At 45.7% G+C, this 56,182-nt stretch overlaps 1 protein-coding gene across 4 annotated transcripts; it reads right to left on the minus strand.

The window, feature by feature from the left end:
* Window positions 1-10,926: 10,926 nt before the first annotated feature.
* ALDH18A1 (aldehyde dehydrogenase 18 family member A1) lies at window positions 10,927-53,245 on the minus strand. 4 transcript variants are annotated; one of them, XM_053662446.1, is made up of 19 exons: window positions 53,066-53,245; window positions 50,654-50,751; window positions 50,131-50,246; window positions 43,445-43,659; window positions 35,117-35,266; window positions 34,923-35,027; window positions 32,323-32,481; window positions 31,798-31,888; window positions 27,777-27,901; window positions 26,893-27,037; window positions 25,931-26,004; window positions 24,653-24,746; window positions 22,106-22,326; window positions 20,086-20,223; window positions 17,965-18,160; window positions 17,740-17,861; window positions 15,362-15,548; window positions 14,247-14,342; window positions 10,927-11,905 (listed from the first exon to the last, which is right to left on the minus strand). In XM_053662446.1, the coding sequence occupies exons 3-19, from the start codon at window positions 50,216-50,218 to the stop codon at window positions 11,724-11,726; spliced, it is 2,388 nt and encodes a 795-aa protein (XP_053518421.1). In that variant the 5' UTR covers window positions 50,219-50,246; window positions 50,654-50,751; window positions 53,066-53,245; the 3' UTR covers window positions 10,927-11,723. The 4 variants fall into 4 exon arrangements, with proteins under 4 accessions (XP_053518421.1, XP_036994793.2, XP_036994792.2 ...); XM_037138898.2 differs by lacking the exon at window positions 50,654-50,751 and having other exon boundaries at window positions 32,329-32,481; XM_037138897.2 differs by lacking the exon at window positions 50,654-50,751 and having other exon boundaries at window positions 53,057-53,245.
* Between the last annotated feature and the right edge of the window lie 2,937 nt (window positions 53,246-56,182).

Here is a 56,182-nt window from a genome sequence, read left to right on the forward strand (position 1 = left end):
ACAGTTGACAGATGGGAAAGCAGACACCACCCAGTCAGAAGGGTCACTGGCAGCGGTGGCAAAGCAGGAGGAGGGCGCCCCTGGGTGGACCAGCAAATGACCAGCTTTAGTTAGTGGATTGCTGGGAAGTCCCAGTGCCAAGAAAGGCCAGGGGGCCCTGGAGGGGGAGGGGAGGGAACTCAGGAGGCTTGGGCCAATGGCTATTTACCAACTGGTATGGCAACTCTTCATTTTGTGAGTTCTTAATTTTAGATGTTGCATGTATTGGTTCTAGAATGTCTATTTGATCTTTTCTGTATAGATTGCAATTCTTTATTGACTTTTTTATCTTTTTATATTGGTGCTCTTTTCCTCTATTTTCTTTAACATATTTATAATACTTATTATAAAGTCCTTGTCTACTGACTTAAATATCAGAATCATTTATGGATCTGCTTCCATTGTCTGCTTTTCCTCTTAATTATTATTCATATTTTCCTGATCTTTGCAATGTCTTATAACTGGATAAAACAACCTTGGGGGTTGTAGATGATGTTATTTTTGTCAGGTGATGATTCTTTTTTGCTTCTGTTAGCAGATGGGTTGAGGGATGGATCACCTCCAACCAGTCAGGGATCCAGTTGCGCTGGGGCTGGACTGCAGTTTTATTAGTCCCAGTCCAACCCTGAGCCATTTCGTGCCTCAGGGGGAGCCCACTCAAGCTGTTGGTTGTCAGCCTGCCGGGTCTTCTCGACCCTGAAAGTCAATGGAGGATTCAGTTCTGTTCTTTCATCACTTGCCCTACAGTTTCCAATTTTAGCAAATGTCTTGAGGGGGGATACCCATTGTATGTCTGATGTGGTCCTTCTCCCTCCAACAGAATTTTGTTTCCCACGCAGTACAAGTCAGCAGGAAATTTCCCGCTGCTGTTAGACACGCCCAGCCCAGCCTTTCCTGCTTTACCCCAGAATTCCACAAGTGTCCCATGGGAGAATGGACCACGAGTTTGGAGCGCCTCTAGATTCCAACACTACACTCCTCCAGCTCATTTCCATCATCAGACCCTTACTAGTCTCTCTTTGTCCCTGTAATGACCTTATGCCCACCCCTGACCGGTGTGGCTCAGTTGGGTGGGTGTCGTCCTGCAAAGTGAAAGGTCACAGGTTTGATTACCGGTCAGGGCACATGCTTGGGTTGCAGGTTCAGTCCCGGTCAGGAGCATACAAGAGGCAACCGATTAATGTTTCTCTCTCACATTGATGTTTCTCTCCCTTTCTTTCTCCCTCCCTTCCCCTTTCTCTAAAAATAAATAATAAAACCTTTATTTTAAAAAAGGACCTTATGTCTAAGCCAAACTCTATCTTAGGCCTTCCCCCAGACTTGGCAAACACTCCCAGGGAAGAAAATGATCAGATTATCAGCTTGTTGATAAAGGACTCTCTCCTCTCCAGAATTTTAGTTCATTAGTCCTCACTGCTGCCACAACAATCCAATATCTTTAAAAATATGACTGTAAAATTTACCCTGGTTTTCTAGTTATTTCAGCAGGGATATTGGGTTCTTGTAACATATCACATCCTATCCAGGAGAAGTCCTGTGAAATTATTGCAAGATGTAACCACAGTACAGTCTTGCAGGTGTGACCTGGAATGCCAGGGTATGCAGCATGATACATGGCTGAATGAACCCAATCCTCCCACGGCCCTCCTCTCTATGTGACCACAGTGAGGACAGGCGGCCCAGGTAGACCACCCAGAGTCCTTCTGCACAGCAACTGGGAACCAAGAATGCGTTTGTATTTGTAGTGGGTATGAAGTGGGACAAAGCTCCAAGAGTAAGTCTGGAGCTTCCATTGGTTATGTCCCATCCTCATGAGGAAGCCAGGCTCCAGTAGGAGGGACTGAAGCCCTCACACAGAAAGAAGAGGTGTAGGAGCGTCCAGGGTGTGGATGTTGGGGTCCCTGATTTTTGTCATTCCTGCTTACCTTGGTAAGCCATAGCTTGCTCTTTTTTTTGCCTGAGCTGCTTCCAGCCTCCTGAGAGCCTGAGAGGCTGGATGAACTCGAACTCTCTCTTTCTCTATTTATATATATAATTCATACACACACATATATATGTATGTATATATATGAATGACAGCAGTTATCATATATATGCCCTTGGGCTTTCTGAGATACCCTGTGCATAAACTGCATTATCCTTTTCCTCTTAAGCGAAGTGGAGGTGGTTTATGTTACTTGTAACTCAGCGAGTCTTAAATAAGACTGCTCCTAGAGAGGTGGGCAGGTTTAGAAAGGCCTGGTGAAGTTATCTCCCTCAGTGCACAGAAGGATGGTGGTGCTGCTGAGACCCCCGCTTTGGATCATGAGTCCTCACCCCAAAGAGAGGTGGATGCTTCAGGATTCCGGACACTGAGCCGCTGTGGGTGGAACTTCAGACTTGCCTAAGAAGTCTGTGGCCAAAGCCATGTTGTTTCACTGGACTCCAGTTGGGAACCTGCCTCCTCACTCTCGATGATGATATTCATAGGTCGGGGGAATGGAAACAGGGAAATTCCTATGTCTACACATTTCATCCACTCCTGGGGCTCCCCACTTGCAGATGAGCCTGAAGTTTACACCGGAGGGTAAACAAGATAGCTATTTGGACATCACACACCACTTTGCCAGTTTCCGTTCTCTTGAATTATTTACCATCTAATCGTCTGCATGGAAACAGAATCTGGAGACACAGTCAGTGACGCAGCCTTACTTGTGAGTTAGAGAAGGAAAACCAGAGTTTGGAGAGGTACCGGGAGCATAAACGCCTCACGGCTTTCTGAAGCCCTCCAGCGAAGTGGGCAAAACGGGAGCAACAGACAGAGCGGCAGGCGGGAGGCTCTCGCCGGCACGACCAGGGCAGTCTCCCCTCTGAGGCCACACTCCCCGGGGAAGGCAGAGGCCTGGGTTCCCATCTGGACTCGCCCCTGAGCCTTGATTTCTCATCTGCAAAAGGCAGGCTGCAAAGGGGGGTGGGATGGAAAAACAAGCTTCTCTTTTGACTTAAAAGATTGTTATCGCAAGCTTTATTTTCACCATCGTACCAAGAATTTCCCATAGGAATAAAGATTAGTAGCTCTGAAAATAAGAAAAATAGTCTAAAAATAATTCAGGCAGTAAAACAAGAACTTTGTAAAACTAAGAAAACAAATAAAACCCACTAGTAGTCTCTCTTCTCAGTAAGAATCACTCATGATATTTTGATCCATTTTCTTCCAGTCTTTTGTCTAACCACGTATCTATTATAGTACTGAGAAATATAGAAATTATACTTCTTTTATAGTCTAGTTTTTTCAATTCAACATTTTGTGGTGAGCCTCTACCCCACGTCAGTACTCATTTAAAACAAAATTTTTAATGGCTGTTTTCAAATAGTTCACTGTAAAGAGATACATAATTCAAATATTCCTAATTAGAATTCAATGGGTTCGGTTTGATTTCACACTAAAATCTAATCGGGACACTATGAAGGATGCTGGTGTGGACACGGTCACAGACCAGAAGAGAGGACGAGGCGCAGACCCCGAAGCAGCCCTTCTCTACGAGGACCGTTTCCCGCCGCGCGGTGAGTGCGCACTGCTGGCCCGTGAGCAGGCAGTGAGAGAAAGGGAGCCGTGGATGGGTGGGTGGGCGGGCAACCAAGGTGAGGGTCTGGGTGAGCATGCAGGTGAGGGTGCGTGAGTGGGGAGCAGATCCTAGAAAATTCATGACCCTCATCGTGGAACTTGCTTATAACTGCAATCGTGCTCTTCCACATGCTGTCACGGCCACGTGCCACCTTTACACTCACATTTCCTTCCATTTCTCGAAGTACCTTTTTCCCTTTTACACAGCTGAAATCTAAAGTAGGAATATTTTTATTACCCATTGTTTTTCCATTTGATTTGTATGAGTTTAGGACAGAGGAAACAGCTGCACATCAATACAAAAAGACAGCTCGTTTACTAGTTAGTGATGTCCTGTGTACATCACCGATTTAAACGTGGTTTGAAATTTGCAGAAAATTGGTCCATTTCCAACAAATAATTTTCAGGACGGGGAATGAAGCAGGAGGTAGGCACACAAAGTGTACACAGCCAATGCCTCCCTTTTCCTCCGAGGCCACCAGGGGGAGGGGTTAGGGGTAAGTAAAGGCATGTCGGGGAAAGTTGGGGAAGCATCCACACCTGCTCTTTGTATCAAGTGTCTAGAGACTCTCTAAATAATTCAGGTGTGGTTGGCTCCCTCCAAGGGCAGGTGTTGAGGAGAGTTTCCAGACAAGCGTCTCTTCTTGCAAAACTGGAGCAGACGGAGGATCTGATTACTTGAAAAGGGGTCCAGTTAGTAGCTATGACAACCTCGTTCTTCAGCCTTACTTACAGCTTGCCTTGGACTAAGCAGGTAGGGGAAGCTTCTGGGAAAATACTACTACTGCTGGTGGTTAAGAGCATTGACGCCCAGTTGTCTTGGTTCTAATCCAAGTTCCACCCCTTCCAACTGTGTGGCCTTAGGCAATTTACTCATCCTTTCTGATCCTGACTTTGTGTACCTGTAAAATAGGGATAACAGTGCCCTCAGACTGTTGTGGCATAAGGCTTTTATTTTAGTGCCTGGATATGACAGATATCTCTTAAGAGTGTCCCCACCTGATTTTCTAAGAATAGATGTTTGGACTTTAAATAAAAGAGTACTATCTAGAACTAAGAGAAAGCTATTTCTTAGAACAGAATAAGTAACAGCAGCTAACAGTTATCGAAGGTTTATCACAGGCTGGATGTTGTGCTGAGTGCTTTACCTAAAATATCACAAAGCCCATTTATGGGCAAGTATTACCGAAGTTCAGAGAACCAGAGACTTTCCGCAGGTCAAACAGCTAGTGGTGGTAGAATCAAGGTCCAAACCCTGTTCTGACTCTAATCTCAAAAAAGGCCTGTGTTCCTCCCTCTGGGTGACTGGGTCCCTGAAGTTACGTGTCTGTGCCAGCGCTGTCCCGGTGAGCAGGCTGAGGATGCCGCTGGGTTGCAGGCGCCATTGAGGCTGACATTCTTAGGTCTATGGGGCCAGGCTGCCCCCTAGTGTGGGAGGAACCTTAAGACAAGATGGAATAAAGAGCGAGTTGCTTTTCTGAGGTTGTAGTGAACACTCCTCCCTTCCAGCCTGGAGCACACCTGCCTGGTTTGGTGCCTTCCTATTGTCCAGAGGATTTCTTCTGGGAATTGAAGTAAAGTGGGTGGTAAGGACTGGGAGGTAAGGAGAAATGTCTGGAGGAGTAGAGCAGCAACTCTCAGACAGGTTAAGCTTTGAACCATTGGGTAGGGGAATGTCTGTTCTTACCAGCACACAGCACTTAATAAGTGCTCACTGAATACAGAATGAAGTTTTCAATCTCATTCTCATTAAAGGGAGTTCTGCCAGCAAGAGTGGTTACGAAGTTACTCACCGACTTCTGCTGGAAGCACTAGCAGAAAAGACATTGTGACGAGTAACCCACCGTCCACTCCAGCAGACTCCAAGGGCATGTTCACATTCACAGCTGGGTGAGAACCATGACAGAAATAAGCTGGGGTCAGCGAAGACGTATGATCATTTTAGGTTGCCACCTTCACTCCAGTGTCCTTAATGGCTCTGGGGTCTCAGAGAAGGCCCCCTCGCACCTCCCTAATTCTGCCCAAGTAGTCCATTTCAATATGCAATCAATAGCCACCATATGGAAACAATCTAAGTGTCCATCAGTAGCCAGGTGGATAAAGAAAATGTGGCATATACATAGATAAAGGAATAGTATTCAGCCATAAAGAGAAAGAAACCGTACTATTTGAGATGACATGGATGAACCTGGAGGACATTACACTAAGTGACACACGTCAGACAGAGACATCTCTCTTATATGTGGAATCCTAAACACACGCACACACAGCAAACCAAGCTCACAGAGAACAGACCGGTGGCTGCCAGAGGTGGGGGAGGGAGGTGGATGAAATGGGTGAAGGCGGTCACACGGCACAAACTCCCTGTTCTGAAATGAGTAAGTCCTGGGATGCAATGTGTGGCGTGGTGGCTGTCTGTGATAATTCTGTACTGCATCTTTAAAAGCTGCTAGGCATTGATCTTTAAAGTTTTCATCACAAGAAAAAAATTATAACTGTACAATGACAGATGTGAACTAGACTTATTATCATTTCACAGTATCTACAAATATCAAGTCATTGTGTAACACACCGGAAACTAATAGAATGGTACATGTCAATTAAGCCTCAATAAAAATGTGCTGATCACTTAGCACCTGCACAAGCATTGCTCCCAGCTGCACTCAGTGGGGAACATAACTGACAGGCATACCAGGCGGGTCCCTACTGCTAACTGTGGTGAACATGGATGGAGCTTCTTTCATGACCTAGGCGTCTAACCCATTGCCTGGTTCTCCCCTGATAGGTAGGTGTCAGTCCTCCAGTTTTTGACAATAAGAAAATCGAGGTCTATTTCAGTAAATGGAACTCCGCTAAGTTCACACAATTCACAGTCGGCCTTGCAGGTCAGTGTGACTCCCAAATGCATGCTCTTTCCACTGTCCTTTCGGCTAATTCTTTGAAACAATAAGATGCCTTTTCTAAAATGCAAGTCCTTCCAAGAGAATTACTCCCACTGAGCCATCAATTTAAAAACAGATGGCTTTTCTCACACTTTGGTTGTTCAGCTTTCTCCAGCCTAATTTCCTGCTGGTCCTTGGTCTGTACTCTCTGCTTAGGGCAGGTAGATAAGCCTCTCTTTCCTCTCCAAAACTACCCTGGAATTTCACCTTTTCTCCATCTCTTACAGAGCCATTTAGCTTTCCCCCATCCTACTGCAAAACCTGAATTACCAAAACAATTACATCAGTGATCTCAAGGAGATAAAATAACCTTCCAAGAAAATCCACAAGGCCTTATGGGTTATTGTGGCAAAAAGTGCCAGCAGCTTACCCGATACTTAGCTTTCTTCCTTCCCCATGAAGCGGATCCTGGTTTTTGTTTGGGCAGGAATGTGCTCAGCTGCAAAGCTGTATTTCTCAGCCTCCCTTGCAGCTCAAGTGGTCCATGTAGCCACATCAAACATATCCTTCCCTAATGGCTACGTTTAGCACAACAGATCCCACTTCCAGTTCCATGGATCAATTAGGATCATTTTCTTTCTACCCAATTTTCCTCCTCCCTTACCGATTGACTCCTACTTCTTGGAGCTGCAATGGGCCCAGACCCCTTATAGACAGGGCAGGCCACTCACCAGTTCTGGCCAAACCATTGGTTGAGCCTTCCTGGAAAGTCGCTTAGAAGGGGCCGTTGGCACATAGGTTTTGCCCAGGTGTCTAGCTGCAGTCCTGATGGTTAGGACACCACGATCACACATGGGGGAAGGCCTCAGCCTGGGATGAAAGAGCAGAAGCCAGGAGGGTCCTGGATGCCTGATGACATCAGGGAGCCATCCCCTCGGCCGACCTGGGACCCCTACCTCCAGATCTCTTTTTCCATGAGACAAAAATGAACTTCTATCATGTGCCTGCCCTCACTGTTCAGATTTTCTGTGACATGCAACTCAACTTCTACATTTACTACAGTGATGGGTTCAGGACAATTTAGTAAGAGTGGAGCTTAGAACTTTTGTTTGCTGGAGGTGGGAGGATAATAATTTTTTTTATCCCACTCCAGCACCTAATCCAGTGTGGATAGATTGCTGCTGGCAGGCATGGGTCTAGGTCTGTGGTTCTCAGAGTGTGGTTCCTGGATCGATGGTGGCAGCTGCAGCAGCAAGTGGAAATTTATTAGAAATGCAAATTCTCTACCCTATTCCAGATCTAATGAATCTGTGATCTGTTTAATAAGCACTACAGGTGGTTCTGAGATTCCAAAGTTTGAAAACCACTGATTTACAGGGATCTACAGAGAGGGCCAGAGCCCTGATCAAACCATGCCTGAACTATACCTCTGGACTTCCTTAGTTATGTAAGCAAATAAATATACTTTCTTTCTGTTAAAACTAGTTTGGGGTTTTTGTTACTAGTACATGAACATTTTCCACTTTTGCTGCTTTAGGGACACTATCCATACAGGGCACAAAATGCTACCCAGAAACATTTTGTTTCGCGTCCATTTGAGAAGCAGATGTGAGCAGTAATGGCATCAACACCACTTACCCCTGTGTCAGAAAAGAGAGTTAACAGATTTAAAGCCTTAGCCAGCAAGCTGTCCAGAGGATTTGTCTAAATGCTCAAAATCTTTGTGTTTGCCTGGAGATTTGAAAATGAGTTTCTAATTCAGAAGAGCATACACTGCACGCACTTTACACCACACTGCAGGACTCACAGGCAAGTACCTAGAAACCCAGAGTCCTTTGCTTTTCTCCTGCCCACTGCTTATCCCCATAGGCCTGGTCCCCTCAACCAAGTCAAGGTCACCTTTCTTCTTTCAGGCCAAAGACGACATTCACCTGGGCTCCCCCTTCTCTTTTCCAGGCCCACCGTGGGGTTTCTACTGCTCATGCCCTTCTCAGTAGCAGCCACCCACATACTCCAGGTGCTTAAATGTTTGACAAAACCCAGCACTCTGTCCCTCCCTGCCTGAGTGGAGGGCAAGGCTGGTCTGGTGACCAGACGAAGCTGGCATTGGAAGACCTGGCTCCTGAAAACTGCCTTGTGAGGAACAGAAGGAACTTCTGCTTTCTTGTAAAGTGAAGAAGAGCCAAGTGCACAGTTGGGCACCTGAAAACCATAGCAAGTGACCTTCTCCCATTTGCTGAGTGTTTGCTATGTGCCCCTGCTCTGTCAAGTGTTTAGATCACCACCTACAATGTAGGAAGGGTCAATATTCCCACAAGGAAACAAGCTCACAGAAGTAACTTGCCCAAAGTCACTGCTTCAGTGGCAGAGCAGACCCTTGAACCCAGCTATATTATCCAAAGTCTTCTAAAGTGAAAGGCATTAAAACCCAAATTCAACTAGCATAAGCAAAATAGAGAAAGTATTGAATTGACTCCAGGGGTGGATTTCAGGCACAGATGGAACTAGGTGGGCAAAGTCTCTTTCCTCTGCATTGGATACTTCTTACCTGGTCTCTGCAGTGGAAGGATGGATATTATTAGCCTTGGTCCTTGAGTGTTAGAGCTAACTCTAGATAAAGTTTCTCCTAATACCTGCAGTAAAAATTTGATTCCACCAGCATGCTGTACGGACAAGTTTAAATCACATGCCCAGCGCTAAAGCAATCATGGTAAGCAGGTAACAGACTTATTGGACCCAACACCCAAGACCACCACTAAAAATATGAGGTACTGGGATATCAGAATCCCTCCTCTGAATCACACAGATTGAGCAGAGGTACTGCAAAATGGAGAGAGGGTTCCATAAAATAAGGGATACAGAGCAACTAACACCTATTATAATCTAGCTCTTAGTTGCCCATTCCATAAGAATAGTTTTGTAATATATGTATGCATTGTATCATTGAGACAATTTGGGCTTCATGTAACAGAGAACCTAAATCTGAGTAAGCTTGGCTGGATGAATAAGAACACCCGCTACCTTACATAATATCCCAGAGACTTCCTTTCCCCCTTGGTGGGCAGGTGGGAACTTTGGGGATTGGTGTTTCAGTGGCCTGTGTTGTGGAGTTAGTGGCCAGGACCCCAAGAGAGACTTTAAAAGGCTCCTCCTCTAGTTAGCCAAGCCAGCAAGTGTGAAGACAGCCTGGGTGGGGTTACTGGTGAGGCTGTGGCTGCCTCCTGGCCCTCCTTAAAGGATCGCTTCACTTTCGGTGAAAAACAAGAAAGAGAATGCTGCAGAAATGGACCAAGAAATGGTCTCTGCAGAAATGGACCAAGGCGGAGGTGGCCACCTGAGGGGAACTGGTCTTGCTGAACAAGGTTTACTGGTGTTTCCCAGACCAAACCCCTCCTCCACCTCTTGTCCTGAGAAAAGCAGCTCCAGTTGGGATTGAGCCATAAGCCATCTGGCTGTAATAACTTCCCATTTACTCACATGAGCTTCTGCCCCAAATTGGCATATTCACTGCTCTCCAGCCTTGTGTCTCACCCCACTCTGGACTTTTGCTCCCACCAGTCCTGGCCTGAATGCTCTGCCCATCCTTCCTTACTCCTATGTTTTGCTCGGGGCCCAGACTCAAGCCTGCCTCCTCAGTGGAGTGAGTTCCACACAGGCCCTGCCTTCTTGGGTCACTTTCTATTTCAGACGCCAGGGCTGTCTGTTGTCTGGTTGTGAGCTGACTGTGGTATTTGCCATACGGTTTCAGGAGGAACTTTATTGCCTTTTCAGGCAAGTTATGACAGAATTCCCCATTCAGAGGACAGGGCAGGCAGGGTAACGGGCCAGACCATGTAAGGGTCTGGACGAGAGGTCAGTTTGGAACTGGCCCAGGAACATGTTCCACACGACACCGTAATTCTCCTGCTCATAAAACACCCTTGGGGGTAGTAAGCAGCAGCATGTAACGAGTGCTTATTTTATTGGAAGGAACCCCATGAGACAGGAAATCTTTCAACCGCCAACTGTTAGGCACCAGGGCCCCCAGGAACAGGTGCTGGAAAGAGGGAGGAAGAAGGGTTAGAGCTGTCAACACAGGCGGCCCTGAGGCAAAGGGGCTGCCCAAGTGGACCCTGGGTGGACCTGGCACAGTGGGAGCACCTTCCTGTGGTATACACCCGACCTCGGGCCGACACCACGCCTTTAGTAACTCACTCCAGGCCTCGTCTCCTCACTCCCAGCCTGAGTCCCTCCCCTGGGCATCTACCTGGACTGCCTCCCAGCGGCTTCCGGAGGAGACGATGAGCAAAGGCAGAGCTGTGGGGTCGCAGGGGAGGGAAACGGGGGTCAGGGCAACAGTCAATGGCACACAGGCTTTTCATAAGAACTTTATTTCTCAAAACAAGGGAAGAATCCAAAGTACTAAAATAATCCTCTAATTTTATTTTGGAGAAAAAGAATAGGATGATAATTCATATAAAAATTTCAAGCATAATTGTTGCAGACACTTCATCCTGAAATGCGCACCTCCTGCCTGCAGCTCCAGGGTCCAAAGCATTATGGGAAGTCTCCCAGCCTCGGAGAGCCTGCCAGCATCTGGAATGCTTATTTACATTTACTCCGCAGATAAATACAGAAGATTAGCCTTCCCAGCGGAATGGATTCGGTCCACTTTTGAGATTGTCTTTGATGAGAATGCTAAAAGAGCCGCCCCTCTTCTGAGTTCCAAACCTTTCCTTTTCAAAGATGACTACGAGTGTAAAAGAAAGGGAATGTGGAAAGACTCCCTGGGTATGGCGGCTCTCGGTGCCACACAAACCCCAAGGGAGACCACACCTCATGAGGTGATAAGGTGAGAGGTGGTCGTGACTTTTCTGTTGCCTCTTATGCAGGGAAACCACACCTTTCTGTTTCTACTACTGCAGAAAATTGGACTGTACCAAGCAAAGTCCCTATCTGGAGCAATTAAGCTAAGTCCCTATCCATGACAATTACTTTTTAATTTAAAAAGTGAGAAGGAAAAAAGAAAACAGTGAGCTGGATTACAGGTCATCAGCCAAGACTGACGTTGCCAAACCGAGCCCAGAAGCCCCGGGTGCCTTCCACCAGGAAGACCCTTCCAGGACGTGGGAGACAAGACTGGGCTCATCCCCTGAGATTCTTAACACAAGGTTGACTGTGTAGCTGTCTTGGAACATCCGGCTCTTCTCCGAGTGCTTTCAGCTGGTGTTTCTCTGAGGAACAGGGAGGTTCTCGTGAAGGTATTTTAAACTTCCATGCTCTGAGAAGTCTGAGACCACGTGGTCCTGCCCTCGCAGCAGCCACTTCGTAGTCAGCAGTCCCTCAAGTCCTACTGGTCCCCGAGCGTGGATTCTCGAGGTGCTGATTCCCACCTCGGCTCCTGCAAAAACGCAAGGATGAGCGTGTGGCTTTCCCCAGGCCCTGCTTCCTGTCTGCACACCAGCCCCTCACGCTCCTCACTTGGCCTTCTCACCCCGTGCCTACTCCTGTCCCTGCCGCCCTGGGCCAGCTGGGTTCCGCTGTCCCTGCGTGGAACTGGATGCTGGAAATCATGAGCCCCCTTCTTGAAACAACATGTGGGCCTCTCTTCCACACTTTACTAGAAGTGCTGTCTATATCTGTTTAGTGCCTGGATTGTGTATCACAATTTGATATTTGGGAATTTTTTTTGACATGTATAACAATGTCTAGTATGGAGTTTTGATCTCCCTAAATACTCTTCAAGTCTTAGAAAGTCGCCCTGGCTGGTGTAGCTCAGTGGATTGAGCGTGGGACTGTAGAGCAAAGGATCGCGGGTTCGGTTCCCAGTCAGGGCACATGCCTGGGTTGCAGGCCAGTTCCCAGCAGGGGATGCACGAGAGGCAACTATACATTGATATTTCTCTCCCTCTCTCTTTCCCTTCCCCTCTAAAGATAAATAAATAAAATCTTTAAAAAAAAAGAAAGAAAGTAAGGGACGTGTTCTCAAGTACCCCCAGAATTCTTGGCACTTGGACACTCCTCAGACAGTCACTGAATACGTGAGAGGGCTCTGCTCGTTTCCCCGCCCTCCAGGCTCAGACATGGGAGCATCGGGGTTTTCCTGGGTTGGCTCGGAGTTCCACTCCACGCACGGTGGGGGCAGGGCTCCCTTGCTTTTCACAACCGTACTGAGCATGTATGATGTATGAGGCCATGGGGACATAGTAGTGAATCACTGACACGGGTCCCACTTTTGCAGAGCGGTGGTGATGGAGTGAAGGGCACTGTGATGATGGAGTGAAGGGCGCTGTGACAGACTGCATGGATGGGGGGGTGACACTGGACAGGGTGGTCAGGAGGGAGCGCCTCCCTGAGGAGGGGCCTGTCCGCCGAAACCTGAGCAATAGAAGAAGCCGGCCAGGGGAGGGTGCTGCGGGCAGAGAGGAGCAAGGGTGGAGACCTGAACAGGGGTGAGTCTGGGGGAGAGGTTGAAAAAGAGTGTGAGCACCAGATTCAAGCCCTGGTTTAAATGGCTCTGGGCCCACTCCCTAACCGTCTTTTGTGCTTCAGTTCTTTTCATTAAAAAAAAAAATGAGAAAAATAATAGAATCCATTCTGTTGAGGTAAATGTGATACTGCATGTGATGCACGTAACACATGTGCTGGGAATATAGTAAGTGCTCAGTAAACATTACACATCACTGTTCTTCGTGCATTTGACTCAGCCAGAGTGTGAGCTTGTGCTCGGAGCTGGGGGTGGAAGGACAACAGAGTGGGTGGGTCCCTTGCTTTCCCCCCAACTTGACTTTCACTTGAAAGCTGGGCACCTCAGCCCTTACGCTGCTACTTCTTCTTCCAGATCATGGAATACAAAGTCCAGTGCAAGTGATATAATAATGAAATCAAAACCCCTACATAATGGAAACAGGGAATTAAAAATAAAGTGTCTACCAACTAAAAATAACTGAGTAAAATTCCCTTTAATAACCTTTAATGATGCTATAAGAACTATTTCTCTGGCCAGATCACCTACTCAAAAGTTCAGAGGGATTAAAAGGTTTCAAGTGGTTGAAATACTTCTCAAATGTGTCATAAATGCCTTTATTGGGGCTTTGTATAATGGTGCCCCTGAAAACCACAGAGAGTCTGAAAAATCCCTGTACTCCTGGGGATGGAGGTTTTATTGTTAATGATGGAAGGGGAGAAGGGTGTCTTTCTGAAGCTTTTCAGTTCAGTCTGCTGCAGAAGTAAGCCTTGCACCTCTGGGCTTAGCTGTTTTTGAGGCCGACACGTAAGCCCGGCACAGACACTAACACTGCTTTTGTCCTGTCTGCACGGGGAGTTCTTAGTGCTGACGTAGCCTGGCTGTGTCCTTTTAAAGAAGTACGTCTGCCACCTAAGTGCTCTCAAAGACCCTGGCAGACACACCTGTCACAACCTGTGTATGGAGCCAGGCCGTGGTGGGAGGGATCCCGGCTTTGGGTTATGAGACTGTACAAGCTACTTCACTTCTTTGATTCTCACTTTCCCCATGCACAAAAAAGAAAATACAAGCACTGTCTTCTTAATGTATGAAATGCTCAGAGCACAGGACTTCTACCAGTTACTTTCTCTCCTGTACCCCCGCCCCAACTCTGTCTCTATCACCTGGACCAAGCATGTGACCATAAAGGAGAGGTGTCTCCTCCACCCTCACCACGCTCCGTGGACCACACAGTGGTGCACAGGGAAGGCTTTCTCCCACGACCAGTCTTTCTTACCCAGTCCGAAGCGGTAGCCATCGGAGAAGCGAGTGCTGGCGTTCCAGAATACACAGGCGCTATCTACATGCTGGAGAAAGAACTCTGCTGTTTTCTCTGCAGCATAAACAGAAGAAACTGAGTCAGGAGGACCCACAGAAAATGCCCCTGCTTCCAGCCACGCACCAGTGACTCACTGGGGTAGGGTCCAGGCCCCTGTGGAGCTTCCCCACATGTTAAACATCAAGATTTGTGACAAATACAAAGAGGAAGAAGGCAAATGAGCTTCATCGGTCCCTTCTGTGGAGAGAGTAGTTGCCTGGGTTGGAGCCCAGATCTCCCACGGCACACATCCCCTCAATGCAGCAGCGGCCTGTCTACACTGCTTATTTATAGGCTCTGGGGCCAGAATGCTTACCTTTGAACCCTAAGTTCACATCCACTAGCTCGGTGACCACGGGCAGGTTTCTGAACCTCTCTGTGCCTCAGTAAAATGGGGACTGACAACATGACCTAGCTGGCTCCCAGGGTGGTGGAGGGGATGAGCTGAACTGATACCCACGGCACACGCGTCACAGTCCGGCACACGGGTAAGAGCTCCGTAAATGTTAGCCGTTGTTATTGGTGCTGCTGTGATTCCCTGACAAACTGACGGTCAGTTCCCGGAGGCGGCCATCCTGGCTTCCTGCATCACTCACTGGGCCTCACGGCCTGACACCCAGGCATGTCTTAAAACACATACATGTCTGTGGAGGGAATGGATGACTGTGGAGTTGGTTCTGCCCTTAATCTCCTGAACCTCAGTTTCTTCAGCTATGAAATGGGTGTATTCCAAAAACCTGGAAGGGCTGCTGTGTGGATTAAATAATAACGCCTGTAACGCGGCAGTCATTGTTAAAGTGGAGCTAATCTTCTCTTCCCTGCCTCCCCCCGTGGGACCACTGTCACAGCGTAATGAGGTAACAGATGTGAAAGCACTTGGCAAACCAGCAAATGCGGCCGACAGCAGGCATCACCATCAGTCTGTTCAGATTATGTTTTCCCGCAGGCCGCGAGGGACTGAGAGCAGCAGAACCACCTCAGAGACTGAGGCGGAAGGAGCAGACACCATATGCTCGAAGCACTTGCATACTGACCATTCTCTGTGATGATGACATCCGTGTGGGAGCTGCCGTACTTGTGGATGTGGTCGATGGCATCCTGGACGCTGTCCACCACTTCAATGCACAATTCCAGGTCCCCGTACTCAGTCCGGAGGGACTTCACTTCAGAGGGGCTGAAGGTCAGATAGGAGGCGAACTTGGGGCCTGCGTGAATTTTCACCTGGAACAGAGGAAGGCCAGGGGCAACAACAGAAACACAAGCGAACAAGCACACACCTCCTCCTCCTCCAGGACCAGACAGCAGGATGAGCCTGCAGATGATAGGCCCGAGGTTCCTGCGGCCCGGAGAGCTAACCCAGTCCTCCTTTTAAAAGCAGCTTACTTTTGAAAATGCTGACTGGCCACAGGCCAGCAACGGGCCTTCAGCAAAACTGGAGCAGGGATTTAAGCAGGAAGACTCTGAACACTAAAAATGTGCAAGGTAGCCCTGGCTGGTGTGGCTCAGTTAGATGGAGCATCATCACCTAAATCAAAAGGTCACAGGTTCAATTCCCAGTCAGGGCACATGCCTGGGTTGTGGGTTCAGTCCCTGGTCAGGGTGCATGTGGGAGGCAGCCGATCAACATTTCTCTCTCTCCAGAATCAATACATGTATCTTTGGGTGAAATTTTTTAAAAAGTGTAAGGCATTTCATGGGTTAGCCACATAAGCCCCTGACTGCTGGCATTTCATTAACATGAACTCGCCTGACTGTAAAAACCCCATTCCCTGCATATGGGACCCGGACACCGGGCTCACAGAAGGGGACATACCATGTGCACACTTCTATCCCTTGCACCCTGGAGAAGTCCTGGGTGTGCTTCAGAGGCACGGGACTTGGCTGGCAACCACATCAAACTGTGGCTACTTGCTAAGAGTTCCAACTTTGTGAGTCAGGCCCCACCTCAGTTCAGCTCAGCTCCAGCCACAGAGGCTGCTTCTCCTCTCGCCGGGAGGAGTTAAAGGATTCTGAGGCTGGTTACTGAGGACCCACTCAGAGGCCTGATTCCGCATAAGCCTTGTTCACAGAGACCTCCCAGGTAGGGTTTATGCCTTGATTCTCTGGGACCGCGCTCTTGCTCAGTTCAACTTACAACAAGAGAGGTCTGTCCTGTCCTTGTGCTACCGAGGCCCCGTGTGGTTTCCTATCTGAGACCCACTTCCTCCAGGCCTGGAGTCCAACCATGTTCCTCAGGGACTGAAACCCCATCTTGAGTCCAGCTCTGTGCAAGCCACCCTGCTGGTTTACTTGCTGAAATGCAGCGGTGCTGCATGAAGTGTGCTTATTGGCTCCTGGTGATCCGAGGCATTTCAAGGCACTCGTGGGGAACCCTGAGGACATCGTGGGTTTGTGTGAATCAAGACTGGGGGTTTTATTCTTGGCAAAAGGAGTGCTTTCCTCCTGTCCATCCAGTGTGCCTGGCACACACGGGTACCCGATTACACAGGCCACTAGCATAAAATAAGGCCCCAAATCAAGTGAGCATGTGATCTAACTTCCTTTAATTTGTGGGGTGCATTTTCATTTTCAAAACAATCCTTCAAGTTCTCACTGGGTCCATGCCACATTTATAAACTCACTGGAGCCTTCCTTTACAGCAAAAAGATGGAAGGGGAGAGACACAAAGTGACCAAGGCCAGTGGTCACTTTCTCTACTGCTGGGCTAGTTCACAGAATTCTGAAAGGGCGCCATGACAGCAGGCATCAAAGCTTAAAATTCATTCTGACAAAAAACTTAAGAATGTCCAAGTGTGTCTGGAAAGCATCTATTTTGTCGCAATTAGGAATTTAAATGGAGCATACGTTTATGTTGGAAATTTACTGGCACCAGCTGTTTAGAACCCTCATAATGTGGTATGAAAATAATCCCAGAAAAAGAGGATATACACATTGCTGACTCCCCACTATCACTGTATTAACTACATTAATATTGGTAATGGAAGATATCTGGGGAAGGGTAGATGCAATACATTTTCGGTTTGGGAACATCTCTGCACATCTTTTCAAATCAAATCCCAACAGGCATGTGTTCAGCCACGAACTGTGCCCTATGCATCAGAACAAAGGCTGCCACGTGATCTGTCCCGTCTTTGAACCCTCTCAGCAGTCAACACGTCCCACTCTGTAACAGAGCTGTTTATGGGCGGGTTCTTCTGTCTACTAGACTGTCAGAAGGCAGAGGCCATGTCTTCATGTCTTACTCATCTCTGTGTACTTGGCACAGGGCTTTCTACACAGCAGATGCTAAAAAATAGTGCTCCTTGAATGCCTTACGTGGTATGGCAGGTGCTCCTGGTCTACTCCCACAGGCCTCGCAGTCTCCACGCAGAAGGCAGAAAGTGATGTATGAATCCCGTGAGACTTGTCTTACCTGCTCCACTCTCAGCATGTCAATGATCTGGTCAAACAGGGGTGTTCTCAGCAGGTCTCGGTGGATTAAAAGAGTCTCCAAAGCGTTACAGGCAGCTGGATATTCACATTTGGAGTCTCTGACTAAAGAAGGAGGACAAAGAATTGTTTCTATTAACGCGACCCAGAGCCACAGAGGATTTGACGGATGTTTCACCTGTGCGACAGGGGACCCCATCCAGCTCACCTAGTCTGGAGGCTTTATCGACACTGGCCTCGGAATCCACGTACATGTGGCAGATCCCCTCACTGTGCCCCATCACTGGGATCCCCTTCGAGGCTTTCTGGATGTCTCTGACCAGCTGGGAAGAGCCACGTGGGATGATTAGATCTATGATTTTGTCTAGTCGGCAAAGATCTTCCACCTCTTCTCTGGTGTTCACCTGAAGGCAGAGAGAATGAAAAGATAAAGAGGGTGTCTCCTAGCCCCATGAGATCTAAGAAGTAGCAATATCCCCGTTACAGGCAAATACCTGCACCTTCTCATAACTACCTCGGGCACTGTGAAAAATCGCTCCAGAACAAGATTAGGTCCCGACCATGGGAATTGATGCTGTCCAGCAAAAAAACATGTGGGATGCGGTCTCTGCCCTCTGACAGATGAGCTGAGTAGGGAAGACGGGGCTAGGACACAACTAGCTACCCACAGGGCAGATAATTTTTAACCTTCCAGGAGAGGTGTTACAAAGTGCGCCCTCTGGAAGGTGGAGGTACCAATTACGTCAGGCGATGAGCATCTCAGGAGAAAGTGGCTGCTTTGCTGGTTCCCCAGCCAAAGCCTGGGTGACAGGCTGGGTCTTGCTGGGGAGCTGTAGCTCCTCCCATCACCGACAGCCTCAGCCCTGGGAGGCTGGCCGGACCGACCAAGGTGCTGTGTTAGGACAGTGAGATCGTGGGCAACTTTCTGTCTTGATTTTTGATTTTCCCTTTAGTGGTCATGTTACTTACAACAGAAATACAAATTTACACGTACAAAAATGTTCACAGCAACTGTAATCTGCATAGTCCAAAAGTGGAAACAACCCAAATGTTTGTCAACAGAAGAAAGGATGGGCTGTAGTACATGCATACAAATAAAATACTACACGGCGGTGACAGAGAAATCTACTGGCAGGTTCAACGATGTGGATGGATCTCATGGACATGATGATGAACAAAAGAAATTCAACATAAAAGAGTGCATTTGGTATGACTCTATTATACGAAGTTCAAGAACAGGCAAAACATGTGAAAGAAGTAAAACAGTGGCTCCCTGCTGGTGGTAATGGGGTGCGCTGATCGGGAAGGGCGCAGGGGCCTCTGGGGTGTTGGAAATGTTCTCTATCTTGGCATGGCTAGTGGTTATGTACATGTGTACATGCAGACAGACAAAACCACATTAGATCTGTGCACCGACTATATGTATTGTACATTAATAGGAAGAGGGGGAGAAACTAGGATGTGGCAGAGCTGTGGTTTAAATCCCTAAAACCTGTGCTCTTTCCACCCACTACACTACCGTAAGAAAAGCCCAGATTCGCATCGGTGAGCATGAAATGCAATAGGTTTGTAGACCTTCCCCCAGCAGCCAGAAGGATCCTGGAACGTGGTGCGAGTGGGCCTCACCGGAAGAAGAGGATTTGGAGCCAGCCTAAGTCCAAATCTAAACTCTGCTACAGGCTGTGTGATTTGGGATGAGTTACTGAACTCTGAGACTGTTTTTTTTTCCATCTATAAAATACGTAGAAACAGATATTTTCTCACAGAGTTGTTGAGAGGATCAGGTGAGACAAGGAAGTATAGTGCCTTGACTGTAGTACATGCTCAATAAATTGTAACTCTTACTATTTGGTTCAGAAACTACAGTTGACAGCTGAGGAGTATCAGAGACTGGTTAAAATGATGATTATAGTAACAATAACAACAACAACGATGCAGCATGACCTAATTCTTACACCCTCCATGATGGTTTATGACAAACTTTCATAAAATTTGTCTCATCTGACTTGGCCTCAGTCACTCTGCCAGTGAGCAGAATCCAGGCCTCATACTCTCAGTCTGGTATTCCTGTTGCCCCTCGACCTAAAGAATGAAGGGCTAACAGGCATCCTTATAAATCAACAGTGCGAGGACACAGCTGTGTGAGAGTGGTCTTCCTAAGCCACAGAAGACCCAGGCATTGTCCAATGTCGGAGGACGCACAGGACCTGCTGCCACATCAATGGAGCCTGCTGGTGGCCGGGACTTCCACAGCTAAGTTTTGCTTCATATACCCCAAGGCCTGACCTGGCCCCTCTGGGTCCAACTTGCATCCTTCTCAGGGACCTACCAGCTGTACTGCCTCCTTGACTCCATGCATCGAGAGGGCCTCCTGGGTCAGCAGGTGAAGAATCCGGTTGCTGTGTGCGGCCTCCTTCCCTCCTTTGAGTAACAAGCCATTACCACTTGCAATAGCCAAGGCTGCCACCTGGAGACCGAAGGGGAGAGCAGTGAACCAAGGGAAAAGCAAGAGCAACAGTAACGTCAGCACTGGGTACTTCTTCTGTGCCAAGCACTGAGTTAATCGCTTTTAAAGGCCTATTCGGTTTCATCTTCACAACATTCCAGTGAATCAAATGCCTGTCTTATCTCTCTGGCTTTACAGATAGGGACACTGAAGACCAGAGAGGCTGGTGACTCCCCAAGGTCACTAGCTTCTAAGTGGCATGGCCAGGAACCCTGAAGGAGCCGAACAACCCAGGCCTTAGGAACTAAACTGTAAGCCTTCCTCAGCCCATCAGCAAAGTAACCTGAGTTAGGTGGCCAGGGTCACATGGCCCCCTCCCTGCTGTGGCCGCAGTGGAGGACGAGGACTCTGCGGCCCCCTGCCTCAGTGCTTGCTCCGCCTGACTTAAGCAGAGGCTGGGCGGCATTTTTGGCCACATCTCCCTCTGACTCTGTAATCACTGAGGGCTCTAATCCCCTGGTGCTGAGAGCCCTGAGAGGCCCAGAGCTCCCACCAGCCTGGATGGCTCAGGCAGAGGCCCTGGGGAGAGGAGCAGGCTATGCAGGGGGAGGATCAGTCACCCTCCTGGGGCGCAGAACAAACCTCACTGCCCCGATCGTCCAAGGCCTGAAGCTGGACTTTCTGAATGCTCCCAGGGTAAATGAAAAGCATCCCATTTTTGTTAAATAATGATGAAAGACACTTTCCTTAATAAAAACCTTACCTGAATATGTTAATCTCTAGATTAGTGGCTCTTATCTTGTTGGGTTTTTTTTTTTTGCTGCTCATAAACCCCTTATTAAAGTATGTAAACTTTCTCCAGATAAATACCCAAACATACTGAATTCCCATAAAACTTTTAGGATTTAAGCATTCTGTGATGCCATCCAAGGTTACGACCCTAAGTGAGGAGCTGCAGCTGGCTAAAAAAAACTCTGTGCAGTGCCAGCTAGTGGATAACAGGTGGCAGAGAAACTCCATGGACACAGCCTGCACGGAGAAGACTCAGGACCCATGTCTATCAGCAGAGGGGGTTCTGCAGTGCCCCCTGGGGCACCTCTGAGAGATGGGTCAGAAGGGTAGAGGGTATGGGAGCCCCATGGAGAACAGGCTGGTATTAGGTCACGTCAGGGAGTACCCTCCACGGAGCGCTCTGGACTTGGTCACTTAGGCCCTACAGCAAAGAGTGCAGGTTGTTCGTTTTTCAGATAGACTCTTTCAGACTTCATGGCTAGTGCAAAGAAAGAGCCGGTGTCGTAGTCCAGGGGGAGAATGGTCCCAGATCTCTGGGAGAAAGTTTAGGGCAACAAGAGCATGGCTGCTTGGCAAACCATTTCACACAGGGTTTGTCAACACTGGCCTGTGATACGCCAGGTTCCTGAAAGAGGACTGTATTTTAGTTTCCACCACTACTGGACATCCTTTTTCTAAGAGATGCACCTACAGGAAGCCACCTGTGACACTGATAATAAAGGGGCCTTTTTCACATGGGTAAAACCAGCTAGGAGATGAAAGACCCTGCAGGAGGCTGGCAGGGACTCTGGTCAGGGAACGAAGAGCCCGGCGAGCTCCGATGTTGGGCAGTGTGCTCCCATGCCCCGGTGCGGTTCGTCGGGGCTCACGGCCCACACCCGCACTTGTACATTTCATAGTAATAACATTTATAAACTTCAGTTTCTTCAAGTGTAAAATAGACATATAAATACCTACTTTAGAATTACTGGAAGAATCAGTAATATACGTTACCTTAAGAACAACCTGAGAATAAAGCCTCAAAAATTATCTTTGGGGGGGAAAAAGATAAAACTTTCTCACTTAAAAAAAAAGAATCTTTAGGAGATTTATTTTGGCGTCAGTCACTTACCTGAGGTAGACAGTCAGGGCGAGACTCAAAGATGACCAGCAGAACTCCGATTGGGACAGTCACTTGTTCCAGTTCCAAGTTTTTGGCGATCCGGGTCCGGCGCAAAACGCGCCCCACGCTGTCCTGTGAAGAGGCAGCGATCTGCCGCAGACCGATGGCCAGGCTGTTCAGTTTAGACGTGGAGAGGCTCAGGCGTTTCAGCAGGGGCGTTGCCAGTCTCCCTGGAGAGGTGTGAGGAGCACAGGACAAACAGCGGGTGTGGGCGGGCTGCACGTCCACTGAACCTGCCCTGCTGTGTCAGGCAGGGACGTGGGATTTACCGGGTCCCGGCAAGACGGGGACACGCCCTGCACACAGCTTCCCCGGTGTGGCGGTGTGCGTCAGCACGTACAGGTATGGAGAGCTCAGCAAGCTCAGTTCCAGAAACCGACATTTGCATGAGTAACTCGCAAGTAAGGAGGATCTCACCGCACCACTTTTGTAACAGTGTGGAACTGGATTCCACCTGTAAATTCAGACAACGGGCTACAATGCAGTTATTAAGCTGTGCGAAACACAGTTTGTGAGAAAGGAAAACTACAGAACAGCATGTGTGATGGGCCCCTATTCATCACATGTTTTACGTATGCATGTCTGGAAGACGTAAGAACAGTAATGATCACTGTCCATGTTGCTGCATGATTTTAACCTTTTACAATGAATGATTTCCTAATCAGACGCAATAAAGATTTTTTTGAAATAAAAATTTAAATGGAATTGTAAGTTCACGTATAAAATTTTCTTTAAATTTAAATACAACAGTATGCATGGAACAATTCTCTATACTGACACATATTCAAATATATGCATGTACATATATATCTCAGGAAAACCACATGAAATCACACATCACAAATCATTACTGTGGTTAATGTTGAGATGAGATTATGAAAATCACTCCATTCTTTTTTATAGCCACACCCACCTAGGTAATAAAAAGATCTCAACTTTGGAGGGGAGAAACCAACCTCATATTAAGAAAAAATATTAAACCATCATTCTATCAAACAATATCAATATTATTTAATTATATCAATATTAATTTTCTTCGCATTTCCCCCTGTGCTAAAAACCAAGTTTTAATTATAGCGCACGTTAAATGTTACACTCTAGTTTTTCACCTTACAATGCACACACATTTTCCATCTTGAAATAGTTGTTTAATTCCTAGTAAGAATTCCACTGAGTTGATACAGATTAATGCATTAACCACACTTACATTATTTGGTACTCAGGCTATTTCCAGTTTATAGTGTGATGAATAATCCTGCTCTAGAAGTCTTTACTGGCAAGCCTGTTTTCTCCTCCTACAATATTTTCTAGGGTAAATTTCCTGGAACAGCTTCTTGAGTCAAAGGGGATCACCGTGTTCACGGAGACCCAGGACTCTCCTCCTACGCCACTGTGCGTCCTCGTGAACTTCCAGAGAAAACTGCGGCCAGGAGTCAGAGTCCTGCCGACTGCTAGTCGTGCAACCTTGAAAAACAACGTTAACCTCTGCAGGTCCTAATTCTTTCACTTTAGATTATAAAGAACTGCATAAGATCTCTTCATTTCTTCCATTTTTGAGAGTTTATTTTAGGACTTTCCAATACCGCAAAACTTCAAAAGACCAGTAAACTCTAAAGGAAGTACCAAAGCAATGGCTCAAACATATTTTAAGGAATGAAAATAATGTTGATGAGCCTTGGGTTTCTTTGAAGGGAAGAATATTAATGTGGCTGTTTAAGGCACACTTATTCAAGAGAAAAGAAAATTAAAAACCCCATAAAATCAACCCCCATTATCATAGGGTGCCAAAGGCAGAGGATGAGGAAAGGGGAGAGTGAGCACCTACCGGGCTCTCCACAGTCGGTTGTCTGCAGAGCGAGCTCGGCCACCTCACCTGCTCTACCACGGGCCCCCCCGAGGGTGTTCTGGCCGGCCCCTGTTGCTGACTCTGGGCAGACCCCACATGGGCTAATTCTCTGCGAGATATAAGCCGTTCTATGACTATTTCACAGGCACAGTCCGTCTGGGTTTGAATCCCAGACCTGTGACAGGCCACATGGTTGTAGGCACGTGACCACTTCTCTATGCTTCGGTTTTCTCCTCTCTAAAATCGGGATAATAAATAGCAGCTACCTCACAGGCACCACATTGTACAGATAAAATAAGATTGTGTCTGTTAAGCTCTTGGCACGATGCCCGGCAACACAGAAAAGGCTCCAGAAATGTCAGCTGCCGTCAGCTGAATGCTTACAACAGTGAGGTCCTCGATCTTCTTTTTTGTCTGGAAGTTGCCATAATAGAAAAAGCCCTCTGGGGGGCTGTGCTAGAATATCAGGGGAAGGGGGTGGAAGTAGTGTGTATTGTGTGAGAGCCTAGTGAACACTAACCACCAACCCTCAATAAACAGGATGCATAATATACAATTTCTTCCACAACAATCTTGACTTTAGGTAGCCTATGATACAAGAATTAAATAGAACCCTCCTTAATGCTGACTTCAGATTGCCTGGTATTTACCCTCTGCCTCCTCCAAGTCTTTTTTGTTGGCTAACAGGATCTCATCACGCTGGTCGGTCAACAGATCAGCCAGATGATGGATAATCTCTGCTCTCTAGGAGGAAAAGTAAAATGTTAAGCAAGCAAACATATTAATCCAAAAAGGATGCACACCGCTCTTTTAAACCTACTCTTCTAAGTATGCCAGGCCTCGCCCCCGAATCCAAGGTGACCGGTGACTGGAATCTTTTTGCTTCCTCTCACTCACTTCCCAACACTGCTCCTTTCTTTCTTTCCTTCCGCTCTCACTGTTAACTTCCCCCTGCTTCTTCTTACTCCTCTTCCTCTTTACCACTCCTGATTATTGCGATTAGCAAACCTTGGTGGAAGGTAGGGAAGGGGGCATAACAAATTATACAATTTATCCATGACACAGTTAGCACTTTGAATCTGCATGACACACACATCCCCACACATTTAATATCACTAGTTGTATATAGTTCATTTCCCAGCTAAGTTTTTGCACCTGTTTTTTCTTTTTTGACAATTATTTCTTGAGTGAATTCAGACAAAGGGGGAGAAATCCAGTCCTGGATGCTTGAGGAGACCCTGCCCTTCCCCGCCCAGACTGGGAAACGCGGAAGTCAGTGTGGTGATGGCGGAAGGAGTAGAAGTGGTTTAACAGAGAGAGGAGCTGAGCTAGGCGGTGCCTTTGCTCTCCTTTCTCTACTTGTAGTTATTTTCCACTCTTTTCCGTTCTTAGTCACAGTACTCCTCAGAAGAAATCTATGTACATCACTCTCAAATGCATCCTTAACAACACACGACGTGGGAAGTCAGCCAGCCCCAGCCTTCCCCTGACCTCCCCGAGTTGCCAGCCTTATCGTGTCTGCTACTGCGACTGATTCACTGTGGACAGGGCCGGGCTAGGGTCTCGGGGCAGGCTCTGGAGCTTCTACCTTATGGATCCGTTAGATAATTAGGATAAGGAATTTTCCTACATTTACGGGCCCAGTATGTGGCAGGACTAAGGAGCCTCCCTGGTCTCGTCATATTCACATTCATCACATTGGTCAAAACATCAGAGTAGTGGAAAGCTACCCTACGTCTCAGCCCATGAAAGACAAAAGGGAAAGTAAAATTCAGAAAAAAGACAAAAGGCAGGACACGCCCAAATCAGACTGGTGACAGATAACTCTGGGGGACGCAAGGAGTAAAGGGGGAACAGCAGGCTCGGCCCTGTCCTAAATCTCACAGCATGACTCACTTTGAAAATGAACAAAACCATCGGGTTACTACCTGCTCTGGTTCCAGAGTGGCCAACGTCCTCCCTCCAGATCGAGCCATTTCTCCCTGCTGCTCCACCGTAGGGCCTGCAAGCACATTTGCAAATCTCAGATCGTGGTCAGCTTGGTTCCCTGTCACCATCTTGGCTCATACGCAGGCTCATCACACGTGCAGACCATGCACTTGATGTCCTGTTATGCTTGTTGCACACACAGAAATCACTCCACTAAAATGGCAAAGGGTATGCCAGAGTGACTCAGGCATAAAAACAAGAAACTTGTCCTGTTTCTGGGGTAGATGAGGTAACTCATGTCTTCTGGAGTTCCTTTCGGTTTCACTCCGGCCTGTGTTTTTTAACGTGCTGCTATTTCTGAATGTAGACTACACACAAGTCTGTCTCTGTGAACACTCGAGAGCACGCACCCAGTGTGTGCACCTCCACTGTCTCCTGGTATGTGGCATCCAGCATGGAACTTGCATAATGTTTCTTGATGAAAATGGTTGCTTATACATTTTTTAAAGATTTTATTTATATATTTTAGAGAGCGAGGAAGGGAGAGAGAAAGAGAAGGAGAGAAACATTGATGTGCAAGAGGAACACCAATCAGCTGCCCCTCACAGGCACCCAGGAGGGACTGAACCCGCAACCCAGCTATGCGCCCCGACAGGGAACTGAACCTTTTGTTTCATGGGATGACCACTGAGCCACACTGGTCAGGGCTGCTTATATTCTTTAACTTAGTGATTTTAGAGAGAATTAGGAGGCCTAGTTAGGCAGGTGAGATACATTTTATAAAGCAAAGCCAAAGCCAGTCTTACAAACTGTCCAAAACAACACCACGTCTCAAAGCACCAGCACATCAGCTCTGGGAATCCCTGTTCCCAGCCTGAGAGCTCGGCTTTCAGCTCCACAGAGGCAATGGCATCGCTCGCTACCACCCACAGACCACAGGACTCCACAGAGAACTACTCACCCGCAGGCTTTACTTCAGAAAAGAAGGTGCCAACTTTCTTTCCCTCTACAATGTCTGTGATGACATGCCCAGACACTTTTGGGTGAGTTCCGTTGGCAATAACCACCGAAGTGCCACCTTGCAAAGCCCAGAGGGCCGCTTTCACCTGGCAGGAGAGGTCAGATCCAAAGATGGGATTCGGACCTTTGCAGGGTCCAGTTGTCCACATTTTACATTGGCAAAATGACATAAAACACAATATGACACTGAGAAATTTAAGTACCCAGAGGATGTTCTGGAAGCTCTGGAAGCACACCCAGCCCAACTGTGGCTTGTGCTGCCTAGAGATGAAGCAATCGAACCCTTTGTGCTCAGACTGTACTGGGACTCACAACTTCCACACTTGCCACACTGCGCCTCAACAAACCGTCCAGTCTGGTGTGTGACCAGAGTCTGGAGCTGAGCACTTTTAGCCTTGTAAACAACTTTTACATTTGTCCTCATCGCTGCCACTGCTATGTGATGCTGTATCTTACAGGTATAACTTCTTAGAACAATTGATGGGAGAGAAGAATTTTTGCAAGATTTCATCAATAAATATTTGAACTCATTAACATTAGAGGATTTATGAATAACGAAAACTACACAGACCTCGCCTTTAAGGAGTTTACAATACAAATATACTCTTTATATAATACTGGTGAACAGAGTACATATACAGACATGACTAAATACTGGTACACAGTGTGCATTAAGCCTGTATTTCGATATGCACATACGAGTATGTGAGAGTGTATGTGCCTCACATGTGAACCACTCGCCCGCAAACAACTGCGAACGTAAAAATGACGAGGAAGTGCTCTGGTTTCTGAGCTGTGACAGGCAGTGTGGGCCCCAGGTCTCACCTTGGCTTCCATGCCCCCCATGCCCACTCTCGACTTGGTTCCGAATGTCACAGACTGCTGATCTCCAGGATAGAATATATCAATGAGCTTCGCATCGTCTGACCCTGGGGGGCTGTCAAAGAGGCCTAAAACGTAAACAAAGGTTCATTACCCGGCTTTAGCGGAAGTCAGTGCCTCCAAGAGGGGCCCCCCAGGCACTGCCGACCACTGTGTACCCAACTTGTCCGGAGGGACTCTGCTGTCCTACCAGTGCTACCCAGAAAAGACAGCGAGGGACCAGTGGCGTCCACCCACACTGAGAAGCAGCTCCAGGAGGACTCACCTTACATATCTGTCACCAAGCTTAATGTCAATGTTTGACAGCACCAGGGCATGGCCACATCCTTGGCACAAAATTTATCAGCCCCACCCAGAGTCTACCCAGAAGCTGCCCTCATCTCTGCTATGGCTACTTATGATGCTGAACCAAAGGATGGAACTGAAAAAGATGAGTGACTTTTACAGAAAGACCGCAGCAGGCACAACTACTTAACGTGACTATTTCCCAGCAGGATGAGATGTGAAACCGGTTCTCATGAACTCTCACAGAGCCCTATTATACCACCCATGTGACGAGTGAGCTGTTGTGAAGGTCAGGCTGAGTCGGCAGAAGAGCATGCAGCTCTTGCATTCAGTCTGGATTTATCACCACAAAGCCTGTGTCCCTTATATAACTGAGCAGAGCGACAAAAGAATTACGTGAAATGTTGTATGCATACAATCCAAGATTAAAAATGGTCACAACTTCACTCTGAGCAAGTTGGAGCCTTGGAGGGGGAAAGAGGGGCCTGAAGAAAGGGAGTTGCATCTAGGCCCAAGGGGGACACAGGCAGGGAGGAACAGCACCTGGTCGCAGACCGGCTGAGGACATCTGGGGCAGGGATGCTTCTGGTTTTAGCTCACTGCTCTTCTTGTGCTGAAATATGCCCCTCTGCTGCCCTGTTTCAAAGCTTTGCCACAGCCCTGCTGTGCACACCCTTTCTAGGGAAGCAGGGCTCAGGGGAGGGAGGAAATCGGTGTCAGCACAGAACAAGTCAGCGCGCAGCAGTGACAGCAAGAGTCACCTCTCACAACCTCTGTCCACCGCGATGCAGCACGTCATAGCGCGTCACAGCTCCCAGGATTCAGGGTCCGTTCTTCCCAGAGATACTGTGCACGGAGGTCACGGGCTGGGATTCTGAGGCTGTTTTGGTTTCATACAACCGGATGGGCAAGGCTGGACTATTCTAAGCCAAACCTTCACCTAGGTGTCTCCAGAGACACCTAGAGGTTCCTGACACTCTGGTACTCTGCCTACTCTTTTTCCATTACAGCAGCCCCTCAAAGCCAGCAAGAGGATATTCACAATTCTGACACTGTTCTAAAAATCAACACTTGGCGGATGACGGAGAGAGGCAAGAGCACAAACCTGTATGGCAGTTTGGGTGTGTGGGGCTACATTAAAGCTGTTCACTGGAGTCTAGTTCAAACTGGGTTTTACGCACTGATCTCTCAGGCTCACATCCTTCCGAGGGAAGAGTGCAGATTTTTAAATCAGAAGGAGTAAGATCAGAAACTGCCTTCTACCAAGAACTAGCTATGTGACTTTGGATACGCCATTTAACTGATATGAACTTAATTTTTTATTTCTTCATCTGAATAACTGGGCTGCCCTACTGACTTTACCGGGCTGTTACCAGGATTGAATAAACTGACATCCACAAGTACCTAGAGCAGCATTTGAGCACAGTAGAAACTTAATTTAAAAATCTGCTGATTAAACTTCTTCTCCAGGGTGGCTTACTCTTACCCCAAATTAGCCACTCCTGTCCTGAGATTTCACATGTACAAATGACAAACACAGCAAACAGACATTTCACAGGCAGAGACACTGACATGTAAGGATGGTATCTCCTACCTTCCACACAGGCAGGAGACTGACCAATCCACCTCTCTCTGCCCTTCGGCCCCTGCCCTGACCTTTCATGGGTGGAGTGCAAACTGGAGAACAAGCCTGGCCAGGTTAACTTGCCTGGGGTGTGGGCTGGGAACCAACCAGATTTTTCTGACCTCCTGGGAAGGTAACGGGGGACTTTGGGGATCTTGTAGGTTGGGCCTACTTTTGACATGGCTCTCAGATTCCTTATGGGTCAAAATGTACATGGGAACAGGTTAAGAAAGTGGGAAGTGAATGGAGAGTCAAACTGGAGCCAAGAGGGGCCCCTCCATGGGGAGGGAGAAAGGACTAGAGTAACACATTCGACATGGTGGCCACACGGCCTGGATTTTCTGCAGTGGCTCCAATTTAAGATAATCTGTCTCAGGAATTACATGAAAAGCTGAAAGTGATCAACACAATGATATACCGCTTTATAGCACTAGGACAGCTATAATCTAAAAGGCAGACAACAAGAGGTAAGCGTTGGCACGGATGTGGGGAAACAAGTGCCCTCACACACTGTGAGTGGAGATGTAAAGCGGTGCACTTTATACTGTTCTGGAAACGGTTTCCATGGTTACATGGTAAACATGGTTTGGAAAACAGCCTGGCATTTCTTCCAAAGGCTAAACGCAGAGTTATACCACACCATCCAACAATTTTGCACCTGGGTACAATTAAGAAGATGTTCACACTAAAACTTGTCCATGAACTTCAAAGCAGCATTAGTATATGATTTCATTTATGTAAAATGTCTGGTTTGCAGGCCCATGATCAATCCACTGAGCTACACCAGCCAGGGCAATTTATGTAAAATGTCCGAAACAGGCAAATCAACAGAGACAATGGAGATCAGAGGTTGCGCTGGGTTGGAGCTGGCGGGAGGTGAGTGACTGCCGGCGGGTATGGGGTTCCTGCGGTGGTGATACAAGTGCTCCAGAATCGTGACGAGGGTTGAAACACTGTGTGAGGACACTAAAGAACACTGAACTTCAAATAGGTGAATGGTATGGTATGGTATGTGAATTTTATCTCCATAAAGCTGCCACAAAAACCGAATCTAAAGTGCCTAGAGATGACAACCTTTCAGCATTTAAACTGCATCTCCAGGATTACCCCCTTCTGAGTCATAAAAACCCTTTGTCAGACTGCAGAGCTCAGAAAATATTGGTCCAGGAAGCTCAGAGAGTACCAAAGAAGTTGGACCCAAGAAGGAACACACCAAGGCACATCATAATTATATTAGCCAAGATTAAAATGAAGGAGAGAATCCTAGAAGCAGCAAGAGCTAAGGGGACAGTCACCTACAAAGGAGTTCCCATCAGACTGTCAGCGGATTTCTCAAAAGACCTTACAGGAAAGAAGGGGCTGGAAAGAGGTATTCCAAGTCATGAAAACCAAAGACCTACAACCAAGATTGCTCTATTCAGCAAAGCTTTCATTTAGAATGGAAGGACAGATAAAGTGCTTCTCAGATAAGATCAAATTTAAGGAGTTCAGCATCACCAAGCCCTTATTATATGAAATGTTAAAGGGACTTATCTAAGAAAAAGGAGATAAAAAAGATGAACAGTGAAAGGACAGGAAACTCACAGTTATCAACCACACCTAAAACAAAAGCAAATTAAGAGGACAGCTAGATCAGGAGTGAACCATAGAAATGAAGATCACGTGGAAGATTAGCAACAAGGGAGTGGGAGATGAAGAAGGGGGGAGAAGATACAGAAAATAAGTAGCACAGACAGTAGATAAAAAATAGATGGGGGAGGGTAAGAATAGTAGGGGAAATATAGAATCTAAAGAACTTCAAACACGTGTTCATGAACTAAAGGGGGGGAATGGTGGGGGAGGGGTGTGCAGGGTGGAGGGGAACGGAGGGGGGGAAATAGAACAAATGTAATGGCATAATCAATAAAATAAAAAAATATATTAAAAAAAAGAAAATGTTGGTCTATAGTAAAAAAAGAAAATCCGAAGGACTCAAACAAAGAGGGCAACTTCAAGTGCTCCACATGTAGTATTTAAAACAAAGGCTGGATAAAAGGCAAAGGCATTGCTTTGTACCTTCTACATCTGAAAGAATAATCAAGAGGTCCGTTTTCATTTCCACGGCCAGTCGAGCAGCCAGGCTGTCATTATCTTTAACACTAATAACCTAGAATGCAGATAAAAAGTCACAAGTGAACGAGCGATACGGTTCAAGGAGAAGTTCGCAGAAGTAGTCAGCTAAGCTCTGGCAGACAAAATTAATGACCAAGTACACAGATGACAGGTTTTGCAGGGCCATTCCGTCTGCAAAACACCGGGCCTACTTGGCAGCCCCCCTTTCCAAACATGCACCATTCTAGCCACTGACATGCACAAGCCATGCGCACAGCACCATCTCTAGTCTTACACCACTCTCACACCTCTCACCCCGCTGAATGAAACCCTGTGACTCCAGGAGAGTTTATGTACCACTGCTCAAGATGCCACCTCCTCTCCCAGTTCCTCCACCTCGTCAGCGCCCAGCCTGCGGTGTTAGTGCATGCAGCAAGGCGCAGCATTAGTGTCTCCAACATGCTGGGCCATTAGGGATACTTCACCCACATTTACCCCCTGGAGGTCACTATTGGGCTCAGCTGGAGGGACAACAGCATCATTTGTGTTGACAATGGGGACGATGTTCATTCGGAGGAGCTCATGAAGTGTCCCATTGAGGTTCCGGCGCTTCTGTTCATCATGGAAATCCAAATTGGTCACCAAAATCTAGAAGGTTTAAATAGATCAAGAACACAGGAAGGAGAAAAATGATGAACTTCCTAGTAGGAACAGTATGCTGAGATGCTAAGCCTGGGGAAATTAATCTTCAGGCTTCTGAGACCCAGTACAGATCTCAATGGAACACACATCTTTGGAGGCTTACCCAATTTTTCTAGAGATGGGGAGAAAGTCAGAATCACTTGGAAGATTTAATGATGTTCAGGATTTAAAAAAAAATACTTTAATTCTGAGAGCTACCAAATCTCATCCATTTACAAAATAAGGAAAATTAATGTACTGACTTTAGAGCAATACTGGGGAAAGTAATGACTGCCATTAGTTTCTAAAATATCTTTGTATCTCAGCCTCTGCTTCAGGGTCTGGCTGCAGCACCTCTGGCGAGGGAAGGAATGAGTGGTTTACCCAACTGGGAAGCGCATGAGATAAAGCCAAGGGGGCCGTGTCGTCACTGTCCTTGCTCTGTGGCCGGCCACTACCGCAGTTAGCAAGGCTGTGTCTGACTGAGCATGTGGGACTAATCTGAGAGGTAGTGTACGGAGGTGCATCTTCAGTCACACCCTGAAAGGACTGGCGTAACTTAGCTCAGAGGGAGAGGGGAGAGCTGGGCGTGGGGCTGGCAGTCAGCCCTGCTTCCCTGCTCAAATCCAAGTTGCCAGCAGTGTTTTGCAGGAGAGAAAGGTAAATGGGGATGAGGGCCAAGAACTAAATAGAAACAAACCCTGAAGCTGATGAACATGTTTCACTGAAAACCCTTTGATGTTTAAGGAAAAGGGTTCTCGTGTGTAAGGCAGGCTGAAGTAGGAATGGTTGGAACAGGTGGTCGAGAAGGAAGGTACTGAAATAGCGGAAAAGGCCATGCCCTGAACTAGGGCCTGGCTGTAACTAACGTAACAGCAGCCCGAATGATATAAAATGTGGGTGAAGACAAAATGGTAACATGTCTAAAGGAAATAATTCACTCACTCATTTGATAAAAATACATTGGGCCCTGGCTGGTGTGGCTCAGTGGATTGAGTGCCAGCTTGCAAACCAAAGGGTTGTTGGCTCGATTTCCCATCAGACCACACGCCTGGATTGCGGGCCAGGTCCCCAGTAGGGGGCGCATGAGAGGCAACCACACATTGCTGTTTCTATCCCTCTCTTTCTCCTTCCCTTCCCTTCTCTCTAAAAATCAATAAATAAAATCTTTTAAGAAAATACATTGGGTACCTCTGAAATGCCAGGCCCTGAACTAGCTGCTGGGATGGTGAGTAAAAATGTTGATGCTTTGGATAAAGTGGAATGGGGCATATTTTTGTAAGGATAGATAGATCATGAATTCCTTTTTAGAAAAGTTTAGTCCTCTCAGAAATAGGACTGGGTCAAAGGAGAACATACAGAGGCTTCCATTGCATTTATACTGACAGAAAAAACACCTAAACTAACAGAGAGAGGGGTCTGCAGCCACAGGAAACAGGCGGACAAGTCCACACCTTTCTGTTCCAGCTCACTTTTTCAAGGACACTCTAGAATAACACCAGAACGTCACTGAGTAACAACTGTGAACACGGTGGGGAAACAAAGCAACAGGAAATGGAAGAGCAAACCCTGAGAGGACACATATGTAACATCACCTGTGTAAAACAGCATCTGTGTAAATGGACCAGAGGCAGCGAAGGAGTTTAAAAATAATAACTTGGGGAGTTAGGTTTTTACTATTGTTTTGTAAAGTGACTATTCAGTTGTTTTGTGATATTTAGGTCTAGTCAGTGTGTAGTTGTTTAGTTGATGAAAAAAAATTGAAAAAAATTCTGGAAATTTAGGTACAAAAGAAATAATATAGAAATAAGGTTCTAGATCAGGGGTAACCACTAAAAACTAAGTTCCACGAATATGGGAACCATGGCTGTTTCGTTTACCACAGTATCCCCGATGCTTAACAGATTTCTTGCTACACCATAGGTGTTCAAAAATATTTTCTGAATGAATGAAAAACCAACCACAGCATTTCTTCCAACCTTCAATGCTTGATATCTATTATATAAGGCAACCAGGTGCTACCCGAAGCAAGCCACCTGAAGTCCGAGTTGCTAATGAAATAAAGACATCTAAATTTTCTGTCTTCAGGAGCATTAGCAGTTGGGGTGCCCTAAGAAATGTTAGTACAACAACCAGAGCTAACACTGAGAGCATACTGTGGACCGGACACTGTATTAAATGCTTTTCATATGTTTTTTCATTAAGCTCAGGAAAAACCCTTGGAAGTCGGGCTGATCTTATCCTTGTTCTTCAGATGAAGACACTGAAGCACATAAATGTGAGACTTAAAAGACACTCTCCAGATCTCCCAACCAGCAAGTGGTGAAGCCGAGACTGTCTCCTGGTGGTCTGGCTCCAGAGCCCTTCTCAGTCTTCTTGCTCCACGGGAATCACCCCCAGCCTCTCACCTGGGCAGCACAGATGCTGTACTGGGTAAACATGGCTTCATACAGGGCCATCAGTCCACTCTGCCCTGCGGCTGCACAGGCTCGGGCTTCTAAGACAGGAATTGCCTGTAACACACCAATAGACAAGGTGTGGGTGGGAGAGAGGAAAGGTGCCTGAGGACCCCTGGAACAGGGGGTGGGCAAGCAGCACTCACCAACTCTTTCAGCTGGTTCTGCCCCGAGTGTAGGGCCTGCCGCACGCTCTGGGACAGAAGGATCTCATGGCGCAAGCGTTGCTTGCCAAAAGCTACTGCTCCACTGGTTACCAGCATCATCTCTCGACCTTGATTCTGCAGCACTGACACCTGACATTGAGGAAGAAAAAGGCACAAGTCACTTGTAAGATCTCTCTCCTCCTCTCTTCCCAAGAAACTCAGGTGGGATGGACAACTGAATGGATCCCAAATGCTGGTTTATGGAGCAGCAGTGGACTGGCCCTGGGAAGAATTACCCAGGTTGCTTGGTAAAGATACAGATTCCTACTTGCTTACTCAAATCTGATAAGCAGGTGGCAGACAGGAATCAGAAGTTTTTAATGGGGGATTCTGGTGTGCAGCTAGGTGTGGCATCTATAAGGTTTAATGGCACCTGTTATAGTTTAGTATTTGCAAAAGGCCTAGTTGTTACAGGAAAAATAAGGCCAGAACAGAAGTCAGGAGCCAGGAATTGCAACGTAAACTTAGCAAATGGCTTCCCAAATTCTAAGGCATGAACTGGGGGGATGAGGCTGTTTCTGAAGTATGTCTGATTCCCCTGGGTCACCTCTGGCTAGACCAGGGACAGACACTCACCCTTTTCTGCTCTGTCTGCCCACAGCCCAGGTATTTGTTCCCTACCTGGGACAGGTCCACATGAAAGGGTCAAAGGTTCAAGATGCAAAAAAGTCAATATTCCTGACCTGTCCTTTCTTCCTGATGCCTGAACACTACAACCTGGTTCAGGAAATCACAAACAGCCGTCTGTGATCAACCATGATTTCAAAAAATAACTTTTTTTTAATCCTCACCCCAGAACACTTTCATTGCTTTTAGAGAGAGAAGAAAGGAGAGAAGGTTTTTTAGGGAGAGAGAAAGGGAGGGAGAAAGACAGAGAGAAACATCAATTGGTTGCCTTCTGTACACTCTCCAACTGGAGACCAAACCTGCAACCTAGGCAGGTGCCCTGACCAGGAATCGAACCTGTGACCTTTCGGCCTGCAGGACAACACCCATTAAATAAGCTACACTGGTCGGGGTTTAAATAATAACTTAAAAAAAAATTATTTCATTATTGTTCAAGTACAATTTTCTGTCTTATACTCCCATCCCAGCCCACCCCCCCCCAGTGCTCCCCACCTCCCTCCCATCCCCCCTCTCTCCCCTCTCCCTTCTGGTCCCTGTCAGCCTGTTCTGTATTTCAGTGTCTTTGGTTATATTTTGCTTGCTTGTTTTGTTGTTCAGGTTTCTGTTAAAAGTGAGATCATATGGTATTTGTCTTTTAACACCTGCTTTATTTCACTCAGCATAATGCTTTCCAGTTCCATCCATGCTGTTGCAAAGGGTAGTAGCTCCTTCTTTCTTTCTGCTGCATAGAATTCCATTGTGTAAATGTACCATAGTTTTTTGATCCATTCATTTACTGATGGGCACCTAGCTTGCTTCCAACTCTTGGCTATTGTAAATTGTGCTGCTATGAACATTGGGGTGCATAGGTTCTTTTGGATTGGTGTTTCAGGGTTCTTAGGATATACTCCTAACAGTGGAATTGCTGGGTCAAAAGGCATATTCATTTTTAGTTTTCTGTGAAAATTCCATACTATTTTCCATAGTGGTTGTACCAGTCTGCAATCCCACCAACAGTGAACTAGGGACCCCTTTTCCCCACAACCTCTCCAACATTTGTTGTTTGTTGCTTTGTTTATGATGGCCATTCTGACTGGTGTAAAGTGGTATCTCATTGTGGTTTTAATTTGCATCTCTCTGATAGCTAGTGATATTGAGCATCTTTTCATGTGTCTCTGGATTCTCTGTATGTCTTACTTGGAGAAGTGTCTGTTCAAGTCCTTTGCCCATTTTTTAATTGGGTTGCTTGTCTTCTTAGAGTGAAGTCGTGTAAGTTCTTTGTATATTTTGGAGATTAAACCTTTGTCTGAGGTATCATTGGCAAATATGTTTTCCCAAACAGTTGGTTCTCTTTTTTGTCTTAATACTGTTTTCTTTAGCCATGCACAAGCTTTTTATTTTGATGAGATCCCATTTGTTTACTCTTTCCTTTATGTCCCTTGCTCTAGGGGACATATCAGTAAAAATGTTGCTGCATGAAATATCTGAGATTTTCCTGCCAATGTTCTCCTCTAGGATTTTAATGGTGTCATGGCTTATATTTAAGGCTTTTTTTAAATTTATTTTTTTATTGATTATGCTGTTAGTTGTTCTATTCCCCCTCCTTCATTCCCCTCCACCCTACCCCCCCCCGTCCCCACCATTACCCCCCTTCAGTTTATGACCATGTGTCCTAAGTTCTTTAGATTCTATATTTCCCATACTATTCTTGCCCCCCATCTATTTTCTATCTACTGTCTATGCTACTTATTTTCTGTACCTTCTCCCCGCTTCTCCTCCTCCCACTCCCCTGTTGCTAACCCTCCTTGAGATCTTCATTTCTATGTTTCCACTCCTGATCTAGCTCTCCTTTTAGTTTGCTTTTGTTTTAGGTGTGGTTGTTAATAACTGTGAGTTTGTTGTCCTTTCACTGTTCATGTTTTTTAAACTTCTTTTTCTTAGGTAAGTCCCTTTTAACATTTCATATAATAAGGGCTTGGTGATGATGAACTCCTTGAATTTGATCTTATCTGAGAAGCACTTTATCTGTCCTTTCATTCTAAATGAAAGTTTTGCTGAATAGAGCAATCTTGGTTATAGGTCTTTGGATTTCATGACTTGGAATACCTCTTTCCAGCCCCTTCTTGCCTGTAAGGTCTCTTTTGAGAAATCCGCTGACAGTCTGATGGGGACTCCTTTGTAGGTGACTGTCCCCTTACCTCTTGCTGCTTCTAGGATTCTCTCCTTCATTTTAACCTTGGCTAATGTAATGATGATGTGCCTTGGTGTGTTCCTTCTTGGGTCCAACTTCTTTGGTACTCTCTGAGCTTCCTGGATATCCTGGAAGTCTATTTCCTTTGCCAGATTGGGGAAATTCTCCTTTATTATTTGTTCAAATAAGTTTTCCACTGGTGGCTGTTCCTTTTCCCCTTCTGGTATCCCTATAATTCGGATGTTGGAGCGTTTAAAGATATCCTGGAGGTTCCTAAGCCTCTCCTCATTTTTTTGAATTCTTGCTTCTTCACTCTTTTCTGTTTGGCCATTATTTGCTTTCTTCTGGTCCACTCCATTGATTTGAGTCCCAGTTTCCTTTTCATCACTATTGGTTTCCTGTGCAATTCCATTCATTTCAATTAGTTTCACCTTCATATGTTTGCCTAATTTGTGGCTATAATCAACCAGTTCTGTGAGGATCCTGATCACCAGTGTTTTAAACTGTGCGTCTGAGAGTATTGCTATTTCTTCATCACTTAGATTTATAGGCTCTGGGGCTTTGAGATCTTCTTGAGCCATTTTTGGTCTGTTTGCGCCCGTTAAGTCTGAGGAGCGGAGCCTTGGACTCCCAGGTCGCTGGGTTATGACTCTGTATGTGGAGGCGGGCTCAGAGCGGGGAAATGGTGGCCCCCTCTGCTGTTTCTTGCAGCTGGGTGACGAGCAGAGCCTTAGGTTGTTCACCAAGGCAGGGCCACTTAGGTTGCTGGATTATGACGCTGTATGTGGAGGCGGGGTTAGATCGAGGAAATGGCGGCGCCCCCCCCCCCCGCCTGCCGCTGGGGCTGCTGGCTCTCGATTCCACGTGTGTGAGTCCCTCTGACCAAGTTTTCCTGTGCTACCCCGCTCTGCCAGCTGCTGGTTTCGCCCCTCTTACCGGTCAGGCTGAAGAATTTGTTATCAAACTTCCGAAAAGTTCAATTTTCTGTGTTCTGGCTGTGTTTTCTGTTGCTAAAATTTTGTTGTCTCTAAACTTGGTCGTGTGAGGAAGCACAGTGTCTCCATCTATGCCTCCATCTTGGCGGAATATATTTAAGTCTTTTATCCACCTTGAATTTATTTTGGTGTATGGTGTAAGTTGGTGCTCAAGTTTCATTTTTTTGCACACAGCTGTCCAGTTCTCCCAACACCATTTGTTGAAGAGGCTATCTTTACTCCATTTTATGTTACTGCCCCCTTTGTCGAATATTAATTGACTGTAGAGAGTTGGGTTGATTTCTGGGCTCTCTGTTCTGTTCCATTGGTCTATGTGCCTGTTTTTATGCCAGTACCAGGCTGTTTTGATTACAGTGGCCTTGTAATACAGTTTGGTATCAGGTCTTGTGATCCCTCCTACCTTGTTCTTCTTTCTCAAAATTGCAGCTGCTATTTGGGGTCGTTTATGGTTACATATAAGTTTTTGAAGTGTTTGTTCTACGTCTGTGAAATTGCCATTGGTACTTTAATAGGTATTGCATTGAATTTGTAAATTGCTTTGGGTAGTATGCACATTTTGATTATGTTAATTCTTCCAATCCATGAACAAGGTATATGTTTCCATTTGTTTGTGTCTTCCTTGATTTTGTTCTTCAGGGCTGTGTAGTTTTCTGAGTACAGATCTTTTACCTCCTTGGTTAGGTTTATTCCCAGATATTTTATTTTTCTGTTTGCTATATCAAACGGGATTTTTTTCTTGATTTCAGCTCTTGCTGTTTCATTGTTAGTATACAAAAATGCCTTTGGTTTCTGGATATTGACTTTGTATCCTGCTGTTCTGCCAAATTCATTTATTATATCGAGCAGTTTTGGGTAGAGTCTATAGAATTTTCCATGTACACTATCATGTCATCTGCAAACAATGACAGTTTTGTTTCTTCCTTTCCGATTTGGATGCCTTTTATTTCCTTTTCTTGTCTGATCACTGTGGCTAAAACTTCCAATACTATATTGAATAGAAGTGGTGAAAGTGGACATCCTTGTCTTGTTCCTGATCGTGGTGGAAAAGCTTTTAGTTTTTTCCCATTGAGTATGATATTGGCTGTAGGTCTCTCATATATGGCCTTTATTATATTGAGGAATGCTCCCTCTATTCCCACTTTGCTGAGTGTTTTTATCATGAATGGGTGTTGTACATTATCAAAAGCTTTTTCCGCATCTATTGATATGATCATGTGATTTTTGTCTTTGCTTTTGTTTATGTGATGTATCACATTTACTGATTTCTGAATATTGAACCATCCTTGCATCCCTGGGATGAATCCCACTTGGTCATGGTGTATGATCTTTTTAATGTATTGTTGGATGCAATTTGCCAATGTTTTGTTGAGGATTTGAGCGTCTATGTTCATCAGAGATATTGGCCTGAAGTTTTCTTTCTTTGTTGTGTCTTTATCTGGTTTTGGAATTAGGATGATGCTGGCTTCATAAAAAGAGTTTGGGAGTCTTCCATCATTTTGGATTGTTTGGAATAGTCTGTGAAGGATAGGAGTTAGGTTCGATTCCCAGTCAGGGCACATGCCTGGGTTGCAGGCCAGTTCCCGGCAGGGGACGCATGAGAGGCAACCAAACATTGATGTTTCTCTCCCACTCTTTCTCCTTCCCTTCCCTATTCTCGAAAAATAAATAAAGAAAATATTTTTTAAAAAGATTTAAAAAAAAAAAAGGATAGGAGTTAGCTCTTCCTTAAATGCTTTGTAGAATTCTCCTGTGGAACCATCTGGCCCAGGGCTTTTGTGTGATGGGAGAGTTTTGATTACTGCTTCAATTTCATCTGTTATTGGTCTGTTCAGGCTTTCTGCTTCTTCTTCATTGAGTTTTGGAAGATTATATTTTTCTAGAAATTTGTCCATTTCACCTAGGTTTTCAACTTCTTGACATACAATTCTTCATAGTAATTTCTTACAATTCTTTCTATTTCTGTGGTGTCCATTGTAATCTCTCCTCTTTCATTTCTGATTGTGTTTGAGTCCTCTCACCTTTTCTGGATGAGCCTACTTAATGGCTTGTTGATTTTGTTTATCTTTTCAAAAAAACCAGCACCTGGATTCATTGATCTTTACAATTGTGCTTTTAGTCTCTATGTCATTTGATTCTGCTCTAATCTTGGTTATTTCCTTCCTCCTACTTGCGTGTCTCTAGAAGGGAAGCTAGTGACTTAAGATCATCACCAGGTTCTCCCACTGTTTCCATCAAAGTTCTCCTTTGCACAAAATCTTCATCCTGCTTTGAGACTGAATCCCAACTGCTCTACCTTGCCAAAGCCCTGCCTGACGGAGGGATCAGCTTTACTTCCCACTTGCCCTAAGAAGATCATGACCACTGCTCACAAGCTCACCTCTTCCCTGGCCCCCCAACATACCACACTCATTCCTGTTTTTGTCCCCCCCTTTGGAACCCATTTGCAGAGCCTCTTCTTCCCCAGAAGCACTGGCCTGCACAACTGCAGGGCACTACTCACCCTGTGCACCTGGCAGTGTGGAAAAATCCCCCTTTGTTGGTACAAATCAAACCAGCTATAAAGGCCTAGGCTGAGCCCTAGCTCTGCTAGGGGGCCCCAACAACTGCACTGTCATTTGATTTTTCTGCCCCAGGACCCATCTGTTAATGCCATGTGGGCCTGCTAGTAAGTATGCATTTCAATACCTACTGTCTTAAATAGTCTCCTACCAAACCTGTTTTGGGTGTCCCAGTCCTAGCTCCCTAGTAGCAGAGAGGCCCTTCAGAGGTCTGTTAAGTCCTTCAAAATGTGGCCCTTCAACAAATATTTGTTAAAACAAATTGATCTGATGGGCTCAATCTGGAAGACAGATTTGATAATAATGCTCAACATAGAAAATACAAGAAAATGCCGTCAAATTTCAGGCTAGCAGTTTCCGACTCCTCAGTAAAGTTCTTATAAAAACTGAAAATATGGTTATAAAGAATAGAGGGCTAGAAAGGAAAAGCTCTAGCTTCATCTCCAGGATGCCTGGCTACCTGGTTTTTGACTCTTGATCAAGGGCTGGCAAACCATAGCCTGCAGGTCACATCTGACCTGCATCTGTTTTTGTTTTTTTTGCATCTGTTTTTATAATCAGACTGGTAACGAAACACAGCCACGCTCATTCATTTACTTACCATCTAAGGTATCTTTCCTGCTTCAAAGCAGAACTGAGTAGTTGAGGCACGGACCATATGGCCTACAAAGCCCAAAATACTTACTATCTGCCCTTCACAGTAAAAGTTTGCTGAGTCCTGCTCTTGACAAAGATAAGGGTAGTGGGATTTGTGACATGCTTTAAGTCCAAAACTCCAACTGTCAACCCCCAAGGTCAGTTTCTTTTTTGGATAATCTGCATTCAGCCTGGCTTGACTGCATTGGCGGCAGAGCATTAGATCCTCACCAGAAACTTCTGCTTTGAGCCCTTCCAAAGCCAAGATTCCTTACACAGATCTCTTCTGATTCAATCTGGAAAAAATGGTGATCCCTGTCTCCACGTAAGGACCCCAGGGGGCTTGTGCACAGTGGTCTGTCTGTCTCTCAGACCCACCCCTAGTGTTTGCTTGCACTCTCTCTCTGTTGTTGCCTGTATCCTTTGCCTCCATATATATATATATTTTTTTAGCTTCACCCAAGGACATTTTTCCCCATTGCTTTTAGAGAAAGAAAGGGACAGAGGAAGGGAGAGAAACATCAATACAAGAGAGAAGCATTAATTGGTTGCTTCCCATATGTGCCCAGACCAGAGATCGTATGCACCCAGACCAGGAATGGAATTTGCAACCTAGCAGTATAAGCCCTGACCGGGAACTGAACCCGCAAACTTCCAGTTACAGGATGACACTCCAACAAACCAAGCCACATCAGCCAGTGCATATCCTTTGCCTTTAAATGAAAGCCTTTCATGGTTTTCTCCGTGGAGTCTGGTCCTTTTAAATATCTGGACTTGGAAAATCTTTGCAATGATAGCTGATCTTTATTTCAAGATTATTGGACTAAAAAAAGAAAAAGCCCAAAAAAACAGGAAGAAGAAAAGTTCAATATTTACCCACATCCACCTGAGTTCTCAACCCTAACTATATGTCAGAGTTACCTGGGAAACTGGACACTCGGTACGTGAGCCCCACCCCAGAGATGTGTTAAATGACTGTGTGCAGCCCAGGCACCTCCAGGTCCTCAGACAGTGTTAACGTGCAGCCTGGATTAAGAAACACTTATTACTAAGGAGCCTGAGGATGAACTGAATGAAATCAGCTCTCCTCCTTGACTTCCCTCTGCTTGCCCTGGGATGCTGTCCCCCACGGACTGGCACCTTCAGCAGGGAAGGAACTTTTCAAATTGGGTTAAATCTACTGCACTCAAATCAAGATTATTTGTACAAGTTGAGAAACCTGACACCTTAAAACTCTATTTTTTTTTTTCAGTTCAGTAGAGTTTTCCATCTTGGCAATTACCTGCTCAACAATAGATGCCAGGCGTCCCAGTGCCAGGCCGCACTCATCACCTCGGGTCACCACGGCACTTCCAAGTTTCACCACGATTCTCTTGGCATGTTTCAGCTCACTGCGGTGGGCAAAGGGCTTGCCGTGTGTGCGGCTGAGGGGCACAGTGATAAAGGGGATGTTGCTCCAGGAACGGATGTTCCTGATGACTGAAGGCTGGACATGATCTGTACCCCCAAAGTCAATACAAAAAAAAAAAGGAAAAGAAAACATATCCCATTAAATAGATATATGCACAATATTAACCAGTTTAGCCACTAAAAAGAATTGCATTATTATTCTTAACTGAGTAAAACCCATATATCAAAAGCCAGACCTAGCGTGTTCTTATTCTAGTACGGAGTGGAGTTTGCACTCACTGCGCAGGCCACAGGCACACTGAAACACTGCCGGTGAGGAGTCAGAACAACAAATTGTTCTGAACATGTGGTGGCAAAATATATCAAGAGCCTTAAAAATGTTCTCATCTTTTCATTTGACAATTCCACATTCAGAAATTTATTCTAAGAAACTAATCAGAGATCAAGACTAAAAGATTCACCTGAAAGCTGTGCACCAGTGTTGTTTGTAATAACGGTATTAACAGATTAAATGTTAAAAGGGGGGGCAGATGGATTTATGATCATTTTTAGCATTTTTCTTTTTTTTTTTAACGATTTTATTTATTTATCTTTAGAGGGGAAGGGAAGTAGAGAGGGAGATAATATCAATGTATGTTATCTTGTGAGTCCCCTGCTGGGAACTGGCCTGCAACCCAGGCATGTGCCCTGACTGGGAATTGAACCACGGTTGCTTGGTTCACAGGACTGTGCTCAATCCACTGAGCTACACCAGCCAAGGTTCTTTCTTTCTTTCTTTTTTTTTGGCAAAGCTGTATATGACTTCTGAGGAGGCAAAACAACAAACAGAAGTTGGTTAAAAAGCTGAAAATACACTTACACAAGCCAAAAGCACTAAGAGCTGAATGTCAGGCACTGAACCCTTCACCACTTGTCACAGGCCCAACTCTTCCCACTAACTGCTTGCCAGTCACCCGCTCCCTCTGTCACATGGTGCGAGATTTTCTGCTCTAGCAGGGTACAGTGCCATCCGTCAAAAGCTACATTTCCCAGACTTTCTTGTACAGCTAGACATGGCCATGTGCTTAAGTTGTGCTTAATGCAATATATATGAAAACATAATTGGGACTTCTAGGAACTTCCTTAAAAAGAAAAGTGCTTTCAGAGTGAGATCTTAACCCACGGCTGCCTGACTTCAAGCTGCCATCAGCCACATCTATTTGTGCCCATTCACGGCTATAATTTGTTCCTACATAAATCAGCAAGGCTCCGCGGCTCAGAGCCCTCCAATTACTCTCTATATGTAGAATCATTCTGCCTCTTAGAAGCTCTTCTTTTGATTACCCAATGCTATGTTTCTTATTGATGTCTTTTTGACTGAAATTACATTAAATGTAAATAAAGAAAATATTTTTTAAAAAAGAGAGAGGAGGGGAAAAAGGGGGAGGGATTCGGAGGAACAAATAGGAAGGACACAGGGACGAGAACTAAGGGGGGTGGAAATGGGAGGGAGGTGGGGAGCAAGGGGCGGGGGAGGCTGGGATGGGAAAAATAGACAAAAAACTGTACTTGAAAAATAACTAAATAAAATTTAAAAAAAAGAAAAAAATAAAAAAGAAAAAAGAGAGAGGAAAAATGCTTTCTTCTCCCCTTCATCCATCCTGCTGCTGGGAACATGGGTGTGAAGGCTGGAGCTCAAACGTCCACTTCAGACTCTGAGACAACACAGTAAGAACTGCGAAGGAACAGAAAGGAGCACGGAAGCCGGACGACTTCGCACACTGCTCTGGAGGCCCTCAACTGCCTCCCTTATGTTAGGACCCCAGGCTTCTCCCAGGAGAAAAAAACAGAGAAAGAGATTTCTAGCCTGTTGGAGCCATTACTGTTTTGGGTTTTCTGATACACGCGCCGGCCTCACTGTAACTGACACAGAAGGAGAACGAGTGCACAGCCAGAGGGGCGGGCAGGCGAGGAGGCCTGGACAGGGGAAGAGAAGCTGCCTGGGGGTGGGAGTTGCCGACAGGTGGTCTCACTCACTGCAAATGGACCTTTGCTTGCTGGGCCTCTTGGACTGTAAGAAAGTGAGGGAACGTGGGCACACAGGTTCTTGGCAGGACTACATTTTAGGTATTCCTGCCCCCTCCCCAGGAGTTCTCTATGTATCTCCCCAGAGGCATTAACGAATGACTAAAAGTAATCATTCCGAGCCACCTTTTGGACCATTTTTCTATAACTGTACTATCACAGAATCACTTCCTCCACTTGAATCAAGCACTATTACCTCCATTTATATTTATAGATAGATTTCTCAGAATCTCTCTAGACCTAATATCTCTGTCTTCTTACCACAGACTAAGAACTCCTCTAACTACAATCTAGCTTCTGTTCTTTTCTCTACGCTGTCACGATGGTGGGTAAAGCAGGCAGAATCTCATTCTCGTGGCCTGGAAGATCACCGTGTGTTCTCCTCCCTCTCTGCCTACTTCACACACAAATCTCAGAAAGGACATTTTTAGGGAATTGGTAAAGGGTCCTTTACTCTCTCTCCTAAAGAAACTTTTAAAAAAGCGACCATGCTTCAAGTCCATTGGAGCTACCAGGCCTGCAGTCCAGTTGCGGGCAGAAAGCTGCTCAGTAAGTCCATCACCTGTGACAGACCTGGTACTTGGCACCCTTGCTAGACCCACGGGTGGGCTGTCCCTTCCCGCTGGAGGACAGGTCTGCTGTTGGGGCTCAGTTCCACGGAGCGCTCCCTTTCTTCACTGGGTTCAGCAATGCAGGTACCCTGATTCGGTCAAGGTTATTATCCTAGGCACCCAAGACTAAGCTTAAAAGTTCCATACGTAATAGTCCTGGCCTTGCTGACCTGACAGAGACAGAGGCGGGAAAGGGAGAGACTTACTCCCCTGGGGTCTGGACTTGGCATCACCAGAGGCTGCAGAGCTCAGAGCTATGCCCTCCCTTTGACGGCTTTCAGGACTAGGCCCTTTCTCACTCCTGCCCACTACAGGGCTCATCCTGTGCTGGAAGTGTGCTGACACCCCAGGGTAGTGCAGGCACACAGGTAGTAAGTAGCACATGTGTCGGTCCAGGTGATCGCACGACAGAAACCAGTTAGAATCTATCAGGCCAGGTTAGCATGAATGAGACGCCTGATGAACAGTCTTTAATCAGGAGAGAGAGTGGCTTGGCTTGGTGCCAGGCAGTTGGGGTCACTCTGGTTGCTGGCGATTGGGTCACCGCAGACCAGGGCTGACAAAATTCAAAAGGAGGCCGCAACAGGTTTCAAGCAAGTGGAGGTGCTGTCACGTCAGGTCGGCTAGAGCACCAAGGAGCGTTCTCTGGGATCCAGGGCTTTTTGGATTTCCTGTTCAGCAATGCTTTCACCTTCCTGGATTGACCCTACCTTTCTAGGGGGCATTTTTAAATAATCTGCAGTGTATTATACTTTTCAGGGTCCACACTGAGGACTGAGAAGGCCTTGATTCCTTTGGAAAAATCTAAGGCTTCAGGATGGGTAATCTCTTCCCATTTCCTAAGCAACCTTCAGGCCCTAAGTCCCAAAGAACAGCCATCTTGTCCTCGTACGTCTAAGGGGCTCCTGAGTGTACGTGTGTGCACGTGTGTGGGGGCTGGGGTGGAGTAAGGTTGCCCACATTCCACGAAAGGGCCGTGGATTATACTCCAGGGGGGAGAGGCCTATCACCTTTCGGCATCAGAGTCCTCAGGCCTGACCAGGAAGGAACCCACACAGGATTTCTTCTCCCTTCCTGGCTTTCTACTTTCCTCCATGTCTGTATCTGTATGTTTTCTCACTTTGCCTTTTTAATTTATTTTCTTCTTTTCTGCATATTATGGTCAGTGAACATAGGGCTGCAGGCTTCAGAAAAATGTGGATACAAAAATAGAAAAATAAATCTAGGGACAAGATCAAAAAGTGCCTCCTTCTGTGAATGAGGCTACTGAGAATAAAGTATAATATCAAGAATAAAATACTGAAGTAAATACTTACTATATACTAAGAGCTGTGTTAACCACTCAGACACCTTTCTTTACAGGGCAGAGGATATACTATAAAAGGTCAAGTGTAGACTCTGGAGCCAGACTGCCTGCGTTGGAATCTCAACCTTCTACATACTTGCTGTAACCTTACGTAACTCATAAAGGGGGAAAAAAGCACGAGCGCACTAACAGGCACTGGCACATACAGAAATATTTTATCATATTCCTGTATGATAAAAAAGGGTTCCCTAACATCGTCATCGTTACCATCACTGTTATCTTACTAAATTCTCATGGTAATCCTCATGACTTAGATATTATGAGTCAGCTACTATAAGCCTCATTTTATAAACAAAGAAAGTGAGGCCCACAGAATTTGAGTAACTTACCAACCATACCGGATGCAAAAATGACCACAATACCTACAGCTTCTCCCACCCCTTGAATCTGTGCTGGCCCTATGACTTGCTTCGACTGCAAGCATGAGGTACAGAAGCCATGGAGAGCCTGCTGGAGGATGAGAGACCAAGTGGAACAGAGATGACCTATCGCCCCAGCAGAGGCCCCCTGCCCTCAATAATCAGCCCCAAGCCAACGTGAAAACTGACACAGACACCAAACCACCGTGCAGCTGAGCCTAGTCCAACACACCAACCCTTAAAATTGTGAACTAAACCCATAGCTGTTGTCACTAATGACTTACAAAGTAAGTAGCAGAATTAGTTTTCAAACACAGGGAGCCTGAACTCTACATAAATGAGTGAACCCTTACACTCTTCTTTACAAGAATGGGAAACAGAGATTTTTTCTAATTATAGTAAGCTTGATTAGTTGATAAGCAAGTCATCTGTGGTAAGGTTTGGAGACAGAATGTTGAGAAGACTTAGGTGTTATCAAGCAGACAGCCAACTCAAACTATAATAAACAGCCTCTCCACAAACGGTGCTGGAACAACTAGATATCCTTAGGCAAAAAAATGAACCCTGACTTAATCCTCACACCTTATACAAAAATTAACTCAAAACAATCATGCACTTAAATGTAAAACTGTAAAACCTTTAAAGAAAAGAAAGAAAATCTTCAGGATCTAGGGCTAAACAAAGAGTTCTTAGACTTGACTCCAAAATAATAATCCATAATAGGGAAATCTGATAAACTGGCCCTCATGAAAATAAAAGCAAAACAAAAAACTTTTCTCTGCAAAAGACCTTGTTAAGAGAATGAAATGACAAACTACAAACTGGGAGAAAATACTTTCAAACTACATAGCTGATCAAGGACTAGTATCTAATAAGACAATACTCTCAAAAATTAAGAGCAAAAAACCAAACAATCCAATTAAAAATGAGCAAATGACCTTTCACTGAAGTAGAATATATAAATGGCAAATAAGCATATGACAAGATGCTTAACACCAATAGCCATTAGAGAAAAAGCAAGTTAAAACCACAGTTGGGTGTGGCCACACACCTTTTGGAATGCATAAAATAGAAGAGTGACAACTTCACATTTTGGTGAGGACGCGGAGAAGTGGAAAACGCATATTGTTGGTGTCAATATGAAAAAGTATAGCCATTCTCCAAAAACAATATGATGGTGTCTTGTAAAACTAACTACCATATGACCCAGCAATTGAACTCTTGGGCATTTATTCCTAACAAATGAAAACTATGTTTAAGCAAAATCCTGCACACGAATGTTCACAGCAGCCTTATTCATAACAGTCAAACAACGGAAACCAGATGCCCTTCCATGGATGAACTGTGGTGCACCCATGGTAGGTGACCATTAAACACTCCTCAGTAAGAAAAAGGAACCTGTTTATCCAGACATGTTGGATGAGTCTCCAGAGAATTATGCTGAGTCAAAAAAAGCCATCCCCACTGCTCATATAGTGTACGATTCCATTTATATAACATTTTTGAAAGGACAAAATTATAAAAGTGTAGAACAGAGAAGAGATTGCAAGGTTAGAGACGGAGGAGGGGCATGGCCAGAAAGGAGAGACCTGGAAAGTCATACAGTGATAGAAATGTTCTTATCTTGACTCTGTCAATGTCAATATCCTGGCTGAGATACTGAGGGAACTGGGTACAGGGTATAAGAAATGTCTCTGTATTAATTCTTGTAATTGCAACTGAATCTATAATTTTCTCAAAATTAAAAGTACTTAATTACAACAAAGTAATAACAAAAACAGCTTACAAAATTGGGGGGGATGAATATAGGTAATACTTTATTTAAATTATTGTTTTAATTTTTAGTTACTTATTCATTTGACATAAAAGTTGTAAAAATGTATATAACTTGATGAGTTTGAAGATAAGTATATACTGTATGTGTGAAACTATCACCAAATCCTATGACATAAACCTATGTATTTTGTCCAAAAGTCTCAATTTATTAATAAAAACAAACACAGAACATTTCACCAGTAGGCTGCTTCCTTCCTTACTGTCTTTGTCCAATTCTACCATTTTATATTTTCCCCCTCCTTTAAGACCTTATTCGAAACGCACTCTGACTGAACTCCCCACGCGCTGCTAAGCCGTTGTATGTGTACAACATGGTACCTACGCGGTCTGGAGAGAGCTGTAAGCCGGACCCAGGGCAGCAGATGGTGCCTGAAGAGCTGGAAGCCAGAGCAGCAGACTTGGCTCAACATGTTGTGATGTGGTCACTGATCAGAGTACCTGCGGATGTATTTTTTAAAAATTGAGTAATGAAAAATACTACACAATTCATTTTCTTTTCCTCTATTTCCCCATGCTCAGAGTAAATATTTGACATCCCTGCTCCTCACTCCCCTGTATTAGGGAAGTGCCTACCTCCTCTGCATAGTGTAGAAAGGAGAGAAAAAAACAAATGGTTTCTTCCCACGCTCCATCTCAACCGTCCTTCCCCTAGAGGATTATGAGTATTCTGAGTGACGAAAAAATCTTTAAGGTATAGTGTTTATGTACTGATACTAAATCTTCACCACAATTCCTGCACTACTGGGGACTCAGTCTCCAAATGATCAAAACCAGATTCAACATCCAACAAGGGTGATCTCCACCTTCCTGCTATTACCCCCAAAAGAACTCTAGAAACCACACACCTGAACTGTCGGCCTGATCCTCACAGACACAAGAAGGAAGAAAGGCCAGAGGTTGCTGCCATGTCTTTCTTCCTGCTGCCCAGCACACTCTTACTACCCTGGGAAGGAGGGGCAATGTCCGCAAACGTTTGGCATTTTAAATGACTGGGTACAACCCAAGGAGGATGAGTACATGGCTAGACACCTGAGTTAAGACCATGGTGGTTGTGGGCATTTTCCCACCCTAGGTCAAACTTGAGGCTTTAGACAAAAAATAATGTATTTCACAAAAAGGTAGGGGGTTCCTTTACACATACACACACACACACACACACACACACACACACTACACTATTTACTACTGCAGCTGTAATATTGCTGCTTTCACAAGATAAGAATACTACACCTTCTTTGCTTGCAGAAGCCTCCTTTTAACCTATGCTTTATGGCTTGGTGGAGATAGTCCAGCCGTCTTAAATGTGCCTCAGAGACTAGCATTTAGGCCCATAGCAAAGAGCAATAAGGAGTGGCGTGTACTGTTCTTCAATTTATACTGCACAAAGGCACAGACGGAAAGGGGAGAGAAGAGATTGGCAGGATACATCTGGTGTAAAAGATACGGCATCTAATAGGCAACAGAAGTGCTAAGTACTGTCTTTGTTGACTTCTGTGTTTGTGACAGTCTGGAAGATCCCAAGAGAAAATTATTTTAATAATATTGAAGCATGATATGGGTCCATGGTCTGTTTGCTTCTTGTGTAAATTCCTTCACTGATTGTTGCCAAACAATTATTTCCATATGAATTATCCAAAATACTTGTAGAAGAGCCAAAGTGGTAAAATAATCAAGTAGTGACCCTAAAATTCCAGTTCCGCCTCCTTCAGAAACCTTCCCCAGCCACTTCAGCATTCAAAGTTGGGCATAATCCTACAGGTTACCTATGAACTGGTTCATGCTTTTCCCAACGAGGTTATAAACCTCCCACCGACACCACAGTACACAGTAAAGGAACAGGGGCTTTGAAGTTGGGATAGATTTGGGTTGAAGCTTTGTACTTGCTAGCTGTATGCCTTTTGGAGGGTTACATAATCTTTCTAACCCTCAGCTTCTTCATTTGTAAATCAGGGACAGGAACGGTAAGGACTGCATAAGATTATTGTGAGAATTAAATGAGATAATGCATGGAATGCCTGTTTGTAACGGATGGTCAATAAACGTCAGTTTTCCTCCTCCTGTCTTTTGGGCACTAATGGTATCTTACAATCATTTCTTTCCTTTAGGACCTGCCACCATAGCAAAGAATTCAATAAATATTCTCTGGTGAAGATAGTCATAAATGGGACTTACTGACTGTTTATCTCTTTTCTAAAAGTAACAGAAAGCTCTGAATGTTTAAGATCATTAAGTTATTAGGATGAAAAGTGACCTAGAAACCAAGCCTGCTGGCCTCTTCCCTATACGGAACTGCCTCTGACTAGCCCTTTCCTCACTAGAAGGAATGGTTCATCCTGCCGGAGTTTATTATGCTCTCCAAAAGCATTCATTATGGCCTCAAAAATCAGTGAGCTAATTCAAGGGAGCAAAAGGTATGGTGTGTGTTTCTAGACTCAACTTCATCAGTAGAAAAGAGTTTCCATGTTTTGACTCAGGACATTTCTCAAGTACCTCTTTATAAAAAGGTTCTAAACAGGACACCCTTATCTTAGTGATTTGGACGGAGACTTGAACTTTAGTCCTAACAAACTTTGCCCAGAAATACAGGACCTGCATATGGTTCACTTAAAGGCAAAGACCGCCGATAAATCTCACCGCCTTAGAGGGCCAGGGACAATGGGGACGGCAGGTGCTGCCTGACGTGCCAGGAACTACTCACTGTCCGCGTGTCATTTTGCAAAATGCTGTCGAGAGCCGACCCCTCAGATGCGGGGGGGGGGGGGGGCGACACCCGGTTTTGAGGAGGGGATCGCGTTTGAGGAGGGGATCGCGAAAGCCAAACGGGCCACGGGGGACTACATAACACAGGCCCCTGAGAGTCGGTGTGTTGTCAGGTACAAACCAGGGTAAAATATCGACACCGAGGCAGGTGCAATGGACCGAGAAGGGGTCCACTGAATCTCCAAACGTCCATATGGACCAGTTCCTCCATTTCTTTGGCCAGGAAGGTCGGGTGCCCTAGGTCCCCGCAACCCTGGTTTCCACCACGAGGTTCTTAAGAACCCTGCCGGGGTCGTGCTGCGCACCCAAAGCCCGCTGCCATCCCTCGGCGAGCTCTCACGCCCACTCGTGGAACCCGGCCACCCGGCTCCTGCTACCGCAGTGCTCCCGCGGCCCGGCGCGCCCACGTTCCCCCCACCTCGGCCCAGGCGCCGCATCAATCCTCGCACAGGCGCAGGTGACTCTCCATCCCCGCGCCTGCCGCGCACCTGACTCACCCCTGCAGCGCCTGGCCTCATCGCCCAGCCAGCAGTCCACGCGGGGCGACTTTGGCGCCGGCTTACTTTTTTCTTCCGTCCACGTCCCGCACGATGACCTTACGTCAGCGGCGTAGGAGTAAAGCCAGGCCGCCGGGCCTGCGCTGTTAACGTGGGGCCAAGGGGCTGAACCGGAGCTGCGCAGCGGCAACCGCGGAGACGCTGTCTGAGAATCTGGTCCTCGCTCCACGTGGCGGGCCCCGCCCACCGAAGTCTTAGCAGACGCCGGAAGGCGGGGCTTGAGTTCTACTGCTGAACATCCACGTCCTAGGAGAACGGGCCAAAGAAGGTGTCCAAGAGCCACGCAATGGGCCCTTCCAGGGAGGCTGAAAAGATGCCTGGATCCCTCAGTTGCAGGTAGAAGCCATTACGTGTGCTTTTCAGTGTGTGTTTCATATCTCGAAAATAAGTTGAATGTACACATACTTAGAGCTCACAGTCTCAGCAAACTTTTGCTACTTAAAATGGAAAATTTTGGTACTGCAATAAAATGATTTGTCCCCTAATCGTCTGTATGCTTTCCCAAGGTTCCCAGCCTAACTTTCATTCAGCAAGGGCATTGGTGAAAATACTTAAAATAGTTTTATTTAATCCCAGACAACTGAAACTATTTCAAAGGTGAATGAGGATCCACCCTTAAAATTAGAGCTCAGACTCTCTCCCTCTCTCCCACTTGCTGTGTTTTGCTCAAAGGGCATTGCTGCACAGGCACAGACACAGTGCTGGGCGCGCGGAGGGGGGGGGGGGAAGAATAGGTGCAGCACCCGAGTGGAGTTCGGTGACAATGAAAGCCTCTTGCCTCTTCTGTAGTAGTCCCTAAGAACATTGCTGAGCCTTCTTATTCAATCTTTCGTTCATTAAACATTGGCTACTTTCCGAGTCAGGCATTCCCTAGGTGTGGAGGAAGACACTGTCCTCTCCGCTATGAGTTCACAGCCCTATGGGAGAGAAAGGTACTTGAGCACATGATTTAGAAGACAATGTGATTAATTCTAGAGGAAGGAGGCTCAGGGATTCAGGCAAAGCTTTAAACACATAGTAGACATTCAAATTGTGCTTTGAGCGAGTAGAAGTACGCAGTTAACCTAGAAAAGGGAGCAGGATCATAGGAAGAAGGAATGGAATGTACAAAGGCATGAGACATGCCCTGTGAGAGGAGGCTGCATGTGAGACAAGACAGGAGAGGTGTTTGCCACGTTGCAGAAATTTAAAATTTTTTCTTCTTTTTTTATTATTGATTTTAGAGAGAGGGAGAGAGAGAGAGGAAGGGAGGGAGGGAGAGACAGAGAACACCAACTGTAGCTCCACTCATTCTGTATGTTCCCCAACCAGGGATCGAACCTTCAACCACTTGGCTTATCAGGATGATACTCCAACCAACTGAGTAACCCAGCCAGGGCCCAAAAAGATTTCTGAGTCATGCTCAGAAAGGTTTTGAATTGTATCATCTTCAAATATAGAGGAGCATTACTTTTAAAGTACTCGAAATGGCATAATGGGATTTGTATTTAATAAATCAGTAATGAGGGGGAGAAGCTGGGAGGTTGGGTGTTAACTTATTGCAAAGCCTAAATAAGAAATAATGGCTGGCAAAAAAAAAAAAAATCCAGCAGTGGGCATAAGGAGCATAAAGGAGCAAGAGCTGATAGCACTTACTACTTGAAAGCTGGAAGGTGAGAAGAGAGGAGGGGTACCTGCAAGTCTGGGTGTGCTGCAGTATAAAGAGTTAGGAAACAGATGGGAGGAGTTGTTCTTTTGGGTGAAGGATGAGAGCAGCAAACACGTTAAGTTTTGAGCCCTTTGACTTGGAAGTAGGGTGGGAGATACCAAAGAAATAAAACCACCCTCCAGTTGTTTCATCCAGCACCTCAGCTTTTCCTTTAAGATTCTTCTCATGAATTTAGAACAAATAAGACAACTGTGGGTATAGCTAAAGCCATTAGGGACAGGAGTCTTCTCCACTCGGGAAGTCCTGTCCTGTTCTTGACGTGTTCTTAACCCACATGTCACCTTACGGTGATTGCTTGTCTGCCTTCCTTGCTAGAATTTGAACTTCTGAGAGCATGAAAGTATACTTTTGGCACATACTATACACTCAATATATATTTGATAAGTAAATGAATTAAACTTTTTGTTTCCCTTGCCTGAGGTGATACATCACAAAAAAATTACTAAGAGAAATGTCCAAGATTTTACTGCCCATGTTTTTTTCTAGTTTTATGATTTTGAGTCTTACATTTAAGTCTTTAATTCATTTTGAGTTTCTTCTTGCATATGGTGTAAGAAGGTGGTCTAGTTTCATCTTTTAAACATACCTGTCTAATGTTTCCCAACACCATTTATTGAATAGACTGTCTTTACCCCATTGTGTGTTCTTGCCTCCTTTGCCAAATATTAATTGACCATATAGGCATGGATTTATTTTTGGGTTCTCTATTCTCTTCCATTGATCTATATATGTCTGTTGGTCAGGATGTGGGAGAAAGGGAACCCTCGTGCACTGTTGGTGAGAATGAAGATTGGTGCAAGCACCACGGAAAACAGTATGGAGGTGCTTCAAAAAAATTCAAAATGGAACTGTCTCATGACCCAAGAATTCTACTCTGGATATAGTATCTGAAGAAACCCGAAAGACTAATTTGAAAGAACATATGCACTCCTATGTTCATTGCAGTGTTATTTACCGTAGCCTAGCTATGGAAGCAACCCAAATGCCCATCAATAGACAAGTGGATGAACAAGTGCTATACAATGGAATATTACTCAGCCATAAAAAGGAATGAAATCTTACCATTTGTGACAGTATGAATGGACCTAGAGGGTATTATGTATAAATGAGCAAACAAAACAGAAACAGACTCATAGATACGGAGAGCAGACTGGTGGTTGCCAGAAGGGAGGGGGGTTGGGGAACAGAGGGAAAGGGGGGAGAGGACTGAGAAGTCCAGTTTGGTAGTTACAAAACAGTCCTAGGGATTTAAAGTATAACACTGGAAATATAGTCAATAATATTGTAATAACTATGTGTGGTGTCAGATAGGTACTGGGAATATCATGGGGAACACTTTGTAAAGTATA

This window comes from Artibeus jamaicensis, unplaced genomic scaffold (assembly GCF_021234435.1).
Source record: "Artibeus jamaicensis isolate MK-2021 breed Jamaican fruit bat unplaced genomic scaffold, CSHL_Jam_final contig_252, whole genome shotgun sequence".
In the NCBI taxonomy this organism is placed as follows: Eukaryota; Metazoa; Chordata; class Mammalia; order Chiroptera; family Phyllostomidae; genus Artibeus; species Artibeus jamaicensis.

What these genes read in the sequence shown, in the direction of transcription:
- ALDH18A1 (XM_053662446.1), bottom strand. Translation starts at nt 50,218, where the DNA reads ATGTTGAGCCAAGTCTGCTGCTCTGGCTTCCAGCTCTTCAGGCACCAT. An exon ending in AGACTTGGAGGAGGCAGAGG is followed by an intron (nt 22,327 to 24,652) that starts GTAAATACCAGG and finishes ACACCTCTCCAG; the next exon opens with GGAGACTGGCAACGCCCCTG. An exon ending in ACATGCTGAGAGTGGAGCAG is followed by an intron (nt 15,549 to 17,739) that starts GTAAGACAAGTC and finishes CCTCTGTTCCAG; the next exon opens with GTGAAAATTCACGCAGGCCC.